The sequence below is a fragment of the Hylobates moloch genome, unplaced genomic scaffold, assembly GCF_009828535.3.
Source record: "Hylobates moloch isolate HMO894 unplaced genomic scaffold, HMol_V3 SCAFFOLD_8, whole genome shotgun sequence".
Taxonomy (NCBI): Eukaryota; Metazoa; Chordata; class Mammalia; order Primates; family Hylobatidae; genus Hylobates; species Hylobates moloch.
The window spans coordinates 84,779,482-84,846,540 of record NW_026652283.1 but is presented as its reverse complement, the minus strand read 5'-3'; the positions used below and the strand labels follow the sequence as shown (position 1 = coordinate 84,846,540).

The 67,059-nt window shown below is 44.3% G+C and overlaps 1 protein-coding gene, 1 long non-coding RNA gene and 1 pseudogene across 4 annotated transcripts; 1 reads left to right on the top strand and 2 right to left on the bottom strand.

Annotated features, from left to right (window-relative positions):
- Positions 1–10,427: 10,427 nt before the first annotated feature.
- ZNF852 (zinc finger protein 852) lies at positions 10,428–29,516 on the bottom strand. 3 transcript variants are annotated; one of them, XM_032161877.2, is made up of 5 exons: positions 29,434–29,516; positions 21,865–21,956; positions 21,481–21,607; positions 18,425–19,588; positions 10,428–11,961 (listed from the first exon to the last, which is right to left on the bottom strand). In XM_032161877.2, the coding sequence occupies exons 2-5, from the start codon at positions 21,877–21,879 to the stop codon at positions 11,939–11,941; spliced, it is 1,329 nt and encodes a 442-aa protein (XP_032017768.1). In that variant the 5' UTR covers positions 21,880–21,956; positions 29,434–29,516; the 3' UTR covers positions 10,428–11,938. The 3 variants fall into 3 exon arrangements, with proteins under 3 accessions (XP_032017768.1, XP_032017765.1, XP_032017767.1); XM_032161874.2 differs by lacking the exon at positions 10,428–11,961 and having other exon boundaries at positions 14,491–19,588; XM_032161876.2 differs by lacking the exon at positions 10,428–11,961 and having other exon boundaries at positions 14,491–19,585.
- Positions 29,517–44,292: 14,776 nt separating this feature from the next.
- Positions 44,293–45,186, bottom strand: LOC116472343 (etoposide-induced protein 2.4-like; annotated as a pseudogene).
- A 4,484-nt stretch (positions 45,187–49,670) lies between these two features.
- LOC131383964 (uncharacterized) lies at positions 49,671–57,060 on the top strand. The gene is made up of 3 exons (XR_009214380.1): positions 49,671–49,786; positions 55,970–56,195; positions 56,998–57,060. It is a non-coding gene; the product is annotated as an uncharacterized LOC131383964 (long non-coding RNA).
- The last annotated feature ends 9,999 nt before the right edge of the window (positions 57,061–67,059 follow it).

Here is a 67,059-nt window from a genome sequence, read left to right as displayed (position 1 = left end):
GTGGCACGATCTCAGCTCACTGCAACCTCTGCCTCCTGGGTTCAAGTGATTCTCCTGCCTCAGCCTCCCAAGTAGCTGGGTTTACAGGCGCCCACCACCACACCCAGCTAATTTTTGTATTTTCAGTAGAGACAGCGTTTCACCATGTTGGCCAGGCTGGTTTTGAACTCCTGACCTCAGGTGATCCACCCGCCTCAGCTTACCAAAGTGCTGGGATTACAGGAGTGAGCCACCGCGCCTGGCCGAATTCGGTCTTTAAACTAAATTTGTTGTAATTTCATCTTTTGACAACTGCTTCTGTCCTGCCTTTTTTTCACTTGCCACTCTAATGTCAAGTGTTTTTTATCACATCACTAAATAATCTTCAAAATTTTATTTTTCCTCAGGGCCCTGAAGTGATCCTCCTCCTGTTCACTGACACCCATTGCCGAGAGAGAGAGAAAAAGAGAGAGAAAGAGAGAGAGAGAAGCAGGAAGAGAGGAGAGGGTGCTGGCCTTATTAGAGAAAGAATGTAAGGGGAAAGAAAACAGTCATGTTAGTGTTTGATTTCTGTAATAAGCCTGTATCACAGACAGGCTTAGAAAGCAAAGCTTTGGCATTACAAGAGCCCACGAGGGAGCAAAGCTCTTATAGAAAGTCTGAGGCCAGGTGCAGTGGCTCACACCTGTAATCCCAGAACTTTGGGAGGCCGAGGCGGGCAGATCACGAGGTCAGGAGATCGAGACCATCCTGGCTAACACGGTGAAACCCCGTCTCTACTAAAAATACAAAAAGATTAGCTGGGCGTGTTGGCGGGCACCTGTAGTCCCAGCTACTCAGGAGGCTGAAGCAGGAGAATGGCATGAACCCAGGAGGCAGAGCTTGCAGTGAACCAAGATCACGCCATTGCACTCCAGCCTGGGCAGCAGAGCAAGACTCCGTCTCAAAAAAAAAAGAAAAGTCTGGAGGTGGAAGTTCCAAGACTTGAGACAACTGATAGAATTAGTTCATGATGTGTTATCATTCCACCGGCACCAACAACTCACTCACCACCTGTGCCCCAGGCAAACCTGCTCCTCCTCCTTTCCTTATTCTCTATCTGAACGAAGAAGTAGGAAGTATCAGTATAGGTACTGGAAGCCACATCTATCTATACTCATTCATTCATTCACAAAGAATTTACTGATTATGCACTATGTGCTAGATACTGTTCCAGACCTGGGTATATCAGTCACCAGGTGTCAAGCAACTGACACCTGTTTCCACCTCCAACAGACGAGTCCCACTGGGTAGAGGACAGCAGAGCATAAAAATGAGTACCACCAAAAGCAGCAGTCCTACGATGTTAAGCCACTGCAGGGTTTGCAGGTTTGGGGGTTGTCAAGAAAGACAAGACGCCGGGCGCGGTGGCTCACGCTTGTAATCCCAGCACTTTGGGAGGCCGAGGCGGGCGGATCACAAGGTCAGGAGATCGAGACCACGGTGAAACCCCGTCTCTACTAAAAATACAAAAAAATTAGCCGGGCGTGGTGGCGGGCGCCTGTAGTCCCAGCTACTCGGAGAGGCTGAGGCAGGAGAATGGCGTGAACCCGGGAGGCGGAGCTTGCAGTGAGCCGAGACTGCGCCACTGCACTCCAGCCTGGGCGACAGAGCGAGACTCCGTCTCAAAAAAAAAAAAAAAAAAAAAAAAAAAAAAGAAAGACAAGACTTACACAAGCACTGGATGGAACAACATTTTACTCACACAGAGAAGGGACAGAGTAAGATCAGCTTCAATAGGGAGCATTGGTTCCCCATGGCCAGTGGGACTTGCCCTGCAACCAAGACAGACAGATGGTCTGCATACACTCTTTGTGTGTTGCCTGGGAGGAACCCCATTCCCTTCCCACTGAGAACGGATATAGCAGTGGGGTTGGGCTGGTGCCATATGATGCACATGTTTAAGCAGAACAAAGAAGTACATGTCAAACCTGGAACAGGAAAAGATATTCCCAAGCAGGGCAGTGAGCCCAGCACAGGATGTGGAGGCTCTTTATCACCATGTAAGTAAAAGTTCCAAGCCCGAGGCACATTCTTTGAAACTGCAAGGGTTGACAGGCTGTGCAGGACTCTTTCCCTGCAGTCTACCCACTGACCCTTGCTTGGCTGCTGAAATAGCAGATAAAGCATACTGAATCTAGCAGACCACCATCCGCCCTGAATTTGGAGGCAAAGCTGGGTCTTATGGGGCCTGAACAACCCCTATGGATTAGGTTTGCTCACAGAATCTTCCTGTCACTTTTTAAAATTAATAACCCTTATTTTTTAAATCTATTTATTTATTTATTTTGAGACCAGGTTATAAGACTGGCTAATTTTTGTATTTTGGGTAGAGATGGGCTTTCACCATTTTGCCAAGGCTGGTCTCAAACTCCTGGGCTCAAGCAATCCACTCTCCTCAGCCTCCACAAGTGCTGGGATTACAGGCATGAGCAACCACACCTGGACAACCCTGATTTTTTAGAGCAGTTTTAGGTTCACAGCAAAATTGAACAGAAAGAACAGAGAGTTCCCAATTCACTCTGTTTCCATACACACATAACCTCCCCCATAGACATCCCAAACCACAGTGGTACATTAGTTACAACCAAATATGTATATGTATGTACATACATATATATACACACACATATATATACATATATATATATATGTTGTTGTTGTTGTGTGTTTGTTTTGTTTTGGTTTTGGTTTTTCAGGGTCCCACTCTGTTGCCCAGGCTGGAGTGCAGTGGTACAATCACACAGCTCACTGCAGCCTTAACCTGCCAGGCTCAAGCGATCCTCCCACCTCAGCCCCTGAGTAGCCGGGACTACAGGTGCAAGCCACCACACCCGGCTAATTTTTTTGTATTTTTGTAGACACAGAGTTTTGCTATGTTGCCCTGGCTGGTCTCAAACTCCTGGACTCAACAATCCACCTGCCTCAGCCTCCCAAAGTACTGGGATTACAGGCGTGAGCCACCACGCCAGGCCAAGACTTTATATGGAGGTTCACTTTTGGTGTTATACATTCTATGGTTTTTGACAAATGTATAAATACATGTATCCACATACATGTATTCTGTGTCATATGGAATAGTTTCCAGAATAGTGTGGTGGTGCACACCTGTAGTCTCAGCTACTTGGGAGGCTGAGGCAGGAGGATGGTCTTGATCATTATAGCTTTATAGTAAGGCTTAAAGTCCAGTAAAGTCAGTCCTCTGACTTTGTTCTTTTACTTCAACACTGAGTTGACTACTCTGGGTCTTTTGCCTCTCCATGTAAACTCTGGAATCAGTTTACTGATAGCCATAAAATAGTATTATACAGAAAAGTTTCACTGCCATAAAAATCCTCTGTGCTCTCCTTATTCATCCCTCCCTCCTCCCTGTGGCAACCACTGATCTTTTTACCATAGTTTTGCCTTTTCCAGAAGGTCATACAGTTGAAATCATACAGTATGCAATCTTTTCAGATTGACCTTTCCTGTGTCTTTTTTTTTTTTTTTTTGGGAGACAGAGTCTTGTTCTGTTGTCCAGGCTGGAGTGCAGTGGCACAATCATAGCTCACTGCCACCTCCATCTCCTGGACTCAAGCAATCCTCCTGTCTTGGCCTCCTGAGTAGCTAGGACTACAGGCATATGCCAACACACCCAGCTAATTTTATTTTTTTATTTTTAGTAGAGATGAGATCTCACTATGTTGCCCAGGCTGGGCTCCATGTCTTTTCATGACTTGATAACTCATTTCTTTTTAGCAGTGAATAATATTCCATTGCCTGATATACCACAGTTTATTTAACCACTTAGCCTCTGAAAGATACCTTGGTTGCTTCCAACTTTTGTCAGTTATGAATAAAGCTGCTATAAACATCTGTGTGCAAGTTTTTGTGTGGACATAAATTTTCAATTCATTTGGGTAAATACCAAGGAGTACAACTGCTGGATCAGATGGTGAAGTATTTTTGGTTTTATAAGAAAGCAGCCAAACTGTCTTCCAAAGTTATGGTACCATTTTACATTCCCACCACCAATGAGTGAGAGCTTCTATTTGCTAGTATCCTCACCAGCATTTGGTATTGTCAGTGTTTAGATTCAGAATAGGTGTGTCACAGTGTCTACTCTCACTGTGATTTTAATTTGCAATTCCCTAGCAATATATGATGCTTAAGATCTTTTCATATGCATACTTGCCATCTTCATACCTTCTTGGCAAAGTGCGTGTTCAGGTTTTGGTGATTTTTAAAATTATTTATTTATTTATTTTAGAGATGGGAGATTTCACTATGTTGCCTAGGCTGGTCTTGAACTCCTGGGCTCAAGTGATCCTTCTGCCTCAGCCTCCCAAAGCACTGGGATTGCAGGCATGAGGCACCACGCCTGGCCTTGTTGATCTTTTAAGTTGAGTTGTTCATTTTCTTATTGTTGAGTTTTAAGAGTTCTCCATATTTTTTAGATAACAGTTCTTTATATGTCTTTTGCAAACATCTTCTCCCAGTCTGGGGCTTGCCTTCTCATTCTCTTGACAGTAACTTGCAGGGCACAGTTTTTAACAAAATCTAGCTCATCAATTATTTCTTACATTATTGTGCCTTTGGTGTTGTATCTGAAAAGTCATTAGACCTATCCAAGGTCATCTAGATATTTTCCTGTGTTCTAGGAGTGTTCTAGTTTTGTTTTACATTTAGGTGTATGGTTCATCTTGATTTTTGTGAAGAGTGTAAGATCTGTTTCTAGATTCAAATTTTTTTTAAAATTTTTTGAGATGAAGTCTCGCTCTGTCACCAGGCTGGAGTGCAGTGGTGCAATCTTGGCTCACTGCAACCTCTGCCTCCCGGGTTCAAGCAATTCTCCTGCCTCAGTTCCTCCTGAGTAGCTGGAACTACAGGTGTGTGCCACTACGCCCAGCTAATTTTTGTATTTTTAGTAGAGATGGGGTTTCACCATGTTGGCCAAGATGGTCTTGATCTCTTGACCTCGTGATCTGCTGGCCTCAGCCTCCCAAAGTGCTGGGATTACAGGCGTGAGCCACCATGCCCGACCTTAGATTCAAATTTTTTTTGGCATGTGGATGTCCATATGTTCTAGCACCATCTGTGAAAAGACAACTTTGTTCCATTGTATTGCCTTTACTCTAACTTTGCCATAGATAAGTTGGCTATATTTATGTGCAACTATTTCTGCACCCTCTATTCTATTCCATTAGTCCAGTTGTTTATTCTTTCACCAATACCACGTGATCTTGATTACTATAGCTTTATAATAAGTCTTGATGTCAAGTAGGGTCAGTCCTCTAACTTTGTTCTTCTATGTCAATACTAAGTTGATTACTCTGGGTCTACTCTCCATGTAAACTTTGGAATCAGTTTATTGATATCCATAAAATAACTTGCTTAGATTTTGATCAGGATTGCATTGAATCTATAGATCAAGTTGTGAGGAAGTGACATCTTGACAACATTTAGGCTTCCTATTCATGAACATCTAAATATAAATCTCTCCATTTATTTAGTTCTTTGACTTCTTTCATTGGAGTTTTGTAGTTTTCCTCATATAGATCTTGTATATATTTTGTTAGATTTATACCTACGTGCTTCATTTTGGCGGGTGCTAATGTTAATGGTAATTTTTTGTTGTTGTTTTTGAGACACAGTTTCACTCTTGTTGCCCAGGCTGGAGTGCAATGGCATGATCTTGGCTCACCACAACCTCCGCCTCCTGGGTTCAAGCAATTCTCCTGCCTCAGCCCCCAGAGTAGCTGGGATTACAGGCATGCACCACCACGCCTGGCTAATTTTGTATGATTTTCTTTTTTCAGACGGAGTTTTGTGCTTTAAATTTTAAATTCTACTTGTTCATTGCTGATATATCAGGAATTGACTGACTTTTGTACATTAACCTTGTATCCTGCAACCTTGCTATAATCACTTAATAGTTTCAGGATTTTTTTGTTCTTCGGATTTTCTACATAGACAATCATGTTATCTGTGGAAAAAAAAAGACAGTTTTATTTCTTTCTTCCTAATCTGTATACCTTTTATTATCGTTTCTTGTCTTACTGCACTAGCTAGGACTTCCAGTACTATGCTGAAAAGCACTGGTGAGAGGGGACATCCCTATCTTGTTCCTGTTCTTAGCAGAAAGGCTTCTAGGTTCTCATCAAGTATAATGTTAGCTGTAGGTTTTTTGTAGGTGTTCTCTATCAAGTTGAGAAAGTTGCTGTCTATTCCTAGTTCGCTGAGAATCCCTGCCACTTTAATACAGCACTTCACAGGATCACTGGGAGAACCAGAGCTAGGATGACCAGGCCTCCCTAAAGGATGGTGCTCAGCCAGTAACCCAAGTGCCTGGAATAAGGCAATTGAAATTGAAGAATTCAACAAATGAGTCTAAAGGGGACTGCAGCTATAGAGCAGATAACTATCCTGCCTGAGCATAGATCTTCTGTAGCTCAGTTTCTACTTTCTCTGAATTAATATACACAGAACAATAGGTTTTAGCAATAGCATGATTCCACTAGCAGATAATCAAAAGCTGTTTAATTGTCCATTACCACCTTGCTAGTGAGTTTAGTGAGCTTCATTGGTCTTGGATAGCTTGGGCAGCAGCATTAGTTATTTCCACCATGGTTAAGGACAGGTTGTGCACTATTTTTTCAAGAGTCTATATGCTGATGCCTGGTATTAGAATGTGAACTGGGCCAGGCATGGTGGCTCACGCCTGTAATCCCAGCAATTTGGGAGGCCGAAGTGGATCACCTGAGGTCAGGAGTTTGAGATCAGCCTGCCCAACACTGCAAAACCCATCTCTACTAAAAATACAAAAAATTAGCCAGGTGTGGTGCCACGCACCTGTGATCCCAGCTACTCGGGAGTCTGAGACAGGAGAATTGCTTGAACCTGGGAGGCGGAGGTTGCAGTGAGCTGAGATCGCACCATTGCACTCCAGCCTGAGCAACAAGAGCAAAACTCTGTCTCAAAAAAAAAAAGAAGAAGAATGGCTGGGTGTGGTGGCTCACGCCTGTAATCCCAGCACTTTGGGAGGCCAAGGCGGGTAGATCACCTGAGGTCAGGAGTTTGAGACCAGCCTGACCAACATGGAGAAACCCCGTCTCTACTAAAAGTACAAAATTAGCCAGGCGTGGTAGCACATGCCTATAATTCCAATTACTAGGGAGGCTGAGGCAGGAGAATCACTTGAACCTGGGAGGCGGAAGTTGTGGTGAGCCAAGATCACACAATTGCACTCCAGCCTGGGCAAAAAAAGCGAAACTCCATCTCAAAAAAAATAAAAAGAATGTAAACTGCAGAATGAAACCAGCTGTTGGTTTGTTCTCCTGGGAGAATGCTACAAGTCATTCTGTGGCAGGTTAGCAGAGCAGGTCCCTTCTAGCTCTCTGTATGGTTGTTGACATGGACAGTGGGCCCTAGGACTCTAAGGCAACAAGATCCTTCTGGAGATAGACACTGAGGCCCACAGAGGAATTCATAACCTAGAAGGGCACAAGTGACACCTGTCAGGCATTTGTTGTTATAGTCCTGGTCAGTCCATTTATATACAGTCTCAGCTTGTTTTTGCCCCATAGTTACAGGGTGAGAAAAACTACATGTGGTACATCCACGTCTGAAGTGCCAATATAAGTCAGTAATGCCCACGCCAATATGGGAGTCCTTTTGTCACACCATATTAAAGCAGGATACTCTAGAGTATGCCCGCATGCGGACTTGTTTCAAGGGAGTCACTCAGCAGTTTCAGCCACTGATAGCTTAGAATGTGAACTGGGCCAGGCGTGATAGCTTGAGGAAAGTCCGAGACATTGGGTAACAGCCAGGCCATTACAATGGAATTATAGGATAGAAGAGACTTCAGTAACAACTCCAGCATTGTTTGCTTGCCTCCTTCTCACCACAGCTGTACTGCTTCTTATCCAGGTGTTGTCATGCCAGGCATGGCAGAGTCTTCTGTGAGACTGAGCAAGGTAAAGATTGATGATCTCACACGCCCCACCCCATGAAACTCCCCAGGCAGAGATGCTCTTGTCCAGTGACATGGGGCGAGTATTCTGATTCCTGAGGCTGTAACTTATGCAGGGATCCATCACCCTGTTACTTGACCTAAACCTTCAGCCTTGGTCATCCAACCTGGGGAGAGAGATCACATTCTGAAGAAATTCGGCGTATCTTATAATATTGCCCACCTTGGGATCAGAAGTCCTGGTTACAACTGGAGGAACATTAGTTCCTCAATATTCTGTCAGCCCTTTCCCTGTCCCCATGGGGTCCCACAAGAGAGAAATGTCCAAAGGTACCATTGCCTCCAGATTTAAATCAGGAGGCTCACTGGTGGCTCTAGTGGGTAGTGATTTCCAGCAGGAAGAAAGGAGAAAAAGAATGGCTTGGAGCTGGATGTGGTGGCTCACGCCTGTAATCTCAGCACTTTGGGAGGCTGAGGTGGGCGAATCACCTGAGGTCAGGAGTTCGAGACCAGCCTGGCCAACATGGCGAAACCCCGTCTCTACTAAAAATACAAAAATTAGTCGGGCATGGTGGGATGCGCCTGTAATCCCAGCTACTCCAGAGGCTGAGGCAGGAGAATCGCTTGAACCCAGGAGGTGAAGTTTGCAGTGAGCCGAGATCGTGCCACTGCACTCCAGCCTGGGTGACAGAGTGAGGCTCCATCAAAAAAAAGAATGGCGGGGTATACTCAGATTGGGATTTCATAGGCTCAGCCTCATCAAGGGATTGCCTGGTCCTCCACCTGCCCCAAGTTCAGTATTTCCCAACATGCATTGCAGTGATGTGTTTCTCTTCCACTGCAGTGTCTAGTGTTCAGATGGCTTTTGTGAGGTGGGGGTACCACCCACTAAGTTGTTCTCCCTAATGGCTTTTGCATAGTTGTTGTTTGAGCCACTCATTCCATCATTTTTTTTTCTTCCTGATTTTTTTTTTCAAGTTCTCCCATTCCATCATTCTATCAACCCATTCACCAGGTAATGTTAGGGAGTATAAAAGGTCCCATCATATGTCATGGGAAAATGCCCATTACTGTGTAGCTTGTGCGGCAGCAAATGTGGTGGCCTTGATTGGCTTGGAATCCTGCTAGATATCAGAATACAACAGAGGTGTTTCTCTAAAGCCATAATAGTGGTTTCCACATCTACGTGGCATACTGGAGTGGTGGCCCCATCTCCAGAACGTGTACCCATGGCAGTGAGGCTTCACCAGAATCCATGTCTGGGAGCTAGCTGTCCAATGTGGTCAATATCACACTGGCATGGGCCCTCTGTCCAGATGATGTGTCCCAGTTCACCATATTGTATGGCCTGGGCTAAAGGCAGGCCTCACATTACTGTACTGGGTCTTTGGCTTCCATCTCTTTTAGGGCAAGTCCTCGTGATGTGGCCCATTCTTGCATCTGAGGTGGACTTCCATGTCCCATTCTGTGGTAGATCCAATGGATAATTTTGGCCATTTTCTGAGCACATACTAGATCAGCTTGTGAGTTCATGTTCTCTTTTGAATGGTCCTATGCCATAAGTGACAAGTAGGTCTCTTTCCTAGTTCACAAACTGCTGTCATAGTCCTTGTCTCTACACAGGGGAGCCCTTAATGATCCAATCATTAATCTGCCAGTCACTGGACATATGGCTAGTCCATTTGTAATGGCCCTTAAGTCTGTAAATGTGTAGCAGAGAATTGCTGTTATATTTTCCTGCACAGCCATCACCACAGCACAGAGTTCACCCAGAGTACTGGGCAGAGTATCCTTATCTGGTCTCAGTCAAAAGATGACTATCCTTAGGGTGTGTCTTACTCTACTTGTGCTGCTATAGAAGAATGCCTGAGACTGGGTAATTTTATAAATAGAAATTTAATTTCTCACAATTCTGGAGGTGGGAAGTCCAAAATCAAAGTCTCCATTTCCACAATGGTGCCTTGAACATTGCACTCTCCAGAGGGAAAGAGCACTGTTCCTCACATGGCACAAGAGCAGAGGAAAGCAAACCCACTCTCATAAGTCCTTTTTATAGGGACATTAATCCATTCCTGAGGGTAAGCCTTCATGACCTAAACACCTCCCTTAGGCCCCATCTCCCAACACTGTTGTATTGGGGATTTTTTGTTTTTTAGACACAAGGTCTTGTTATGTTTCCCAAGCTGGTCTTGAATTCCTGAGCTCAAGCAATTCTCCCACCTCGGCCTCCTGAATGGCTGGGACTACAAGCAGGCAGCACTGCACCCAGCTGGGGATTAAGTTTTAACATTTTGGAGGCGACAAAACCATTCAATCCATAGCAAGATGGACAGCTACAGCAGACCATTAGAGTTTATCAGCTTTGAGTTTCACAGCTCCCTCAGTGAGCCAACTCATACCATCAGCTGGAACATCTTTGAACCATGGGCTGCACCTAGCTAAGGGAACATCCCCTATGGGCTATTCGGCGTCCTCTGGCAAGACAGTTACTTCATGGAGTTGGCAGACCCCCTGGGAGCCCAATCAGCCTCCACCTTATATGTAACATTTCCATTTAATGATGGTACTTGGCTGAACCTGTTGTGTTTTATTAGGATTAGTGAGCACTGTGAAAAAAATAAAATCAGATAAAGAAAAACTTAAAAGTTTATTGTTCAAACAATCAGTACAGACCACAAGCTAGAAGACTCAAATCAAGTGGTAAGAAATTAATCTTACAGCAGTTAGAACACGGTTTATAATGCATAAAGGGGGGGAATATTTTGACCTTTTTTATAATTGGCTGCTATACATTCTTTTTAGGGCAAGTTGAGCTGTTTAAGCTTGTTGGTCTATAGTTGATTGGTTTAATTTCCGTGAATCATGCTGGCAAGGATGTAAAGCTTACATTTTGCATTTCATTTATGATCAGAGACAGCATTTCAGGAAAATCAGAATGATTTGTTTTGGTTACACGGTTGCGGGTAGTCAGCCTTACGGTATTTCTAAACTGGGGCTTCCATTTTTATTTTTCGTTAACAATACCTGCATGAGATGGGCAGCTCAGGTCTTAAGGTCACATACAGTGCTTCAGTGGTCAAGCGTTCTGTTTCCATTAGAGCCCAATAGCAGGCTAGTAGCTGCCATTCAAAGGGAATGTATATGGCAACCATCTTGGGTAATTTATATATCCAAAACCCAAGGGCCTGGTGCACCCTGATAGCAGTCTCTTGTTGCCACAGTATCCAATCTGTATGGGTAGGAGTCAATGAGACCTGTAGTTCCATGGGCCTACATTAATGGCAGGCCCATGTTAATGCATAGTAGGCCTCTAGAGTCTGCTGTTGTTGAGGGCCCCATTCAGAGGTGGCTGTGTTGTGGATAATTTTAACTAAAGGAGGCAAAATAATACTTAGATGTGATACATGTTATCTCCAATAGACAAACAGGCATACCAGCTATTGAGCTTCTTTTAGGTGGGGGCTGCCAAGGACAATTTTTGACTTTATCAGGAATACTCCTCTAATTACTGGACCAGGTAGCTCCAGGGACTGCACTTGTTGGGCAAGTCCTTGGATCTTATCAGGGCTGACAACTCAACCTGCATGTGTCATATTATCTATGACCTTATGTATGGAGTGGTCAACTTGTTTCATAGGCTGGCAATGAGCACATTATTAATATAGTGGATGACAAGTACTTTTAGAAGTAACTGGACACGTTGCAGGTCAGGGGAATGGAATTATTGCTATGGACTGAACTGTGCCCCCAAAATTCATATGCTGAAGTCCTTAGCTCTGATATGATTGTATCTGAAGTCCTAAAGCCAGGAATGAGGAAGGCTGTGAATGTCCATTGTTCCATACAAGAATGACTCTTCTCTTGGCTATTCAGAGATCATGAGGGATACTGCTCCAGTTTCCACAGGCCAGATGGTCTCCAACAAAAGCCATGGGGGAGTCACCCCTGCCTGGCAGATCTATCGGGTCAGGACCACTGCCCAGGGGGTCCTGGAGAGGACAGTATAGGACCAAAGAGGATTATTCATGAGCCTAAGATCTCATGAAACGTGCCTTGCTAAGTTTTAGACTTGCATAGGACGATCATCCCCCTGCTCCCCCATCCTTTTTTATTTTTTATTGAGATAGGGTTTCACTACTCTGTCATCCAGGCTGGAGTGCAATACGATCACAACTCACTGGAGCCTCGAACTCCCACGCTCAAGCCACCATGCCCGACTAATTATTTTTATTATTTTTGTAGAAATAAGGTCTCCCTATGTTGCCCAGGCTGGTCTCGAACTCCTGGACTCAAGCAATCCTCCCACCTCAGCCTCCCAAAGTGCTGGATTAAAGGCATGAGCCATCACACCCAGCCTCATCATCCCTTTCTTTTTTCCAATTTCTCACTTTTGGAATTGGAATACCTAATCCTGCCTATCCCATCATTGTATTTTGGAAGCACATAACTTGTCTGGTTTCATAGGTTCACAGCAGGAGGGGAATTTTGCCTCAGGATAAACTAAACCTTGGGTCTCACCCATATCTGATTTAGATATTTTTGAGACAAAGTCTCACTGTTGCCCAGGCTGGAGTGCAATGGCGCAATCTCGGCTCACTGCAACCTCTGTCTCTCGGGTTCAAGCGATTCTCCTGCCTCAGCCTCCCCGTGTAGCTGGGATTACAGGCGCACACCATCATGCCCAGCTAATTTTTGTATTTTTAGTAGAGATGGGGTTTCGCCATGTTGGTCAGGCTGGTCTCGAACTCCCGACGTCGTGATCCGCCCGCCTCGGCCTCCCAAAGTGCTGGGATTACAGGCGTGAGCCACCATGCCCGGCCTTGATTTAGATATTTAGATGAGACTTTGGACTTTAAATGTTAGTTGATACTAGAATGAGTTAAAACTTTGGAGGCTGTTAGGATGGAATGAACTTATTTTGTATGTAAGCATATGAATAGAGAGAGTGGCTAGGAGTGGAATGTTATAGAATGAATATTTATGTTGAAGCCCTAACCCCAAATGTTATATTTGGGGGTGGGGGGCCTTTGGAAACTAACTAGGATTGGAGTAGGTCATGAGAATGGGGCCCTCATTCTCACTAATGCCCTTAAAAGACTTGGAAGAGGCACCAGTGCTCTTGCTCTCTGAAATTTGAGGACACAGGAAAAAGGGGGCCATCTGCAAACCAGAAAGAGAGCCCTCACCAGCACTCAACCATTCTGGCATCTTGATGTTGAACTCTGAAGCCTACAGAACTGTGAGGAATAAATGTCTGTTGTTTAAGCCATCCTCTATGGTATTTTGTTATAATAGCTCAAACTGACTAAAACAGTTGCTAAAGATATATCCCTCCCAATCCCCTCACCCAAAGAACCAGGCCCAGTTACTTTTAGCAAGACTTCAAGGAACAATTCCCATGTTACAAACTCTCCATAGCAATAAGATAAACAAAATTTTTTCCCCTCACCCAAAGAACCAGGCCCAGTTACTTTTAGCAAGACTTCAAGGAACAATTCCCATGTTATACAAACTCTCCATAGCAATAAGATAAACAAAACTTTTTCCAAATTCTTTTGCAAAGCTAGCAAAGCATTACCAAATTGAATCTACTTCTGTACTTAATAAAAACTCACTATGAACAAATAGATTTTACTTGAAAAGTACAAGGAAATTGCAAATATTTGCAAACTTGTCAAGAAAATGAATTACAAAAAAAATAACTCATAAAATTACAATGATGGAGTTTTTAAACTTGATATAATATAGCAACCAATCCTAATAAAAACTTTTTAAGTATAGGTCACGCACGGTGGTTCACACCTGTATTCCCAGCACTTAGAGAAGCTGAGGCAGGATGATCACTTGAGGCCAGGACCACAAGACCAGCCTGAGCAAAATAGCAAAACCCCATGTTTACAAAAAATAAAAATAAAAACTTAGGCATGGTGGCACATGCCTGTATTCCTAACTATACTGGAGGTTGAGGCAGGAGCATCTCTTGAGCCCAGGAGTTCAAGGCTGAGGTGACCTATGGTCGCATCACTACACTCCAGCTTGAGCAACAGAGGGAGACCTTGTCAAAAAAAAAAAAAAAAAAAAAAAAAAACAGAAAACAAAACTGTAAGTATAATTATAATTGGGAAGCTGTGCACTGTGGGCCCAGCATTGTTACAATAATGTATTCCTCATAACCCCATGAGGTAGCTCCATTTTATAGATGGAGGAACTAAGATACAAGGAAGGTAAGTGATTTGCCCAGGGTCACACACCTAACAAAGTGGTGGACTCAGGATTTGAACCTAGGGCACTGGGAACAAAATCTGTGCTCTTAACCACTAAACTATACTGCTTCTTCTAGAAATAAGATTAGAAGGAAACTTCCTAAATCCAACAGAACATCAGAATCCAACAATGAACATGATATGAAACTGCAGAATACTAAAACCATTCCCCCGAGAGTTAAGATAAAGACATCTACTGTTCCACGTTTTTTCAAGTTCTTGCTAATGCACAACGTAAGTGACATCAAACTAAAAGACAAATATATCATTATTTATTATAAACCTAGAAAAGCTAGGAAATGAATCTAACAAATTATTAAACCTAAAAATAATTTATCAACATAATTGGATCCAGATAAAATTTGTTTAAATCAATAATTAAAGTTTATACTAGCAATGACCAATAGAAATTGAAGTATGGCTTTCAAATGCAGCCAATTTTCCTCCATCCAAGAGCCTGAGGCTTTTTCAGGATTCACTTGTACTGAGCACCCACACCAGACTGGTGGTAGTGAGTTAATATAGTTAGGAAATGGTGCACATTCCCACACTCTAGAGGCTTAGTATGGTAGGGGATGAGCAGACAAGAACCAGAAGGTAAAACTGCAGCTTCCAACAGGCAGGATGGTTCTTCTGCAGACATGACTGGCAATGTCCAACTCAGGGCGGGGAACCAGAAATGTCCAACTCATGGGCTCATATAGTGTGGGGCTCTTCCCTGAAATCTGGGGGCTCCCAAAATAAGACAGTTAAAGAGGAAAAAGTCCTATCTGCATATCTTTTAGAGGAAAATGGAAAAAAAAATACAAAAAAAACAAGCTGAAAACATTTAAAATACATATTCACAAATGGTAAAATTCCAGCTGTGTCATGAGCTCCGGTTTGTTGTTTTGTTGTTGTTGTTGAGACAGAGTCTCACTCTGTTGCCCAGGCTGGAGTACAGTGGTGTGATCTTGGCTCACTGCAATCTCTGCCCTCCAGGTTCAAGTGATTCTCTTGCCTCAGCCTCCTGAGTAGCTGGGATTACAGGCATGCACCACCATACCCAGCTAATTTTTGTATTTTTAGTAGAGATGGGGCTTTACAATGTTGGCCAGGCTGGTCTCAAACTCCTGGACTCAAGTGATCTGACCGCCTCAGCCTCCCAAAGTGCTGGGATTACAGGCATGAGCCACTGTGCCCAGCCAAGTTTAGAAATTCCAAAGGCCCTGAAAAACTTTAGGCCCCCAGTAATCCTTTCTAACTTTGTCTGAGACATCTCCCCAACAATCACATTTAATTCTGATTTTCTTGATCCTCAACTCTCTTTCCTTTCTTCTGCATTGTCTGAAACATACACCACAGCACACAAAATCACCTCTCCAGGTTACATGACTGACATTGCCCCTCTAGCCTCCTCCTCCACCTTTGTCATACGGCAGATCCTGTCAGCCTGTTAAGAAGTCTGGGGGATGGAGGCCAGGCGCAGTGGCTCATGCCTGTAATCCCAGCACTTTGGGAGGCCAAGGCAGGCGGATCACGAGGTCAGGAGATTAAGACCATCCTGGCTAACATGGTGAAACCCCATCTCTACTAAAAATACAAAAAAAATTAGCCGGGCGTGGTGGCGGGCGCCTGTACTCCCACCTACTCAGGAGGCTGAGGCAGGAGAATGGCGTGAACCTGGGAGGCGGAGCTTGCAGTGAGCTGAGATCGCGCCACTGCACTCCAGCCTGGGTGACAGAGTGAGACTCCGTCTCAAAAAAAAAAGAAGTCTGGGGGATGGAAAGAGAACAGGGTGAACATTAGAGTAAAATGTCCACCAGCACTGGGCCATTATTGCAAGGGTGGGAGGAAAGGTGGTTCAAGCTCATGGACTGACATAGGACTGCAGAAAGAAAGATGGTCTGGAAGATAATTAAGGCACAGTTCTCATTCTGAAATTAAGACAGCAGTTGTAGTGAGAAAGGACTAGCTGATATGGAAAACAGATTAGTTTGATACTACTATTTTACCAAAAACCTCATCACTCTGAATTCCAATCATCCAGGAATGCTGCTAGCTGAAATTTTCAATCATCTATATTACAGCCATGAAAGTCAAGTCTTCTTGCAGTAAATTTTGACTGTAAGGTTTTTTTTTGTTTGTTGTTTTTGAGATGTAGTCTCACTCTGTCACCCAGGCTGGGGTGCAGTGGCACAATCTCAGCTCATTACCACCTCTGCCCAGGTGCAAGCGATTCTCCTGCCTCAGCCTCCCAAGTAACTAAGATTACAGGTGCGCACCACCATACTCAGCTAATTTTTGTATTTTAGTAGAGACGGGGTTTCATCATGTTGGCCAGGCTGGTCTCGAACTCCTGACATCAAGTGATCCACCCACCTCGGCCTCCCAAAGTGCTGGGATTACAGGCGTGAGCCACTGCGCCCAGCCGACTATAACTTCTATTTAGGAAGCAGGATGCAGTCAAATAGTTCAAAAATGGAGTAAGTGTGCAGGTCAAAGCATGTTATCAGTAGGATATGACTGCCCAACCCAATACCTAAATAAACAGACACTCATTCACACACAAATCCATTAGCTCTTCAAGACTGAAGTACCAGTAGTAACACTTCCAGGGCTACAAGTAGAAGATATCAATGAGCCTTTATATATGATATATTATGATGCCACTTCCTTCTTTAGAAGCTTCTAGTCCGGTGGATGTAATGGGAGGGAGGCGGGAGCCTGTGCCCACGTTTATGATGGCTCAATTTGAATTTTAAAACTTAAGAACTAGCATATTCAAACTATTATGTATATAAAGAAATAGATACCATACCTGATCTCAGAAGCTTACAAGCTGGTATGAAAGTATACACGTATGAGGCTGGGTGCAGTGGCTCACACCTGTAATCCTAGCACTTTGGGAGGCTGAGGCGGGCAGATCACCTGGGGTTGGGAGTTCAAGACCAGCCTGACCAAAATAGAGAAACCCCATCTCTACTAAAAATACAAAAAAAAAAATTAGTCAGGCATGGTGGCACATGCCTGTAATCCCAGCTACTCGGGAGGCTGAGGCAGGAGAATCACTTGAACCCGAGAAGCGGAGGTTGTGGTGAGCCGAGATTGTACCACTTGCACTCCAGCCTGGGCAACAAGAGGGAGACTGAGACTCTGTCTCAAAAAAAAAAAAAAAAAAGAAAGTATACACATACACAACTATATATGTGCATACTTTGTACATATGTGATACACATATCACCTTGTAAGTTGAGAACAATTTACAAAAACATTTAACAGTTACACATCATAGCACCAGTTAATTTATAGCATTAAGGCCAAATCAATAGAAGTATAAAAGAAATGAAAAACTATTTGAAGAAGAAAGTCTTTCAGAGATGGCATAAATCTTGAACATTGCGAAGGAAGTGATTAGCAAACAGGAAGAAAAAGTTTTCTAGTTGGAAAACACAAAAATGATGAGAGGATGTAGCTTACAGTACGAATTTTTAAAGTAGCTGTGGAAGGAGATAGCCAAACAGCAGGGAAGAATAATCTTGCAGAATGACTTAAAAAGTGACTTTACGTAAATTGTTCAGTGGAGGAACTGCAATAGAATAAAGGTAATATAACTGCTGTTCTTGAGAAATGCGGAATCTGATTATGGAATGCATACTAACAAGATAGAGTTTTAAATAGTTTTTTAAGAGAAAGAAGGAAACCTACAAGTTAATGACAGATGTAATCCCTAATTTCCTACTACTAAGTAAGGATCAGACTAAGTTGCACCTACTCTCCCACCTTAGTGACCCACGGAAAAGCAAGTAGGTATGGTCTCCACTGTGATTAGTGGTGTCCAAGGAGACCATGATGAACATCCTTCTTATAAAGACAGCTTAACTCAAAGGTCTTTGCTCTCTGTCTCAGAAAACCATGCCTTAAGAAGATGACTGAGCCAGACCTGAGGGCTTCTCTCCAGCATGAGTTCGCTGGTGGTGATTAAAAGTGGAACGCTGACTAAAGGCTTTCCCACACTCAATACATTCATAAGGTTTCTCTCCAGTGTGGACTCTCTGGTGCACAGTAAGCTGTGAGCTGTCACTAAAGGCTTTCCCACAACTATTGCATTTATAGGGTTTTTCCCCAGTATGGGTTCTCTGATGTACCATAAGGCTGGAGCTATAACTGAATACCTTCCCACACTCATTACATTCATAGGGTTTCTCACCAGTGTGAATTCTCTGGTGTATAATGAGGTATGAGTTTTGATTGAAGGATTTTCCACACTCGTTGCATTTATAGGGCTTTTCACCTGTGTGAAGTCTCTGGTGCCGAATAAGACATTTACTCAGACCGAATGCCTTACCACACTCACTACACTTAAATGGTTTTTCTCCAGTATGAATTCGCTCATGTTCAACGAGTTGAGACATCTGATTGAAGGCTTTCCCACATTCACTACATTTGTATGGCTTTTCTCCAGTGTGGAGGCTCTGATGTCGAATAAGACATTTACTCCGACTGAAGGCTTTGCCACATTCATTACATTTATAAGGCTTCTCCCCAGTGTGGGTTCTCTGATGGTCAATGAGATTTCTATTGGAACAGAATGCTCTCCCACATTCATTACAATTATAAGGTTTCTTACCAGTGTGCAGAACCTGATGTCGAACAAGATTTTTACTCCGACTAAAGGCTGCCCCACACTCCTTACATTCATAAGGTTTCTCCCCAGTATGGGTTCTCTGGTGGTCGAAGAGTTTGGAGCTCTGATTAAAAGCTTTTGCACATTCATTACATTTATAGGGTTTCTCCCCATTATGGAGTCTCTGGTGTTGAATGAGATGGGAGCTGTGCCTATAGGCCTTTCCACACTCACTGCATTCATAGGGTTTTTCCCCTGTGTGGGTTCTGAGATGAACAATGAGCTGGGAGGTTTGTCTGAAGGTCTTCCCACACTCATTACACTCATAGGGTTTCTCTCCAGTGTGGATTCTCCGATGACCAATGAGGTGCGAACTCCAATAAAAAGCTTTGCCACATTCATCACATCGATAGGATTTCTGTCCCTTTAAAACTCCTTCATGTTCAACAGGACTGGAAGACAGATGTGGATGTTCCCCAACTTCCTTATATTCCTCATATCTGTCTTTTGTAGAGTTTTTCTTATCCTCATCTGCTATTTCCAAGAAATCACTTTCTAGTCTGCTCCCTTCTTCATTTGAGGGTTGTCCTTCTAACTCCTTGAAAGTATCTTCACAAACATCTCCAGTCTCTGTTCCCCCAGGAATCACCCCAAAGAGTCCCCCTGATGTGCTATTAGATGACTCTGATCCTTTAAAAATTTCCTGCTTTGGAGTCAACTCTGAACTCTCCATCATGTTCCTACCTGCTGCCAAAAGAAATAAGACAACAACTTTTACTCATTTCTTTTCCTGTTGAAGAAACAGAATCATAAAGAGCTAATGTACCTGAAAAAAAGTCACATTATGGTTAAGAAATGAGATGACACATTGAGAACAAGAGCAAAATGCTCAATTGTATCTTAGGGATAGAAAAACAAGGAAGAAGATGGTCAGTGGAGGAGGGTGGAAAAAAGATATTGAGCCAGCACAGTCAAGTCAGAAGGGCCACTGGAAAGCAAGAGACTGGATTGCAAAGCATGCTGGGATCTTATATAAGTCACTCTCATGCTATGTCTCTTTAGCAAAATGGTAAACTTTGAGTTCCCTTCCAACCATGACATTACATGGTTCCATGGTTCTCAGAAAAGATGTTGGGAGAGGGAAGGCTGGCAAATACCTCAAGTCAAATATAAGAAAGAGACAAGGAAAAGATGGGAATGAGCTGAGAAATTTCTACTATGAGTGTATGATTAGGCAAGCGTACAAAATGGAGAGATGTTGTATGACAGGACAGTAACAAGATTTGAAGAAGCTATCAGTTGAGAAAAGCTGGACAGCTGTATTGAAGGAGACAGCAGAGTTCTAAAAATGGGGATGCCACTGGCCCTTAGAGCACTGGCCTGGTAGGAACCAGTTGTGTACTCCCAGAAAAGATAACAGGGACATCAATCATTCGAAATATAAATTAAAATGTCTTTGATTCTCTAGAATATAAAGGAAATGAACAGGTAAATATTTGCCTTTTGGAATTCTGAATACAAAGTCTGGGAGAAGGTAGAGTAATCATGGCCATGGAAAAACACCAAAATGTAGGTTCCTTTCAATCACATCTGAATTGGGGCCACAGCCATCATGTCAGTTAGCCTATGGAAAGTTTAAGATGTCTGGGTGAAAGATTCCTAAGCCCACCCTTTCCAGAGTTGGCTACTGCCCTATACACATCAATCACAGCACCTGCCCTGCCAAGAAGCCCTTCCAGGAAACTGCACTGCCCTAGTCTTTGCAGAGAGGAACACTCAGGCAACCATGCTGTGTGGCAAGTGACCCTGAACATCATCCCACGATGGACTGCAAGTGATTGGACCAGTACCAGGTACCAGACCCAAGGGCAGCTTATCTGTAGGTTAGTCTTCAGCCTCTGCCATGGCCTGGGCCAAAGCTCTGCCCAACCGAGATGATGGGTAATGGCTATAGCAATGGGAATCTGTCTCTAAGGAAATTTGGAACTGGAAGTAGGGCAAAATTACGAGTGGTAATGGAATCTGAAGTGATACATGGAGAGAAGCCAAGCCATTAGAAGACACAGCAAGCAACAAATATAAGGGGACAGGAAGTACAATTAGGAAAGAGCTACGAAAAGGACAAAAGATTCACAGTGAAGAAAATGGGCAGCAGGAGGAGTACAAGCAGAGAGAAAACAGATACACTGCAAGCAGCTGCCATTACATTCACACCGGAACACAGGCATCAACATGCATTTGCTTTTGCTGCTCAGGCTCCCAGTCAAGGCCCTGCTTCCCACAGTCTGGTCTAGCTGATCAGTTTCTTCCGGGTTCTCATTCCTTTAAGCCTATGACTCACAGCTCCTTACTTACAATAACTTGAGTGACTCTCTATTCCTTACAACTAAAAAAACCCTACCTAAACGACCTTATGTCAATCAATAATGAGGTGAAGAGAATGCTGATCATTGTTCAAGCTGAGTGCAGAGAGGGTCCCTATTCAAGAGGACCCAGGCAGCTCCATACACACTGACTCTTATTCACTCTAGCTTATCTCCGTTTGGAAATTTTCACGTAAAAAGTTTAAAAAGAAAAGGAATATAAAAAAGAGAATGGCAGCATGCAGACTCTAAGTGACTAGGAAACAGAATCATTACCCAAGGAGGCCATGCTACGGTCATTTTCCAGCATCATGTTCCAGTGCAGGGATCTCTGACTGAGTGCGAGACCTTTCCATTTCTTCTGAGTATAGTCCTCAGACAGGTCCTCATACGCCACAGTATCCTGGAATGACAAGCTCCGATCGCTCAGGAACATTTACACCCTGAAGGGCAGAGTCATCAGGGGTACAGAGGGCACAGGGTATGGGCTCTTCGTGGGCCAAAGTATGGGAGAGAGGAGCTGAGATGACACCTCAAGCAATGAGGCAGGAGAGCCACAGGAATAGTCTTAGATGGGGCAGAGTCCTGGGGGTGAGACCTCTAGCCATTCCTGGACCAGACTCATGGGGACATGGTAAAAACACAAAGAACCAAGCTCACCTGGGGCCTGACCATCCGAAGTACAGTTGCCCCTGCTTGGTCTCCTGAGTTCCCCACTTGAGGAAGGGTAGGAACTGGAGAAGTACATTGAGCTGAGGGAGGAAAGAAAGCTATGAGTGGGACAAGCCCTGCTTCCGGCTCCCATGAGATCTATATTCCCAATAAGTGGATTCAAGAGAACCCAGGCACCTACACACACACTGACTCTTAACCTCTTCCATAAGGCATTATCCCAAGAGTGCTGTGAATTTTCCCTGGAAGGCACAGTACAAGGTCCCGGATCAAGCTGAGAACTGGGTGTTCCTCTGAGCCCTCACTCCCTTCAACCTTTTTCAAGGAAGCTATTCTGGCCACACTCCCTCTCCCATGGCTTCCCTAGCACCATCCAGCCCTGATTTTCCCCACAGTTATGGTTCCTCATGCCTGCTCCTGCCCTCTCATTATGGATACTCCTTGCAACTCAGGCCCTAGTGCTTCCTTGTTTTTTCCGTCAGCAATCTGACCAACTCTCATTGCTTTAATACTGCTCTCACAGTTCTTATTTCTCTCCTAGACCCCTACCACATGCCTCCTGTTGCCTATGGGACATTTCACTTGGGGGTCCTGCAACACCTTAAGTTCAGTGTCTAAAATGCATGTTCTTACTAACTTCCTCTCTGGATTTCCCAAGTTATGTCAATGAATTCACGCACTGGCCAAAACATTTTAATTCTTCTCTTTTCTTCAAACACAAGTCCCATGGATACTCCCAAAACTTATCTACAGGTTCAACACAATCCCTATAAGATTCCCAGGGGGCATCTTTTTAGAAGCCGAAAGCTGATCCTAAAATTTATGTGGAAACTCAAGAGAACCATACAGTCACAATTCTTCTTGAAAAAGAGGAATAAAGTTGAAGAACTCAAACTTCTCAATTTCAAAACTTCCTACAGAACAACAGTCTTCAATTTATTGTATTCCTGCCATAAGAATAGACATATAGTTCAATGGATTAGAATTAAGAGTCCAGAAATAAACTCATACATCTTTAGTCATTATTTTACAATGGTGCCAAGATCATTCAAAGTGGAAAGAATGATCTTTTCAACGAATGGTGCTGAGACAACTGGATATGCACCTGCAAAATAATGAAGATGGTGCTCTACCTCACTCCATCTATAAAAATAACTTCTAAAAAATCAAAGACCTACATATAAGAACTAAAACTTGCCAGGTGCGGTGGCTCACACCTGTAATCCCAGCACTCTGGGAGGCCAAGGTGGGTGAATCACCTGTGGTCAAGAATTTGAGACCAGCCTGGCCAACGTGGCAAAGCCCCATCTCTATTAAAAATAGAAAAAATTAGCTGGGCATGGTGGTGGGCCCTTGTAATCCCAGCTACTTGGGAGGCTGAAGCAGGAGAATTGCTTGAACATGGGAGGCAGAGGTTGCAGTGAGCCGAGATCGCGCCATTGAACTCCAGCCTGGGCAAGAGAGCGAGACTCTAGGTAAAAAAAAAAAAAAAAAAAAGAACTAAAACTCTAAAACTCTTATAAGAAACCTGTGTATAAGTCTTTGTGACTTATACCTTTGTGACAATGGATTCATGAACACGAAAATCATGTTAAAACAAGGAAAAAATAATAAAAAAATAAATAAATTGGACTTTACCAAAAGGAAAACCTCTTGTGCATAGAAGAAAATAAGAAGAAAGTGAAAAGGCATCCACAGACTGGAAGAAAACACTGGTAAATCATGAATCTGATAAAAACTTGTATCTGGAATATATAAATAATATATTTATATTCTTTTATATATTTATATTCTTTATATAGAGAATATATATTTATATTCTTTATACAACTCAGTAATAAAAAGCAAAAAATAAGAAATTTTAAAGTAGGGCCAGGGCACAGTGGTTCACGCCTATAATCCCAGCACTTTGGGAGGCTAAGGCAGGCAGATCACCTGAGCTCAGGAGTTTGAGACCAGCCTGGCCAACATGGTGAAACCTCGTCTCTACTAAAAATACAAAAATTAGCCGGGCATGGTGGCAGGCACCTGTAATCCCAGCTACTCAGGAGGCTGAGGCAGTAGCATCACTTGAATCCAGGAGGCAGAGGTTGCGGTGAGCTGAGATTGCGCCACTACACTCCAGCCTGAGTGACAGAATGAGACTCCATCTCAAAAATAAAAATGAAAATGGCCAAAGGGTCTGAATTGACATTTCTCCAAAGAAAATATTAAAATGTCTAATAAGTACACAGGATAGTCATCAGGGAATGCAGATTAACCGAACAATAAGATAGTACTTCACACCCAGTAAGGCGGCTAGAACAAAAATCCGATAATAACAAGCAATCATGGGAGGCCAAGGTGAGTGGATTGTGTGAGTCCAGGAGTTCAAGGCCAGCCTGGGCAACATGGCAAAATCCTCTCTCTACAAAAAATACAAAAAAATAGCCGGGCCTGGTGGCATGCACCTGTGGTCCCAGCTACCCAGGAGGCTGATGTGGGAAGATGGCCTGGGCCTGGAAGGTCAAGGCTACAGTAAGCCAAGATCACACCACTGCACTCCAGCCTGGGGCACAGAGCAAGACTCTGTCTCAAAAAAGTAAATAAAAAATCAGTGAGAATGTGGAGATATTGAAACTTTATCCACTCTGGTGGAAATGTAAATTGATGCATACACTTATGAAAACGGTCTGACAGTTCCTCACGAAGTTAAACATACATTTACTCATTGACCTAGCAATTCTACTCCTATATATATATATATACCCAAGATAAAAGAAAATAGATGTCCATACAAAAACTCATACACAAATGTTCATAGCAGCATTATACATAATAGTAAAAAGGAAGAAACAATCCAAGTATTCATCTAGCTTTTCATATTTATTGGCATAAAGCTATTTAGAGTATTGGTATTCTCTTAAAATTAAATAACTATATCTTCTTTTTGTGCACACTCTTAACAATCCAGGAATAGACACATCCTTAAACTGACATGCAGAATAGACAAAAGAAATCTCCAACAGACGTGACACTAAATGGTAAAGACATAAAAAGCTTTGTAATTAAAAAAGAACAATCAAACATTGTAATCCTAGACAATGTAATTAGACCAGAAAAAAAATGCAGAAAATAGACAAGAAAGATGCAAAGCAAATATACGCATGAATGATATGAAACATCACCTAAAAAAATTAAACAGAATGAACCAAAAAAACAGGTCATAAGACATTCAAGAGATTGAATATATAATCAATATATACTCAATAACTTTCCAACACAATAGCAACCAATCAGAAAATGAATACAATAGCAACAAAAATATAAAGTACTCAGAAATAAAGCCAATAAAAAATGTACAAGACCTTAGTGCAGAAATAGAAAACTCTGCCTAAAGACATAACAGATATAAATACATTTTGTATGGGAAAACACTCCTTCAAGATGTCAGTTTTTTCTAAATTAACATGCAAAGTTAACAAAATCCCAGCCAACCACAATGTAATTTTTCACAGAGCTTGATAAGCATACTCTAAAATTCAAATGAATGAGTAAAATAATAGTTAAGAAAACTTTTTAGATGTGGAAAGTTTTGTTCTACCAGACAATAAGGCTTAATATAAAGCTGTAGTACTTAAAACAGCGTGTATTACTGAAGAAATATAAATATGCAAACTGTAGATAAAAGGAAAAGTACAGAATCCTGACAGGCTTATACACATATGTAAGTTTTGTTTTTTTTTTGTTTCTATGGAAACGGAGTCTTGCTCTGTTGCCCAGGCTGGAGTGCAGTGGTACAATCTCTGCTCACTGCAACCTCCGTCTCCTGGATTCAAGTGATTCTCCAGCCTCAGCCTTCCAAGTAGCTGGGATTACAGGCATGCACCACCATGTCCAGCCAATTTTGTAAGTTTGATGTATGACAGAGATAGTGTCACCATAGTGTTACCTACAAAAAAAAAAAAAAAAACAAAAAAATGGGGTTCATTCACCTGGCGAGTAACAAACGACTGTTTGTGAGAATGCAAGTTTGGATCAATAGGAGTTTTATTACCTGGTGTTAAGTAAGGAGGACACTGGGAGTATTTTCCAAAGCAGCGTCTCTCCGAGGGAAAGTAATAGGAGAATTTTATGGTGCAATGGAAGGCAAGAGGCTACATCATCCCATGTATAGGAGGGGTCCCAGTGGTACAGACGCAGTGAGTCATTATGCCAGCACATAAGTCACGTGTTATGGTAATGAAGCTATAGCTACTCCCCAGGTGGAGACTTTAGCATGGTAATGAGAAAAGTTCACTCAGGTTCATCTATAAGTTGCTGGGGTCTGTCAGGAGCTGTTTTTTTTTTTTTTTTGAGACAGAGTCTCACTCTGTCGCCCAGGCTGGAGTGCAGTGGCGCAATCTCGGCTCACTGCAAGCTCCACCTCCTGGGTTCACTCCATTCTCCTGCCTCAGCCTCCTGAGTAGCTGGGACTACAGGCGCCTGCCACCACGCCCAGCTAATTTTTTTGTATTTTTAGTAGAGACAGGGTTTCACCGTGTTAGCAAGGATGGTCTCGATCTCCTGACCTTGTGATCTGCCCACCTCAGCCTCCCAAAGTGCTGGGATTACAGGTGTGAGCCACCACGCCCGGCCTGGGGCTGGTTTTAACTAACTAGGTGACTGCAATCCACACAGGGTTTAGGAAGAAACAGGCTGCAGGGCAGGAGGCTGCAAAACTGATTTTTTACAGGCTCAAGTTGATTAAATTCCTATGATCCCTGGAGGCTCTGTCTGTCTTACAGACCTTCTTTTAAAAAGAGCCCCAGAACCTGTAAAATTAACCTGTGCCAGCAGCTGTGCTTGCTTAGAGAGACAAAGGCCAAATATCTGTGACCACAAAGGAGAACTTAGCTCAGCAGTGCTACCCGGGCCTGAATCCTTGCTTCATTACCATATTAAAATCTCCACCTAGAAGGGAGAAATACACTTTGCTAGGCACATATAGTGCTGGGTACAAAAGAAACAACGAGACTGGCCAAGCACGGTGGCTCACACCTGTAATCCCAGCACTTTGGGAGGCCAAGGCGGGTGGATCACCTGAGGTCGGGAGTTCAAGACCCGCCTGACCAACATGGAGAAACCCCGTCTCTATTAAAAATACTAAATTAGCCAGGCATGTGGTGCATGCCTGTAATCCCAGCTATTTGGGAGGCTGAGGCAGGAGAACTGCTTGAACCTGGGAGGCAGAGGTTGCGGTGAGCCAAGATCAAGCCATTGCACTCCAGCCTGGGCAACAAGAGCGAAACTCCGTTGCAAAAGAAAAAAAAAAAGAATGAGACTGAGCACACTCCAGTTCTTCCCATAGGGCCCCACCTCTTTCCAGGATCCCTGCCCCACTACATGCCCTAAGAGACCTTAAAAATCCCTCTTCACCACACCCAGAGGAGGGTACTTTGAGCATGAGCTTTTCCTTCTCCATTCCTTCATCAACAAACAAAGTTTCTGCACTGCTTAATGAAACTTGGTCTCATTTTATTGGCATGAACACCACCAGGCAGGTAAAGGACCCACTGAAGTCAAACGACTCCCCTTGAGAGTGGTAACAGTAGCATTACAAGTCAGTGGGAAAAATTAAACTAGTCAATGAATTGTGTTGGGACAATTGGCTAGACAAATAAAAATAGTAAGTAAAATCACACAAAAAATAAACCTAAAAAACAAAGCTAAAAGGCTGGGCACGGTGGCTCACACCTATAATCCCAGCTCTTTGGGAGGCCAAGGTGGGTGGATCACGAGGTCAGGAGTTCAAGACCAACCTGGCCAAGATGGTGAAATCCCATTTCTACTTAAAAAAAAAAAAAAAAAAAAAAAGCCAGATGTGGTGGCAGGCGCCTGTAATCTCAGATACTTGGGAGGCTGAGGCAGAGAATCGCTTGAACCCAGGAGGCAGAGGCTGCAGTGAGCCAAGATCGCGCCACTGCACTCCAGCCTGGGTGACACAGAGTGAGACTCCGTTAAAAAAAAAAAAAAAAGCTAAAAGCTAAAAAAAAAAAAAAAACCAAAAAGAAAAAAAAAAAAAAAAAAAAAAAAAACCATAAAGACTCTTAAGAACCCTGGTGTAAGCAAGAATTTCTTAAGACAACAAAATGAAAAGAGTGAATATATTTGAATACATCAATATGAAAAAAATCTCTGTCCAAAAGAAAAGCAAAAGAAAAAAACACCAAACACAAACCACTAATAGAAGTGGAAATGTAATAGCCAACAGGAAGGATAGTTTGAAAGTCCACAGTAAAACTAAAAAGACATATTCCTTACGCTACAGATATTTAACTTGTAAGAATTTGCCCTGAAAAACACTTGCACGGGTATTCAGACATTTACACAGGTATTTACTAGAATATTCTCTGTAATAACATAATACTGGATTTAACCTACTTGTCCATCAATATGGCTAAATAAAAGTAGCATTTTTATAGGATGAAATACCATACAGCACCTAAAAGGAACATACTAGATCCTTATGCATCACCATGACTGTTCCACTATTCACCAGGTGGTCAGGCTGTGCTGCCAAGATTAAAAGGCCATCCAAGGAAGGGGCAGCACATGATTTGAGGTCGCTGAGGACAGACACCAACCACATCAGGCCCCAAGAGGTACAGTGTATACTTACAGCAAAAGGAGAAACAGGGAACAAGATCCAGCCTCCTGCAATGCCAAGATACCCCACAGCCAGCAGATCCACTCCACAGCAATAGGGCTGGTGTGATGCACACACCCCACTTAGTAAGGAAGAAAGATCTCAATCCACCCTCCCCACTCCTATGGGGTGTGAAATACAGAAAGCTGAGAGAATGAATGAAGGCCACTGACTTAAGAGATTAAACATAACAAAGGAGTACATATGAAGCCAGAAACAGTGAACGACACAAGGCATTAAATGCAGCAGCACAGGCTGTGAGGGCTCTAACTCTGCAAGGAAATGTTACAGGCTCAATGTCACTTACATTCTTAACTTGGCAATCGCCTATTAAAAAAAAAAAAGACGTTAAAAACTGTCAATTCTTATCTCCCAGTTTAGATATTCCTTCTTTCATTAATTTAACAAACACCTCCTAGGAGCACCTACTATTTCCTACACACTAAGGTAACAGCAGTTAATAAGGCAAACAAAAAGCACTGCCCTGGCAAGGGGCTTATGGGAAGATCAACCAATAAACAAATACATGCTATGTTAGACGGCGACAGGTGCCAGGAAGTGAAATAAGACAAGAAAAAGGGAGAAGTCTATGCCAGATGTTTTCAATGTCAGGAGACCTGGAGACTAAGATTTCCGGACGGTGGCTACTTTCACTTTTCTTCCTTTATTCGCATAATTGGGTGAAAAGATAAAGCCAGGAGAAACCGGGACTCTTCCAGATTCTCTGCGCCAGACGCCCGAGGGGCGAAGAGGTACGCCCTCGGCGTGGCGGGGCGGGATCCACCGCCAGACCACCGCCCCGAGTGCAGCCTCCAGGCCCGGCCTCGCCTGCCACTGTCGCACGCACAGCCGCCCCCGCTCCGCACCCCGCGCCCCGCCGGGCCGCTCACCGACTCCGCCGCCGAGAGACAATCATCCAAACGCCGCCACCGCAGCCGACCGCCCCGCGCCTACCTCCTGGCTGCCCCAGTTGCGCACGCGCATTGCCTCCCCGGGCCCTCCGCGGCCTCTCTAGGAAACTGGGAGGGCCAACCTCTCTGTTTCTCCCTGGCCCCAGGGAGGCGGGCGGCGGGCGGCGGGCGGCGGGCGGCGGGGCTTGTCCAACATCCCTCGCCTCCCTCCGCTGGCGGGGCTTGCCAACATCCCTCGCCTCCCTCCGCTGGACACTTCTCTTCCACGCTCTGATGCCCAGGCGCGCTCCAGACCTCTATCGGCTTTGGCGTATTATCCTACATCCCTCCCATCGGGTCTGCACCGCTGCCCTGGAGGCCTCTTTCCCTTCAGGGAACAAAGGGATCCAAAGCTAGCAGTGAAAATAGAGCCAGCGGCCTGGCGCGGTGGCTCACGCCTGTAATCCCAGAACTTTGGGAGGCCGAGGCGGGCGGATCACGAGGTCAGGAGATCGAGACTGTCCTGGCTAATACGGTGAAACCCCGTGTCTACTAAAAATAAAAAAAAGTAGCTGGGTGTGGTGGCGGGCGCCTGTAATCCCAGCTACCTGGGAGGCTGAGGCAGGAGAATCGTTTGAACTTGGGAGGCGGAGGTTGCAGTGAGCCGAGATCGTGCCACTGCACTCCAGCCTGGGAGACAGAGCCAGACTCCGTCTCAAAAAACAAACAAACAAAAAAATAGGGCCAGAAAATCCCCAAACATAAAACCCTTGAGTGGGGAAATTCCCAAACAAGGCAATAAGCCCAGCACTGGCCGTGAGAGCTCATTATCCCCTTTTAAGTAAATGCTACAAGCCCTAGGCACACTTTTGCAACTGTTCAAGGGTCATCAGGCTGCACATGACTGAGCAAGACGCTCAATTGCCCACTTTGGTTGGAGCTGCAGCTTTGTGGGAAAAACAGATAATAGAAATTACACAAATACATCAATGTCAAGTGGTTATGAATACTGCGTTGAAATGTAACAGAGTTATTTAATTGAGAGCGACTGATGATAATGCTTGTATTTTTTCTGGTACTTTTCTGTATACTTCCGGTAGCTCCTAACACACTGGCTGCCATGCATTGATTTGAGTTGCCCAAGGAAATAGAGTCAGTAACTGGAATAGCCACTGAATCCAAATCTTTTGGTCTTTTCACTAAGGTGCTTCATAAAAGCTCTCCCGTCCCACGTCCCTGTAGAGGGAGAGTTGGGGATAGCATGGCTCCTAGCTGGGATCCCAGAAGCTAGGGATAGAAGGTTGTGGGCAGGATAGTGAAGAGGGCAAGATTCCAAGGAAAACTAAAATCCCTGCCCAGGAACGGTTACCACCTGGGAAAGCAGGAATGACCCAACGCATCAAGGCCCAGAGTGTACTCAAAGAACAACAGGTTGGGATGAGGATCAAAACTCAGACCAGAAAGAGCATTAGCTGGGCGTGGTGCTGCGCGCCTGTAGTCCTAGCTACTGTGGAGGCAGAGGCGGAAGGATCGCATGGGCCGGGGAGGCCGAGGCTGCAGTGAGCTATGATTGGGGCAGTGTACTCCAGCGTTGGCGACAGAGCGAGACCCAGGGAAGGAAGGAAGGAAGGGAGGGAGGGGAGGGGAGGGGAGGGGAGAAAGAGAGAAAAGAAATGAAAGAGAGAAGGAAGAGAGAGAGAAAGAACGAGAAAGAGCAGGCTGCTTTTTGGGCTACAACTTGGAGAGGCTGCATAACATTATGAGTTGGAGAAGCAGGTACAAAATAGTAAGAACTTCTATAAAATAGACTAACAGCATGTAGCAGAACAGTGGGTTTTTAAAGGTAGGAACAAGAAAACCAAACAATAGAAAAAAATAGATTAACATCAGGTTACTTTTAAGGATTAAAGCAGAGGGGTGCTGACTCGGGTTAACTGGGCTGTTTCTGAATGGTTGCTATGAATCTCCTGTTTGCAGGAAAAACTAATCTGTTAGGGGATTCACATACTTCCATAAAATTTCAGTTTGATTATGTGGCATTTAGCATTAGGAATTCCTTCATTTATTTATTTATTTATTTTGAGACGGAGCCTCCCTCTGTCACCAAGGCTGGAGGGCAGTGGTGTGATCTCGGCTCACTGCAACCTACGCTTCCCCTCCTGGGTTCAAGTGATTCTCCTGCCTCAGCCGCCCGGTAATTGGGACCACAGACACAGGCCACCATCCCCAGCTAATTTTTGCATTTTTAGTAGAGACGGGATTTGCCATGTCTGCCAGGCTGGTCTTGAACTCCTGACCTCAGGTGATCCACCCGCCTCGGCCTCCCACAAGTGCTAGGATTACAGGCGTGAGCCACAGCGCCTGGCCTTATTTATAATTATTTATTTATTTATTTATTTTGAGATGGAGTCTCGCTCTGTCACCCAGGCTGCAGTGCAGTGGCGCGATCTTGGCTCACTGCAGCCTCCGCCTCCCCGGTTCAAGCAATTCTCTTGCCTCAGCCTCGTGAGTAGCTGGGATTACAGGCACGTGCCACCATGCCCGGCTAATTTTTGTATTTTTAGTAGAGATGGGGTTTCACCATCTTGGCCAGGCTTGTCTTGAACTCCTGACCTCAGATGATCTGCCTGCCTCTGCCTCCCGAAGTGCTGGGATTAGGAGCATGAGCCACTGCGCCTGGCTTATTTGTTTATTTTGAGACAGTCTGGCTCTATCACCCAGGCAGGAGTGCAGTGAGTGGTAGGATCTCGGCTCACTGCAACCTCCACCTGCTGGGCTCAGACCATCATCCCACCTCACCCTCCTGAGGAGCTGGGACTACAGGCACACACCACCACACCCGGATAATTTTTTTTTTTTTTTTTTTTTGTAGAGATGGGGTTTTGCCATGTTGCCCAGGCTGGTCTTGAACTCTTGACCTCAGGTGATCCACCTGTCTAGGACTCCCAAAGTGCTGGGATTACAGGAGTGAGCCACGGCGCCCAGCCACTGGTTGTTAATCTTTTAAATATCATCCCTGAGAAGAAAAGAGACCTTGGTAACGGTTTCAGTTCCGTCTGTGAACTGGAAGGAAGTTGTTGAGGAGGCCAATTTCTTTCCCTTCCTGCAGCGCCTCCTCACAGGTAGAATGAGACAAGGTGGAAAAACAGCTCCTTTAGCCCCTCCCCATCACCAAATTAACCCTTTAGTTGCTGGACCATATGAATGATTCAGGATTGGCCTTGCTGTCAGAAAGATGAGGTGGATTCACAAGGTGGGGACAGCTGGTGTCAGAGGGCCATGGGGTTAAGGGCCTGTTTTATTCTCAACAAGCCTAGGTCGTTGTTCTCTGAGTGGGTTGGAGATGAGTGGGTTGCTTGCTAAAAGGAGAGCTGGATGTGTCCTGTGCTTATGATCTCCCACATGGCCTGGCTCTGGTTACCTTAATGTCAAGACCAGCAGAAAATAGTTTATCTTGTATGGCCTGGCTGCTAGGATGTTAGTGGAGGAAGTGGGTGCAGAGAAGCAGGGAGATACAGAAACCATAGTTGTTCTGTTGGGGTGTTAGAGTGTAACAAATTCGATGCAGACTTATAAAAGGCAAGATGAAAGGACTAGGGGAGTTGTTAGTAGGAAGATGTGTACCATTGAGTATCCAGTTGACACTTTATGTATAGTCATCAATCAGTGGACAGTGGCAGAGAACAGTTAAATACAGAGTCAGAATGCCTCAACTGTTCCTTCCAAATCAGGAGACAGACTGCAGACAGTAGACAGAAATCAAATGGCTGGGTAGTCACAGGGGCAGGGCATCTCCCTGCTGAACACCATGACTGGTGTAAACGAGGGACTCCTGTGAAGTGTGCGCATACTATCTACTGCCATCATGTGAAGGATGTAGGTCAGTGATGAGGTCTGGGGCAACCCATCTGAGGTTTGTCTGGGGTCTGGAGGAAATGTTACAGTTCATCAGGCCTTCCAGCCTTGGCCATGGCCAACATGCAGATTTCGTGACTGGCAAACATGGGTGTAGTTTCTGACATGAGGAGTAGTGAGTGCGTAAAGACTGACATCAGGATCCTCCCAAGAAGGAAGGTTGTAAATTCAGGTGGAATGGTGGTCTGGATGGGGCACTGGGGCTAACGTGACCTTTATAACCCATGGAGGAATGACATGGTATTTTTCAAATACAGTTGACCCTTGAACAACGTGAATTTGAATGCCCTGGGTCAACTTATACATGAATTTTCTTCTGCCTCTGCCACCTCTGAGACAGCAAGACCAGCCCCTACTCTTTATCTTCCTCCTCAGCCTACTCAATGTGAAGACAGTGAGGATGAAGGCCTATATGATGATCCATTTCCACTTAATAAATAGTAAATATATTTTCTCTTCCTTATGACTTTTTTTTTTTTTTAAGACAGGATCTTGCTCTGTCACCCAGGCTAGAGTGCAGTGGCACAATCATAGTTCACTTTAGCCTCACCTTCCCTGGCTCAAGCAATCCTCCCATCTCAGCCTTTGGAGTAGCCAGGGCCACAACTGTACACCACCACACAGGCCTAATTTTCAAAATTTTTGTAGGAATGGGATCTCTTCATATTGCCCAGGCTGCTCTCGAACTCCTGGGCTCAAGTCATCCTCCCACCTTAGCCTCCCAAAGTGCTGGGATTACAGGTATGAGAAGATTTTTACTTTTTAATTGAGATAGGATCTCACTCTGTTGCTGAGGCTGTGGCATGATCACAGCTCACTGCAGCCTCAAACTCCTGGCCTCAAGGGTTCCTCTTGCCTCAACCTCCCAAGTATCTAGGACCACAGGTGCATGCCACCATGCCCAGCTAATTTTTAAAAAAAATTTTTGTAGAGATGGAGTCTCACTATGTTGCCAAGGCTGGTCTTGAACTCCAGTCCTCATACAATCCTGCCTGGGCCTCTCAAAGTGCTGGGATTACAGGAATGAGCCACTACACCTGCCCAGTTTTCTCATTAACATTTTCTTTTCATAATTTACTGTATTATAAGAATACTGTCTATAATACATGTTACATACAAAATATGTGTTAATTAACAGTTTATGTTATCTCTAAGGCTTCTGGTCAACAGTAGATTATTAGTAGTTAAATTTGGGGGGAGGCAAAAGTTATATGCAGATTTTCTACTCATGGTGGGTCAGTATTCCTAATCCCTAAGTTATTCAAGGGTCAACTATATGTCCACAATTTTTTGCTACTTCTCCCTTCAAGAGATGGAGCTGGACTTAGTGACTTGCTTCTAACAAATAGAATAAGGCAGAAGTGATGATGGGTCACTTCCAAGACTAGGTTATAAAATGTCTATGGCTTCCTTTGTCCTCTGTTTCTGAGATCACTCACATTAAAGGGTGCTAGCTGCCATGCCTTGAGAACACTTAAGCAGCATCATGGAAGGCCCACGTGCCAAGAGACTGAGGACTCCTGCCAAGAGCTAGCGAATAACTCAGGCCCCTCTTCAACAGTCACATTAGTGAACCATCTTGGAAGTGGCTCCTCCAGTGCCAGTCAAGCCTTAAGATGATGACAGCCCCGGTCAACATCACAGCTAAAATCTCAGGACAGACTTTGAGCAAGAACAAATCAGCTAAGCTACTGCTGAATGCCTGACCCACAGAAACGGTGATACAGGAAATGTTTGTTGTTTAAGCCACAAGTTTGGGGATAATTTGTTATATAGCAACACACAGATAATGAATATACAAAGTTTTTAAAAGTCTCTCAAATTTCCCACATCATCCTTTGTCTGCAGTTCCTCACTCGCTCTCTGAAATGGTACTTGGAAATTTTGAAATAATCCTATGCATTAGTTAGGACTCTCTTCATCATACGTAAGAGCCACAGATCAAACTAGTTGTAAGAGGAAATATCTTACATAAACACTTGAGCAGCAGGGATGCAGCTGGATCTTAGAAATCCCTGAAACCAGAGACTAGAAAATCGGTTAGAACACATCTAATAGCTTTGCCTTTAGTTCTAATTCAAAACAATCTCAGGAAAAGGCTTTGGTTGGTCAGTTGAGGTTGCATGCCCATTTCTATTTTTTTTTTTTTTTTTTTTGAGACAGAGTCTCTCTCTGTCGCACAGGCTGGAGTGCAGTGGCGCAATCTTGGCTCACTGCAAGCTGCGCCTCCTGGGTTCACGCCATTCTTCTGCCTCAGCCTCCTGAGTAGCTGGGACTACAGGTGCCTGTGACCACGCCTGGCTAATTTTTTGTATTTTTAGTAGAGATGGGGTTTCACAGTGTTAGCCAGGATGGTCTGGATCTCCTGACCTCATGATCCGCCGCCTCGGCCTCCCAAAGTGCTGGGATTGCAGGCGTGAGCCACTGCGCCCGGCCGGTTGCGTGCCCGTTTCAAAACCAATCAACAGTTGTGGACAGGACTTCTGTTTCAAGTAATTTTGCATATTAGATGACCTGAAAACTCTCCTGCACAGAGATGTAGAGACTTAAAATATGAAAATTTCAATAGAATCCATAGGTTCACACACACAAAAAGAAAATATGAAAGAGTCTAAGAGACATAGAGGAAGAAATTACAAGGTTTTGCATACAGCTATTAGGAGTTCCAGAAAAGAAAAAAATTAACCACATGTATTCAAAGATAGAATAGCTGTTAATTTTCCAAAATTATTGGAAAACCAAAATCCTTAGATTCAGAAAGCCCAATAAATCCTAAACAGGATAAATAAATATAAATCTGCACCTAGACACACTGTAGTGAAATTGCAAGATATCAACGTTTTTTCTCATGCATCCTGTCCAGGCCTGGTGAGTCTCTTTTGGTTAAAGTTTCTTTTGTCAACATTCCTCTTAGATTGACAGGGACCAGAAACAGGCACCTATCCCCAGTTATAGTTTGATAATTAGGCTACTTGCTTCATTGTTCCATTCCTCCCCCAACAGACATAGCAGTCCATACTCCTGAAGTGGGGGTCACAGCAAAGTATCATTTCAACACTGGCAGCCATTAACAAATACACACATCACTGATGTTCCCAGCATAAGTGTGCTGCTGGTTCTGCTGAAGGTGCTGCTTGTAACATAAATATAATATAAAAAAGCAAATGCTTTTTGTTTTGTTTTGTTTTGAGACAGAGTCTTGCTCTGTCGCCAGGCTGGAGTGCAGTGGTGCGATCTTGGCTCACTGCAACCTCCGCCTCACAGTTTCAAGTGATTCTCCTGCCTCAGCCTCCCAAGTAGCTGAGACTACAGGCGCATGCCACCACGCCCAGCTGATTTTTGTATTTTTAGTAGAGACAGGGTTTCACCATGTTGGCCAGGATGGTCTTGATCTCTTGACCTCGTGATCTGCCCACCTCGGCCTCCCAAAGTGCTGGGATTACAGGCATGAGCCACTGTGCCTGCCAGGCAAGCAAATTCTTTTTTTTTTTTTTTAGAAGGAGTTTCGCTCTTGTTGCCCAGGCTGGAGTGCAATGGCACGATCTCGGCTCACTGCAGCCACCTCCCGGGTTCAAGTGATTCTTCCTGCCTCAGCCTCCCAAGTAGCTGGGATTACAGGCACTCACCACCACACCCCGCTAATTTTTTGTATTTTTAGTAGAGACGGGGTTTCTCCACGTTGGTCAGGCTGGTCTCGAACTCCCGACCTCAGGTGATCCGCGCACCTCGGCCTCCCAAAGTGCTGGGATTACAGGTGTGAGCCACCGCACCCAGCTGCAAATGCTTTTTAAAATGCTGCTTTGATTCAGTTTGAGACCCTGGCTAGAAGCTGATCAGTTCCTCTTTTTGAGCATCTGATTAAGTCCACACCCCAACACACTCCACACTGTGACCATAAGATATGCAAGTATCTCCAAATCAAAAGGAAGAAGTTTCTCTTGTATAGGGCAAGGAGGAGGTAAATAGAGATAAGCAGAATCTTTGAGGGGAAGTTGGGCAAGCAAACGGAAATAACCAGTGAGGTCTGACAGGACAGTATCTTCCTGTGGTCTGCCAGTTCCCAGGAGAGGCTGATAAGGGGGTTTATTCCACTGTTTGTATTCACTTAGGTGTGGAGTCAGGCAGAATTCTAGGACCCATAGGAAGGAGAGAAGCCTGAGGAAAGTTTGGCTCTCAGGTATTTTGTTCCACTTGATCAGTGGGGACAAGCAGTTCAGCTAATCATTCATGGGGCAAAGTATGGGAATTTGGAGGGTCTGTGTCTGGCCTTGTCATCGGTAAACTGGAGGTATCTGGGAGTCTTACGTAAGTCACGTGGGGAAGGGTGGTTCTGTGTAGAAAGTCATTTTCTGGAACACAGGAGAATGAGATTTCTTTTTTTTTTTTTTAATTAATTTTTTTGCACACAAAACAATAAACATTTTCTAAAAATACATACAAACAAAAAGATGCGTATCAAACATATTAGGAAGGTTGCACATGGGAAGACGGGGAATAGAAATGGGGAGTGGGAATTAAAGAAAATAAATGAGAGAGGGACTTTCTATGGATCAGTGATAATAACTCAATCCTCTATTTGACAAAGAAGAAGGAGAAAGAAGAGGAAGAAAAAGAAAGTGGGATAAAGGATGAGAAAGGGAGGAAAATAGAAAAAATTAGAGTATGACTCCAGGGTAGACCTGTTTTGTTGTCGCTGGGTTGGTTGGTTGGTTTGTCTGTTGTATTTTTCATATGTTTCGCCATGTTGGCCAGACTGGTCTCACACTCCTAGCCTGAAGTGATCAACCCGCCTTGGCCTCCCAGAGTGCTGGGACTACAGGCGTGAGCCACCACGTCCAGCCCCCACATTGCTTCCGGCCTCCGTGGTAGACCTCCCAGACGGGGCGGTCGGGCATAGGCGCTCCCCACATCCCAGACGGGGCGGCCAGGCAGAGGCACTGAGAATGAGGAGATTTCTTAACCTTCACTGTTAACCAGGATCACAGGGCTCAGGTAAAATTCAGCATTGTCAAAACTAAAAACAGCAATGGTTCTCTGAGGCGATTATGAGTCCAAGAGCTCTTCATAGGTGTGACCTTTATAAGTAACCTTTTTTCCGCATAGAGAGCAGAGAAGTGAGAAGAGCACGTGATTTAGTCATAAAAATACCTTACATTTACATACCAATAGCTACCTTTTTCATATTTGTTAAAGATATGTTTAGGGTAAAATTACAATGATATAAATTTAACTTGTACTATAAAATTGCACTGTCAGTCACTGCTTCATTCAAAGCTGGTTTTTCCTTTTCTTTCTTTTTCCTTTTGTGGAGAACAGGAATGTTCTCACCATGTGGCCCAAGCTGGGCTCAAGCGATCCTCCTGCCTCCACCTCCCTGAGTGCTGGGATTACAGGCACGAACTACCGTACCCTGGCTTGGTTTTCCTTTTCTGCTATCTGGAAAACCCTGAACTCATTACCTCAGTGTTGCTTGCCTGCAGCTTCTGGTAGCTCCCTATTTCTGTCTGTGTCAGCTGCAGTTATACCCCTTTATTATCAATTTATAGGTTATGAGAGGGCGATAGTTTACCTGGGATGCAGGGAACTATATTGAGATTCTTGTTCTCCAAAGAATGTTGAACAGAATTATGTTCCAAGTTCCTTCTGGCACCAAGTCTAATGTTACTGTCAAGAAAGCAAACTAGCCAGGTGCGGTGGCTCATGCCTGTAATCCCAGCACTTTGGGAGGCCGAGGCGGATGGATCACAAGGTGAGGAGTTCAAGACCAGCCTAGCCAAGATGGTGAAACCCTGCCTCTACTGAAAATACAAGAATTAGCCAGGCATGGTAGTGGGTGCCTGTAATCCCAGCTACTCGGGAGGCTGAGGCAGAGAATTGCTTGGATCCAAGAGGCAGAGGTTGCAGTGAGCCAAGATCGTGGCCACTGCACTCCAGCCTGGGTGACAAAGCAAGACTCTGTCTCAAAAAAAAAAAAAAAAAAAAGAAAAAGCACACTAAAGTGCATAAAATAGTTGGTAAAGGCTGTATTCAGCTTATGTGTGTATCAGTGAGCACCTCGAAATTAGGCAAATCTCTGAGCCAAAGAAACATTGGAGTTTCTGTAAGGTGAGAAGAGAAGGCTACAGATTGTGCTCTTGCTTCTGGCTACAGTTTTCTTTATGTGTAACTGCTGTGAAGCTTAGGGTTGGAATGGAAGCATGTGTTTGATTTTTAATGCCTGTTTTTCTGGATCCTTGGTGCAATTTCTTTTTGGCAACTCTCAGGACACTTCTTTGGAGAGCTATCTTTGTAAGTTTTGCAGGTCGTCTGTTATAAACTAATGCTAGTTAAGGTTCAGGGGAGTAGGGGGATAGGCGGACGGATCATTTGAGGTCAGGAGTTCGAGACCAGCCTGACCAACATGGTGAAACGCTAAAATACAAAAATTAGCGCCTGTAATCTCAGCTACTCGGGAGGCTGACACTGGAGAATCGTTTGAATCCAGTAGACGGAGGTTGCAGTGAGCCAAAATCGCACCACGGCACTCCACCTGAGTGACAAGAATGAAACTTCTCAAAAAAAAAAAAAGAAAAGAAAAGTAAGAAAGAAAAGAAATGAAAAGACAACAAAGGCAGGGGAGAAGGTTTTTTTTTTTTTTAAAAAAAAAAGGAAAAGAGGCAAAGTTCTGAAGAAAGGAAAACTGGAATCTATTTTAATTCTTTTTTTTTTTTTTTTTTTTTTGAGACAGAGTATCGCTCTGTTGCCAGGCTGTAGTGCAGTGGTGTAATCTCGGCTCACTGCAACCTCCGCCTCCCGGGTTCAAGTGATTCTCCTGCCTCAGCCTCCCAAGTAGTGTAGCTGGGGCTACAGGCGTGCACGACCATGCCTGGCTAATTTTTGTATTTTTAGTAGAGATGGGGTTTCACCATATTGGCCAGGCTGGTCTCTAACTCCTGACCTCATGATCTGCCCACCTCGGCCTCCCAAAGTGCTGGAATTACAGGCGTGAGCCACCGAGCCCAGCCTATCTTAATTCTTTTAGAGGACAGACACATTCTAGAGAGGCAGAGTGGGACATTTGGCCTGTGTCACTGCTGAACTCCAGACACCTGCAGTGCCCAGGTCTAGGCTCTGTTCTGCTTCCTTGTGGGGACACACAACAGAAGAGAGACAGTCCCTCAGTGGCACAGACATCCTCACCACTACTGCTATAGAGTTCAGGAGCAGGAGAACGAGGCACAAACAAATAAAGAAATAGACCTTACAGGAGCTCCCGAGTTCCCATCATCCCCCAGAGAAAAGTGAAGAAAAATACCAGGATTCCACCCATCACGGAAAGGGCTCCAGAAAGGTACTGTGCCATTCCGCAATGGTCTGTGTATCAATAGGGATCACCCACAGGCACCAGCAAGGTGCTCGCCTATGTAAATGGGAGCTTCCTGCAGGGAGTTACAGCTTTTGTTAGCAGAATCTCAACTTCAAGGCTGGTATCAGCCTGTTTTTTGCTAAGCCCATTCAGATCTGCTGAGCCAATTCTCCAAGAAGGGAGAAAAGGGGGAGGGAAGAGAAAATAAGCCTCCTGAGCCAACTGGAGTTCTCACTCCACACAGTGGATTTGGGGTGACTAATACTGAGGGGCCAGAATAAATGAAGGGCTAATGGAAGGCTGGCAGTTCAGGTCCTGAAGGTCTCACTGAAGAGAAAATGGATATAATGGGTATGAAGGAGGTAGGGGGATCTCCTTTTGGACTTGGCATATTTCCTGTGAAAACAAAAAACAGAAAAACCAAAAAACAAACAAAAATACCCTTATCAAGATTCTTCAAGAGGTTGAAACAAGTTTTATGAGACCTTTCCAAGGCAGATTTCAAAATCCCCTATGAAGCTTGCTGGCCATGGCATTAAACAAATTGGAGTTTAGATTAAGCTCTTTAAGTTCTTTTTAGAACATATGTAACCAAGCCTGTATTAAAAGAATCATAAGTTGTTTTACTTTTTGTTGTTGTTTTGGTCCTTCTCCTTCCACCATGCATGCTTGCACATAGTCACTTCAGCAGAGTGTAGTCACTAGTAATTGATTAATTTCATATCCTAACCCCGTGGCTGCCTGCAAGATTGATATACTTTTTTTCTTTTCTTTTCTTTTTTTTTTTTTTTTGAAACGGAGTCTCGCTCTGTTACGCAGGCTGGAGTGCAGTGCTGAGATCTCGGCTCACTGCAACCTTCCGCCTCCTGGGTTCAAGCAATTCTCCTGCCTCAGCCTCCTGAGTAGCTGGGATTACAGGCGCATACCACCACGCCCAGCTAACTTTTGTATTTTTAGTAGAGATGGGGTTTCACCATGTTGGTCAGGCTGGTCTCTAACTCCTGACCTCGTGATCCACCTGCCTCGGCCTCCCAAAGTGCTGGGATTACAGGCATGAGCCACCACGCCTGGCCTTGTTTTTCTTTTAAAGAACAAGGAGACCAGGCATGTGGCTCACACCTGTAATCCCAGCACTCTGGGTGGCTGACAACACAAGAGGATTGCTTGAGCCCAGGAGTTTTAGGCCAGCCTGGGCAACAGAGGAAGACCCTCCCTACAAAAAAAAAAAAAATTAGCTGGATATGCTGTAGCTCCAGCGACTCAGGAGGATCACTTGAGCCTAGGAGTTGCAGACTGCAGTAGGTTATGATTCCACCACTACTCTCCAGCCTGTGTGACAGAGCAAGACCCCGCCTCTAAAAATAAACAAACAAATAAACGTCAGGCCTCTGAGCCGGAGCTAAGCCATTGTAACCCCTGTGACCTGCATGTATACATCCAGACAGCCTGCAGGAGCCAAGAAGTCTGGAGCAGCCAAGAAACCACAAAAGAAGTGAAACAGCCAGTTTCAGCCTTAACTGATTAACCAACCTTACGACATTCCACCATTATGACTTGTTCCTGCTCCACCCTAACTGATCAATCAACGTTATGACATTTTTCTCCAGGACAATGGATCTCATGATCTCCCCACCATGCACCCTGTGACCTCCTCCCCCTGCTGACAACAGATGACCACCTTCGACCGTAACTTTCCACTGCCTACCCAAGTCCTGTAAAGCTGCCCCTCTCGTATCTCCCTTTGCTGAATCTCTTTTTGGGCTCAGCCCACTTGCACCCAAGTGAATAAACAGCCTTGTTGCTCACACTAAGCCTGTTTAGGTGGTCTTCTATATGGACACACGTGACAATAAATAAATCACAATGAGTCTTAGGTGATGCAGACCTTCTTGATGGCATCCAGAAGTTTGATCAGACCAAGAGACGCAAACAGCTTTGATTGTCGGGCATTCCACCTCCTGCCTACCTACCTTACTCAGAAAAGCCCCCAGTTATGTTCAAAGGGAAGTCTTTGAACATAAGACTTGGTTCTGAGGGTCTCTCACCCACTCTCTTTGGTCAAATTAAATAAACCTTTCTCTGCTCCTAAGTGCTGATGTGTCAGTGTTTGGCTTACTGCACATCAGGTACAAGGATCTAAATATTGGGGTTCAATAACACTTGTAGGTTATTAAAGAAATCCACAAAAGGGACTTTCAAGTTGCATCCTGTGTGTGTTTCTTTGGCCTTTATGACATGGTTCAGAAACACATTAGTCTTATCTGAAGAGTGTGTTAAAACCCTGATCACTGGGCCGTACTTTCACATTTATGATTGAGTAGGTCTACGGAGGGACCTGAGAATTTGCATTTATCACTGGTTCCCAGGTGACACAGCCATTTGGGGCACCATGCTTGGAGAACCACTCCAGAGACTTCTAAATTGGTAGTTCAACCTTAGCTGCACTTAGAAACACGGAAAATATGTGTGTGTGTAACCAGCTCACGTTTCATTGTGACATTTTGAAATTGTACAAGTATTTTGACATCTGCCCCTCACATTTAGTCTCTTAAAACGACAGGAAAACACCAACCAATCACAGGTTTAATTAGTTTAAAAAATTTACCCCTTCAGTTCCTCTTTGTAGCCCCCAGCACCCAATATTCCTTTGAAATATGAAACAGACCCGGCAGTGGCCAACAGTAAATTTCTACCCTGCACCCCACAACAGAGATGAAAAGTTCAAGCTCTCTAAGCATTGTGTTGCAGTGGCACTTGTCCAGAACTGGTACCTCTGCCTAGTTGGGGGAGTTTAAATGTACCAGTGAAAATAGCTTTTTCTCCTTCAAAGGGAAGAAAGAAAATCACTCCTCAAAACCCAGAAGGTCTGAAGATCTGGCTGTGAGGTCTTTCTTCCTGTCCCCATCTCTTCAGACTTCTTTTTTTTTTTTTTTTTTTTTGGCAGTGGAGCAAGAGAGACCAAAACCTAACTTGAGTTACAAGAAACAAGACAGTGATGGCTATAAAGGGAGTGACCAGGAGCAACTGGGACACTCCTTTACCTCCCACATCCAGTGTTTGTGCTTCACAGAAAAACAACAAAAATAACAAATCCACAAAATGCAACAGCTGGAATTACAAATTTCATTCAGCAGGAAGGAAAGGTGGGAAGGTAGATGGCACAGGAAGAAAAACAAAATATTCAAATCAGTCCAGCCATAGGGACTGGCAAATGCTAGAAAAATAGCTGTAGAAAAAAAAAAAACTAAAAAAACTATGGTCTTTTCAGACTCTCAGTGGTGTTAAAAATCCACACACTGGTGTCAGGAAGATTCTACCTTACGTGCACCAGAGAAAAAGATTCCAATTCCTCAGAGAGGGGATATGCAGAGGGCTCTTGGCAGAATGAATTGTGCCTTCCCTGGCGGGGGGGGTGAACTGGTAAAAGAGCTGCCACAGCCTCCTTCCAATCCCACCCATCCCCTCGATGGCAGGTGACTCAGGCCTGCAGTAACCTTCAATCTGGGTGGAGATGTATGTGGTGAAGGGAACTTCTCTGCAGAGGTTGAGCTGCTCAAGGCAGACTGCAGGTGAGACAGTCTTGTGGAAGAGTCTGTTGCTTAAGAAGACCATGAAGGAGGAGAGGTGCAACTCGAAGAGGTATGCTTGGCCGGGGATCTTTGCCTCGTTGCACTGATAATGAATAAAGGAAAGAGGATAGAGAAAAGGCAGCCATGGATAATATATGAGGACTGCATTGCTGTGAGAAAAGCCAAGGGCAAACCAAACCCAAAGTAGTAAAGCCAGTTCCTCTCTATGTTAGACAACCGCTAGTGCATTTCAATTCCTTTATTGAACCAACCATAGTTGAAGCAGTAGAATGAGTCAAGAAGAGACAAATGCCGGAGAGTAACCAGCTGACCAACAAGATGGGTGGGAAAGCGACTCACAGACATTCCCTGAATGGGGAAAAGAGCTTGCAGCAAAAGATTGGAAAGCATGTCGGCAGTTATTTTGTGGACACTAGGGAATGGGTGAGGCTTCTTCCCTGATGCTTCAAATGCCAGGTCAGCTGTATCTTGGAACCAAATGGCATTCACAACTTTGCTAGGCATAAACAAGGGGAGCACCCGAAAAGCCCTGGAAATTTATATGAGGAAAAATTCCAGCCATGACCAAGCATCTCCACACAGTGATGGATCGTAAGTAATTCACGCTGTTACTCACTGAAGCCCAGGAATAAACACTGGATAAAGCAAGAGTAGACTGAACCAGAGCACTCCACCACCCCAAGCACAACACTGGAAAATTCTACCACTTGCTGGCTCACTCTCTTGCTCCCACTCTATACTCTGGGGTATTCTCTGTGCCAGGACAATGCTTGCCCTTCTTCCACACTGCTCCTCTCTTTTGATGGATTGGAGCATCTAGCTGGAGATGGTACAAATATCCCAGATGGAGTCTTTGACTCCCCTGGGAAGGTCCTGGAGAAAGGTTTTGACACTGTCGGCCATGTCATCAGTACCCAAACTATCAACTATGCGGAGGAGAGAGAAGTGCCCCCAATCTCTCATCATGAAGGACCCCACAGCTCTGCCACCACGGCTCCAGCCTGGCTCCTCGCCCACCACCACGGGCCCAGTTGGCTCCTCTGTGCCAGGCAGCCCACTCTACCGGGGCGCTCCCAGGGCTGGGGTGCTGTGCCCACACTGGCCATGCCTGGGCTGCAGAGATGGAGAGATTTTTTTAAATGCAGTTCTCTACCCTATTTCACACTGATTAAATCAGAATCTTGTAGGTGGTGCTCAGGCATTGGATTTTTGCAAAGCTCCCAAGTGGTCCTTCCATGCATTAAAGTTGAGAAGCACTGCTCTAAATTTGTTTTGGCCCCGTGGAAAGGTTTCCAACTGATTTCTTATGAAAAAGGTAGTAGAAGCCTCCTCTTCAGTTTGTACCAATAAGGTTATAAGGTTGGCCTCTGCCTGATTGGAGAGTGGGGCCGTACAAAAAACTGCTCCACTCCCAGTAATCTTTGGCCCCAAGGCTGGCCAATGGTTCCACTGGTTTCAGCTTCCTTCTCCTTTGCCTTGGGATTTTAGAGCCCACAGCTTCCAGCATGACCTGATAGTTGCTGTCAAGGAGATGATGTTAACCCTATTATGTGCCCTTTGCTTCTCAATCTCTCCTCCTTGGGACTATCAGGGATCCTAGAGATGGAGTAGGAATTGTAAATAAAAGTTTTCATCCAGACCAGTGCCTCTTAGACTTGAAGGTACATACAAATCACCTGGTGAGCCTGTTAAGAAGAAGATTCTGATACTGTGGGACTAGGGTAGGGCCTGAGAGCCTGTATTTCTTTTTCTTGTTAGTATTAGTATTATTATCTTTTTAAAATTTTATTTTTCATCCTCAATGTCTCACAACAAGCCTGCATTTCCAACAAGCTCCCAGGTGGTGGAGAGCTGTTAGTCTGAGGGCCACGCTTGGTGGAACAAGGACCAAATCTCTTCTTTACCCCATTGACATTAAAGATGTTAAGAACCAGACAAGGCACAGTGGCTCACATCTATAATCCCAGCACTTTGGAAGTGCTTGAGCTCAGGAGTTCAAGACCAGACTGGGCAACGTGGCGAAACCTCATCTCTACATAAAATACAAAAATTAGCCAGGCATAGGGGCACATGCCTGTAGTCCCAACTACTGGAGGGGCTGAGTTGAGAGGATCGCTTGGGCCCAGGAGGTCAAGGCTGCAGTGAGCTGTGATCACACCACTGCACATCAGCCTGGGCAACAGAGTGAGACCCTATTTCAAAAAAAAAAAAAAAGGATTGTTAGTGGGAACCAGGGGATGTAAAAGGACTGGGCCCTATAAATGTAGCCCAAGGTACAGAAAGAGTGGTTGCTGCTTTCCTCTCGGTTAAGCATGGGTGACAGAGGCAGATTGGCGGTTCCAATGGGAACTTCTGGTGAGATTTCATCTCCTGTGGATAGGTTTGCCCTGAGAACAAAGTGAGGGGCAGTGGGTGTAGAAGGCCAGAAAAGAGGGTGTGAACCAGAGCACGGAGAGGCTTTGGTGTCATGCTTCAGAGTTCTGAAGTTTCTTGTTTGTGACAGAGAAGTGCCAATGAGCTTAAAGCTTGGAGTGGGGAAGCTTTTTTTTTTTTTTCTTCCAAGATGAAGTTTCACTCTTGTCACCCAGGCCGGAGTACAGTGGTGCAATCTCGGTTCACTGCAACCTCCACCTCCCGACCCAAGTTCAAGCGATTCTCCTGTCTCAGCCTCCCAAGTAGCTGGGATGATAGGCAGCTGCCACCAGGCCTGCCTAAGTTTTGTATTTTTAGTAGAGATGGGGTTTCACCATGTTGACCAGGCTGGTCTCGAACTTCTGACCTCAGGTGATCTGCCCATCTTGGCCTCCCAAAGTGCTGGGATTACAGGCATGAGACACTGCGCCTGGCCCAAGCTATTTTTTAAAAGTTATTATTGTGCTGGGCTCCAGGTGCCATTGTAGTCAGCTAGCACTCAGAAGCTACTCAGAGGCTGAGGCAGGAGGATCTCTTGAACTCAGGAGTCTGAAACCAGCCTGGGCAACACAGTGGGACCCTGTCTGTAAAAAAAAATTTAAAGAAAAATAAAAACCCATATTATTGTATCCACAGTCAACTCTGAAAGGCCTTTTATTGCTAGCATTTAAGCAACTGCTTAATGGGAAAGTGAGAAAGAGATATACTGTCTTTATGTCATCAAAATGCATTGTTTCTTCCAGCCAACATGACTCTTGAACCAGTTTTTATAGTGAGGAGACCAAATAACCTCTTGACAAAAAAGAAGGGCAAACCCCCAAAGCATGGTTTTGCTAGTCATTTCCAATAAGGCATTTCTGGTCAGATTTCAAGCAGGCTGTCCTAGAACTACCTCTGGGCAGCGGAGCAATTCTGATGTCTGCAGATACCTCAAGACCTTGGCCTCTGTTCATTGCTCATCTATCCTGAGGCATCGGGAAATCCATACCACAGAGAACTCTATGTAGGTGAGGAGCATGAGAAAGCTCTCAGTCAAATTTCAAGCCTGGGTCAGCATCAGAAACTCCACACTGGAGAGAACCTCCAGCGAGTGTGGGAAAGCCTTCTTCCTCCACTCCACGCCTGCTGCTCACCCGCCAATGGAGTCACTCAGAGGAGAAGGCTATACCTGTTCTGGTTATAGGAAGTCTTTAGAGTGGATTTCAGGCCTTAGGAAATGTCAGAAATCATGCACTGGAATGAAATTATATGTGTGTAGTGAAGGTGGGCAAACATTCATTCACTCTGAGTTCTGCTCTTGGTGCCCACCAGCAAATCCCCCTGGGGAGAAGCACTCAGTGCAGTGAGTGTGGGGAAGCCTTCCTCTGGGTCGGAGGTCTCCTCTCACATCACAGAAGCCTCAGTGGGGAGAAGCCTGCAGGGAGAGTGGCAAAGGCATAACCCACTGCTTCCTTAGGGCTTCTCCCAGTGTGAGTGCCTTGTCAGATTTCTGCTCCAGCTGAGGTTTTCCCACACCCCACATTCACATGTTTCTCCCCAGTGTGGTCGCTGATGCAGGCACAGCCTCTGGTGCCCACTTCAGCCTTTCCCACACTCAATGCCCCTCAAAGGGCTTCTCCGGCCCTGCCCTGAGTTGCACCATGAGACCCCTGGCCCTACTGAACACTCCCTGATGTAGACTCTCTGGTGGGCAGCAACGGCTGAGCTCCAGGTTAAAACTTGACCATGCTCATTACATACATAGAATTTTTCTTCAGTATGCACTTGCTGATGTTGCCTAAGATCTGAAATCTGGCTGAAAGATTTTCCACAGTTGGGCAAATCTTTCAGGGGACTCTAGCCCCAGAATGTCTCCTTTGGTGGGGCATAAGGGATAGAGCTCAGAGTGAAGGACTTCCCACACTCACATTGACAGAACCTTACCCCACTGTGAATTCTCTCTTGATAATGAAAAGCTAGATGCAGGGGAACTCTACCACATTCATCATATTTACAGCTTTCCGTTCTATGGGAACCTTGTGATGTTAAACTAAGTTGGAGCTGGAACTGAATCTTTGTCCAAATCCCTTATATTTCTGGCCTCCCTAACTTGTGGAGATTTTTGTTTTTAATCCTTAGTGTTTTCACATGAGATCTCTTGCTATTTATGTTCTTTCCTAAAGGATTTCCCCGTATCTTTTCTAAGTTCTTTTTCATTTCACAGGCTGCTCCAGATACAAACATCTGTTTTTCCCCGATATTAATGTCAGTGAATTTATCATCATATTCTGAACCAGAATCAACATCTTGCTCTGAGTTCTGTTCTAACCCTCTGCCAAGAATAGAAAAGGCAAATACTAGAGGCATACAGGAAAGTTACTAAAACACTAGTGGGGCCCTTTGAGAGAGTAGGTCAGAGACCATTGTGAGACTCAGTGCAGAGAAGATGGAATGAATGGAATATGTCTTGAGAGCACACCAAGGAGATGGGTTCAGCAAACCAACTACAAGGAATTGAACTCTTCAGTAGCAAACAAGGGAAGGCTAGCAGGTGATGAGGGAAAGCCAAGACAGGAACTCTAACAGTAGAGAACTGTACAGGGAGGAAAACTCTGTTTTCTCTTCCTGATGAGAAAGCTTACTTTGACAACTGCCCTTCCCTCCCCCTTTCTAAAGTTCCCCAGCAAAAGAGGGGCCGTTGCTAATTGGATGAGTCAGAGTCCCAGACGTCAGCTGGCCAACCTTATTTAGTGGACATGATAAATGTTTGTTTTAAAGCTGGGACCCTCACTGCCCTCTCTTTTTGTGACTTTGTTCTACTATGGGACAGGGCAGAGGGTAATAGCCTGAGATTTAGTTGCAGCCTCCAGAGGGCAGTAGAAGTCTTACTTGAGTCTGATCTAAAAAGCAGGACAGCATAAACTGATCTTCATGGTTTCTTGGTATGATTATTAATGGCAGACCCTTTCATTCACATATTTTTATTCTACAGAGTTTCCCAGTTTGGACAATAAATTATGGTCATCCAAGAGTCATGTCATCAAACTCATCTTCAGCAGAGGGCCTGAATTAGGGAAACAGGCGCCAGCTCAGTAATGACGAGATACAGTTGGTAAGTTCCATTTCCTAACAGGCTACTGTTCCTTGCATGGATCTCCTTTGGGAATTCAGCATGGAGGAAGTGGGATTGGCAGAGCAGGAGTCAGTCTTCCTGGATTCTTGGTCAGAATATTTCATTTCTAATACAGGACAAGAGGAGTGATTCTCTGTTGGACTGGGAGGCCTAATAATTAAATGGGGGCAAGGGATGGAAATAAGAACATTCAAGCCAGGCGTGGTGACTCATGACTGTAATCTTAACACTTTGGGAGGCTGAGGCAGGTGGATCACCTGAGGACAGAAATTTGAGACAAGTGCTGGGATTACAGGTGTGAACCACCGTGCCCAGTCTAGAAGTTGCTCTTAATTCTCCACCCTCTCACACCTACTAAAAATACAAAAATTAGCTATTCGGGAGGCTGAGGCAGGAGAATCGCTTGAACCTGGGAGGCAGAGGTTGCAGTGAGCCTAGATCGCACCACTGTACTCCAGCCTGGGTGGCAGAGTAAGACTCTGTCTCAGAAAAAAAAAAAAAAATTCAAAAGGAACACAGTCTTTGAAAGAATGAGAAACAATGCTTTCAATGGGGAGTGGGTAGAGGCCATGAAGAAGGAGCTGTCTCGCTGTGTCCTAAACCAGAACCCTCTGCCTGTGAGGTGGGCCCAGAAAAGACGAAGGAGACTCTAGAAAGACCCAGTGTGCCTACGGGTATAAGCCTACTAAGTCTCCCTGTTTCTGGTTTTTCCACTCAATTTTTACTGCACCAAAGAGCAGACAAGGAGGAATCTAGGAGAGAAAGCATGGGTCATAAAAGACACTAATAGAGTGTTACAAAGTCCAAGTCTATCTTTAATCACAATATATACAACATGTTATGTTTCCTCATTAAAAGGAAGGAGGGAGACAGAGAAGGGAGGAGACTTTTTACAAGAGATTTACCTATAATAAAACCAAACAATAGAAAAGGTTGAAAAGAAAGGAAGGAAAAAGGGTATACCAAGCAAGTTCTAACAACAAGAGAAAAAGCTGTGTGGAATTATTAACATGAGACAAAACAGACTCTAAGGCTAAGCATTTAATGGGCATAGAATGGAATATTTCATGTTGATAAAAAATGAACAATCAATCCCTAAGTTGTTGAACAATGTCCAAGTCAGGAAACCTAGAAGTTACTCTTTTTTTTTTTTGAGATGGAGTTTCGCTCTTGTTGCCCAGGCTAGAGTGCAATGGCACAATCTCGGCTCACTGCAACCTCCGCTGCCTTCTGAGTTCAAGCGATTCTCCTGCCTCAGACTCCCAAGTAACTGCGATTACAGGCATGCACCACCATGCCTGGCTAATTTTGTATTTTTAGTAGAGATGAGGTTTCACCATGTTGGCCAGGCTGGTCTCAAACTCCTGACCTCAAGTGATCCATCCGCCTTGGCCTCCCAAAGTGCTGGGATTACAGGCATGAACCACTGCGCCCAGTCTAGAAGTTGCTCTTAATTCACCTTCTCACATCTAAAACATCAGCAAGTCCAGTTTATTCTTCTTCCAAAATACATTGTAAATCCACCCATTTCTTTCCATCTCCACAGCACCTCACCCGTGGTCCTGGCCACCATCTTCTTTCAAATGTACTCCTGCAATGGTGCTCTAATTGACCTCCTGACACTGAAATTAATCTCCCCCAAGCAACTTCAAATTGGTTAACCTGGCCAACATGGTCTTCAGCAGGCAGGCCTCTGCCCAACTCTGACTGCACCTCTGACATGTGACTCTCATCCAGGCACAGTGGCCTCCCTTCTGTCACCTGATCAGCCCAATCAGTTACATCTTGAGCCTTTGCAGAAACTTTTCCCACTGCATAGAATGCTTCTCTCTCACACCTTCAGGGGTATAGCAGTCCTTTAAAATTCATTTGTTAGTTTAAATGGCACCCCCTAAGAAAGGAGGGTGAAATTTTTCAATACTTGTTAATAGAGGAGCATAAGAATTACTGTAATTGTCTTCCAACCTATTTGTTACCTTTATAAATAAACTTCTTATGACATAGACTACTAACATTAATCTGTGAAATGTTGAATTATGATGAAAACAGAGAACTGAGAGGCTGGGCACGGTGGCTCATGCCTGTAATCCCAGCACTTTGGGAGGCTAAGGCAGGAGGATTACTTGAGGCCAGAAGTTTGAGACCAGCCTGGGCAACATAGTGAGACCCCCATCTCTACAAAAAAAAAAATACAAAAATCAGCTGGACGTGGTGGCACACACCTGCAGTCCCAGCTACTCAGAAAGCTGAGGAGGGAAGACAGCTTGAGCCCAGGAGGTCGAGGATGCAGTGAGCTATGATCACACCACTGCACTCCAGCCTGGGCGACAGAGTAAGACCCTGTCTCAGAGACAGTGAGAGCAAATGGGGGGTAGGGAGGAACACTAAGGATTCTCCTTCAAATAGTCCAATTTATTTCTTTTTTGTTTTTTTGAGACGGAGTCTCGCTCTGTCGCCCAGGCTGGAGTGCAGTGGTGCGATCTCGGCTCACTGCAACTTCTGCCTTCCGCGTTCAAGCGATTCTCCTGCCTCAGCCTCCCAAGTAGCTGGGATTACAGGCGTGCGCCACCATACCCGGCTGAATTTTGTATAAAACAAGTATATTTACTTGTTTTATCTCCACTGGATGGCGCTTCTATCCTGTTCTATCCTGTTCGTGACTCTTCAGGACCCTGGACAGTGCCTGGCGTATAGTAAACGTTCCGTAACTATTGAATAATTTGTCATAAACTTACATGCACCATGAACCGATCAGCACAGCTTTAAAATATATAAGGCAAATGGGTCTACTAAAAGAAAGAGACGAGTGTGAGGCAAACCCACACCCCTTAGAAACATATTAGGAAAACCCAAAACAACAAAGAACTTCTTAAATACAAAAGTAGAATGAGTGCTTTTATCCTCTGTATTTCTGAATTATTTTTTCACGATTAATATGTATTACTTTGATAAATGAGATTAAATTTTGCTTTATGTTCCCTTCTCAAATTGTAAAGTATTTTACCATGGTTCTAAGGAGCTGGTCAAACCTGTTCAGGGGTGTTAAGTGCACACCAAGATAGAAGGTGACAGGAAGGTGCATAACATTAGGATTATATTTAGGGTTATTCTTTTTTTTTTTTTTCAGACGGAGCGTTGCTCTGTCACCCAGGCTGGAGTGCAGTGGCGTGATCTTGGCTCACTGCAATCTCCACCTCCCAGGTTCAAGTGATTCTCCTGCCTTGGCCTCCCAAGTAGCTGGGATTATAAGCCTGCACCACCATGCCCAGCTAGTTTTTGTACTTTCAGTAGAGACAAAGTTACACCATATTGGCCAGGCTGGTCTTGAATGCCTGACCTCAGGTGATCCGCCAACCTTGGCCTCCTAAAGTGCTGGAATTACAGGTGTGAGCCACCACGCCCAGCCTGTTTAGGATTATTCTAAAAATCATAACTTCTTGGACTTAAAAAAGTTCTATACATGGCTAGTAACCCCTTCTGCAGCTGAAACTGACTACAAGTCCCCTCCTGTCACCCAGAGTGACCAGAATTGTGTTCTGTGAGGGGCAGGGTTCACTGCATAGCATGAGGTGACATGCCAGGCTGAATTCTCTCCCTGCAGTGGAGGCTACTCTACAATAAAGTGACAGGAAGATCTGATCTAATGCCCTGCAGAGCTTCATTTCTACCACCATCTTGTTTTGTAAGGAAAAAAAGTATATGCTTCTATGTATTTTTTTTAGCACTACTTAATTTAAATGTCTATTTAAAAAAAGACCAAAGCTTAACTGGTTATCTTTGAAATATAATTTCTTTTTATTTTCTTCTTTTACTTATTTATATTTTCTTATATTTCTACAATAATAAGTACAAATTAGGTGGCAAAGAAATGATATAAAAGAAGCATGGTATCTGCCAAATCAAATTCTTTGGATGAGCTAATGCCCACCCAAGTGGCAAGTTGAGGAAAGGAGGGTGCTGTTGACTTCTGGTCCATTTCTAATCTGTCCTGAGCATTGGTAAGGCCAGGGGCTGGACAGTGGGCTATTGGAGAGGACTCCAGTCTCAGGCCAATGTACTCAGTACTTCCATCGGAGGGTATGTGGCAGCTGGCCCCTCCATCCACAGTATCTTTTGGGTTGCTATGCTGATCACTGTGGGAAAGAGAGTTTCTGGGATGCCAGTTGAGTTGGTCTTCCCTGTGTGAGACAGCCATGGGGAGCCATGGACGGCCTCTGAGGAGAAAATTCTTCTTATTGCCTTCATGTCTTTATGCCCCGAGAGCATAACCGCTCAGCAGCATTCCACAGGTTGCTCAGGGAGATAACACTCCCTTGAAGCAGTGGAGTATAATCAAACATCTTGGCCTCTCCTGAAAGCCACTCCCACCCATTTCAGTCCCTATAAGTTAAAGATCTTAAGTAGTTTAGACACATGCCTTTGCTAAAGGAAAGTCACAGAAACCACCACTGCTATACGTCTTATTGAATGACTCACGAGTTCTCCTTCACTGATTAATCCTTTTCCTCATCCCTTCCTACCCCTCCCATCTGCCCTAAGAACAAAGAGCTTGTAAACCAATAAATTAGGCGGAGCCTGGGCTATGAGCAAGCCTCCGATGCTCAGGTCCCCTGGACCTGCTTTTTGAATACTTATTCTGTCTCTTTCTAACTTCTTTGTCTCTGCTGGACTCGGGGTACCTGCCGGGTGTTGTGGGGCTGGTTTCCCCAACAATCACTGTAACAGATAAGGCAACATAAATACACTTTCTCATAACTTGTCCTCTGCACTAGATTTAACAGCAGCACCAGTGATTCTGCAGTGCCCTCCAGGCACTGGAGCAGGACGACTTTAGGCATTTCTACAAACCCAAAACCTCCTTTCCTTTGTTCCCTCTTTTGACTCCACCCGGGGTGCTTCTGTTTGAGGACTCACAGGGGAGCCAAATAAAGAACATATCGGGCCCATATTTTAAAATTATTTTCCTTATGTTGTTATTGCAAATCACAGACAATCTTCCTGGGGATAATCCAAAATGTTCATTGTTTTTCTTTCTAGTGTGGGCAAACTAAATTTCTGTGATTGAGACCAGAACAAATTGGTCTTAATAGATGTTCCCTTCCAATAGGCCTGGTAGATGTGAATTAATGTCAAATTGACTGAATTGTCCTCCCTCCAGCTGTTACTAGCCAGACCAAGCAGCTACAAAAGTGCTCCCAGGAGGAGTGGGACTTCCTCCCATCCCCTTTCACTTGGGATCTTCCTTGCCCCCTCCTCTGCATTACTCCCAGTTGGACAGAACCACTCACCCCCAAGCCCCACAAAAATGGAACCCTCCCAGGACAACCCCTTTAGGCCTGGCACCAGCCCAATCACAATTCATGCACATAACCCTGCTAACCCACTAATAATATTGCCCCCTCTTTTTGGGAAGCTGGGAGGTCTTCAGGGCTCTTTGGTCTTCAAACTTCAAGATCTTAAAAGCATGGTTGCTGTATCTATTCCAATAGCTGAGTGAAATTGGCATGGGGTTCATCTGCCTGCAGACACATGGGAAACTGAAAAGAACAACATTTGTTGAGAATCTTACTGTGCACCTTGCATTGTGTTTGGTTCCTTGGCGTTGTTATCCCATTTATTCCTCATGGCCACCTAAGTATAGCTATGCCCATTTTTACAGATAGAAGAAACTGAGGCTCAGAGAGATGACTCCCCATGCCCAAGATCACACACTTCCTAATATTAGGAAACTTTACATTAGGAGTTATAGCATCGAGAAATGATCCTGTAAAGATGCATTATGGTTTCTCCTCAAGAGGAAACTGTTCTGGGGATTCCTTAGTCTCATTAGTGCTGGGTCCCTGGCACCTTCCAAGTCCAGCTTGTGCCCAGTCATTGTGGCTGGACAGCCCTGCTGGTTGTTCTTATTTACTAGAATCATCTCCGAGGTGGTGACATTACTATGTGGTCTAAACACTGCCAGCTCCACACAAAGGTGCCATGGCTCAGCCATCACATTGGAAGGGCCTGCTTCACTCCTTAGCTGCTGTCATCACCCTGAGGCAGTAACTTCTCTCATAACCTTGGGGCTAGAGCAGCTTTCCCAGGAAGAGAATACAACACCAAAACTCCTCTTTCGCCACCTTCCCAAGCTTCTAGATTCTTTTTATTCCACCTACACAGAAACCATGCAGGAGATCAGAAGCCTTCAGTGACCTTCAGCCACATCTCCACATCTTTTCAAAAATCTCATAAGGATGGTTGTATTAGTCAAGGTTCTCCAGAGAAACAGAATCAACAGATTAGATATAGATATAGATGCACCGAGAGAAATTTATTTTAAGAAGTTGGCTCATGAAATTATGGAGGCTAAATCTCACAATCTGCCAACTGCAAGCTGGAGACCCAGGTAAGCTGGTGGCATAGTTTGAAGGCCAGAAAACCAGGGAGCCAATGGTGTGGATTCCAGTTTGAGTCTGAAGGTCTGAGTACCAGGAGTGCCAAGGGAGGGAGAAGATCAATATCTCAACTCAAGCAGTCAGGCAGAGCAAGAACTCAACCTTCCTGTGCCTTTTTGTTCTTTCTATTGAGGCCCTCAACGGATCATGCCCACCTGCACTGGGGAGGGCCATCTGCTTTATTTAGCTCACCAATTCAAATTCTAATCTCTCACAGACACATCCAGAAGTAATGTTTAACCAGATATCTGGGCACCCTCTGCCTAGTCAAGTTGACATGTAAAATTAACCACCTCAATAATGGTAGATTAGTTTCCAAAATTCAACAAGGTCTTACATCTTCACCACTCCTGGACCTAGAAGTTAGCCCAAAACAATGAACCCCTTCCTTTTTTTCTGATTTTGAAGATTACATAGGCCATTAAGTTGGAATCCCATTCTAGAAACCTGGAGGTTTTCTGTGGAAGGGAGGTCAGAAAAGAACAGCTTGTACAGGAGTAAAGGGGTAAACACAGCTCAGCCACAGAGGCCCATTCACTAACCCTTACTTGTATGAGCTCATCTGTTTTTCTTGTACTTTCATTCAATGTATGACCACTGGTGCCAGGCAATGTATCAGGAGCTACAGAGAGCTATAAGTGTACTGAGAACACTCCAACACTGGCATCAGCCATCTCTGACCTTATAATCTGTTTTTCTTCACAGTATCTTTAATAATGGAAATTGTTTATTGTTTGTCTCTTCCACTAAAAGGTAAGCTGTATGAGAACAAGGCCTGTGTTTTTCTTCATCACCATTCTATCCCCAGCACATAGTAAGTATTCTTATGCTAAATGAGAGGATGAATGAATGAATGGAGCTCTGGCTTCTATTCTCCTTGTTGCCACTGTTTGGGTGGAAAGACACTGGGGCCATCCATCAGAGGGGGGAACCCAGGAGTAATAGGTTTATGGGGACAGGGAGATGAAGTCTGCAACTCCCTGTTTGGCGGATAATCAGTTGAAATGTTAATTGACTTAATTTTTTCCCTCTGTCCTGCCATGTAGGTGTCCCTTACCTGTTCAGTTAGAGACAGTTCAGGAAGAATTTGGCATTGTTACAGCAGGAACGCAAGGAGAATAAAACAATATTTAGTTCTGAATCCAAATAAGATTCCTAAAACTGCACATCAGAAATAAGTTTTTAAAACCAAGATGTTGATTAACAAAAGCCAATAAAAGGAAAAAGTGATTTTTTTTTAAATTAACATTATAATGGAAAGAAAATAATATAAGAGGGGATTCGGTCTGGGACTGGGGAGAGACCTGAGGACCACAAGAGAAATGAGGAAGCATGAGGAGGGAGGACCTTTGTGAGGACTTTTCGAACGGGGGGGACCACAAAGCGAGGAGGTGGAACACAGATGTGGAGTGTGTCCAGTTTCCCGCATGTGCATGCATAATCGTCACCAGTTCACGAGTTTGTATCAGTGGCCCAAGACCACCCCTTGCAATTCAAGTGCACACTCCTGTGGCCAGGCGCCATCTGTTGAGGGTCTTCCTTTGACAGCTGCCTGCAGCCTGCCCTAGGTCAACCAGCAAGGGAGAATTCATCTATGACCTGAGGTAGGCACAGCCCAACCAAACCACCCTGTGTGACAAACCACCTTTACAACAGTCTAGGTCATCTGCAAACCTAAAATAAGAAAGTGGCCCTGGTGTTCTGGAGAGCAAGCAGTTCTCCAAATATGATGTGGGGACTCCTGGAACCCCTTCAGGTGCTCCGTGAAGCCCAAACTATTTTCACAATAATTTCACAAACTATTTTCTTAAAGAACTAAGATTTTCTTTTCCTCTGTTATTCTCATTCTCATATGAGTGTATAGAGGCTACATATTTGTCATATCCCAACAGATTAAATGCAGAAGAATATATAGCAATCCAGCCAACTCCCATTAACCAGTCTCTAAGGAGATTTACAAAAAAGTAAAACGGCACCACTCTTCTAACTAATCTTTGGTTTTGGAAAATACAGTTATTTTCATTTTAAAATGTTGTAAATAATGTAAATATTAACATATAATGAATTTATTATTGCATTCGAATGAATTAACAGATATTTTTAAATGTCTATCTTACTTATAAGTCAACACCAATAAGTTCTTTGCAGTCCTGAATAATTTTTAGGGGTGTCAAGAGTTTTTGAGGGCTGGGCACGGTGGCTCACGCTTGTAATCCCAGCACTTTGGGAGGCCGAGGTGAGCAGATCACGAGGTCAGGAGATCGAGACCATGGTGAAACCCCGTCTCTACTAAAAATACAAAAAAATTAGCCGGGCGTGGTGGCGGGCACCTGTAGTCCCAGCTACTCGGAGAGGCTGAGGCAGGAGAATGGTGTGAACCCAGGAGGCGGAGTTTGCAGTGAGCCGAGATTGCGCCACTGCACTCCAGCCTGGGCGACAGAGCGAGACTCTGTCTCAAAAAAAAAAAAAAAAAAAGTTTTTGACTAAAGAGCTTGAGAACCTCTGGTCTAGAAGGACAGTATTGTGAAAGTAAAAACACAACAACAACAACAACACTTACCAACTCTGCACTTGGGTGAGAATGAACGGAACCAGAAGAAGACAGTTTGAAGCCAGTATAGTAGAGAAAACCTGCCTATTGCACTGGCTAAATTGCAAACACCCAAAGGGCTCATGTCTAGCCTACTTGCATCTAATTCACTGCCTGGCATTCAGTTGGTGCAAAATGAGTATTTGTTCCATCAGTATCTATACAACTTGAGATGTGCTGAGCTTGAGGTGTCTGTGAGACATCTAGGGAGAGACAAGTAGGGAGACAGATGCATGGAGTTGGAGTTCACTGAAGTAGATATACAGATGTGGAAGTCAACAGCTTATGAGAGGTGGGTGAAGCAAGGAGTCGGTGAGCTCATCTAGAGAGGGAGGGTGTTAACAGTGAAGTGAAAAGGTCAGTGAAACCCTGGGGAACACTAACATTTAAGAGGTGGATGGAGGAAGAGATCAGCCCATTTTGAGAGCCCAGGTGTTTGATGCTATGTATTAGGAGAGTTGTTTCAAAGAAGTAGAACTGACAAAGTATGTTACTACTGAAGTCAAGACAGAAGAGAAGTGCAATAAATTAAGAGTGGTCCTGTGACAAGCACCATAGCTTGGCTCACCCAACATCTTTTCTAACCCTCTTTCTCCTGAACTTCCTTCATTTCAAAAGTGTAGCTGCTGTAGCTGGGTGTGGTGGCTCATGCCTGTAATCCCAGCACTTTGGGGGCTCAGGTGGAAGGATCGCTTGAGCCCAGGAGTTTGGGACCAGCCTGGGCAACATGTGAGACTGCATTTCTATAATTTTTTTTCTTTAATTAGCCAGGTATGGTGGCACACACCTGTAATCTCAGCTACTTGGGAGGCTGAGGTGGAAGGATCACTTGGGCTGCAGAGGTCGAGGCTGCAGTGAGCCCTGATCATGCCACTGCACTCCAGTCTGGGCAACAGAGCAAGATCCTGTCTCCAAAAAAGTGTGGCTGTCCAATATGGTAGCCACTAGCCACATATGGCTATTTAAATTCAAATTAATTTAAATCAAATAATATCAGAAATTCAGCTTTTCAGTCATACTAGCCAGGTTTCAAGTGTTGTCACCACACGTGGCTAGAAGCTGTTCTATTAGAGCAGGTATAGAACATTTTCATCATCACAGAAAGTTTTATTGGACGAAGCTGCTCTAGAGGTTGGAAACCTAAAATGGTCTCCCAGAGTCCCTTAGAACTAGAAGTGGCCAAATGCACAGTTCTAATGTGTAGGAGAAAGTCCTTGGTGAGGCATCTCTTACCGAATAGTTTTTTTTAATTAAAAAAAAATGTCTATAGATGGGGTGTTGCTGTGTTGCTCAGGCTGGAGTGCAGTGGCTATTCACAGGCACAATCATGGTGCACTGCAGCCTTATGGGCTCAAGTGATCCTCCTGCCTCAGCCTCTAGAGTAGCTGAGATTATAGGTGCATGGCACTGCACCCCACTCAAATAATAATCTTTTAAAATGTATGTATAACTCACATTTATTTCAATGCTTAATATTAGCAATGTTTGGGGTCTTTATTTAAAATTTTGGTGATGTTTTTGTGACCAGAAATATGCTGTAGGAACTTAACTCATTTATATGAATTAGCCTATGGCAAAATTGGTGGTTATATGTCATTTAACTTAAAGTCACAACTTCCAAGAACCTATCAATGACTTTAAGTGAACGCTTCCCCTGTACATATATTTTTATTTTGCATATATCATATATATTTTTATTTTTATAATATATTATATAACTTTATAACTTTATCATATTATTACATATTGTCTTGTATATAATATGCAAACGTTCTATATATGATGTTTCTCTGGAGAACCCTAATACAAATATGTGTATGTAATAACATGCTGAACTAATGAAGCTGACACTCTAGAAATTGCTTGGTATAATGGAAACTGGAGGAAGGAATCCAAAGCCGTAGACAGAAGCCAGCTATGACATGTTTGTTTTCCAAATAGTGCTTGTAGAAGTTTTTAGAGGTTGGTATTTGCCTTGGGTTTTGAGATTGGAGGGTATCACAGCAGAGCAGAATTGTTTAGAATGGGTTGGATGACTACGATTAATAAGATGAAACAGAATTCTAGTGACAGGCCTAGAAAAGTCCTAAAAGAAAGGATACATAAAGTCATCAGGGGCGTTTCTTTTAGAGAAGAGTTGTAGCATTTATCCTAGTCCAAGGAGCAAAGAGGAAACAAGACAAATTTCAATACACAACTGACCTTTTCACATAGAGTAGTTTCTACTAGAGCTTTACTCTCCAAGCCTTATTTTTCATCCCTCTCAGTAAACTTGATACCAATGACTGAAAAAAAAAAAAAGTCTCTTCTAATCCTAAACAATACTTAGGGAAATATCACAGAATTTTCTTCATGGTTATCACCTTTCTTCACGGTTATCACGTTTCTTCATGGTTATCACCTTTCCAAGTTCTGACAGCTTCTGGGGTGAAAGAAGCCAGAAATGACAGGAAATTAGGGTGAAAGGGGAACAGGCTCAACCTCAACCCTGGGGCTAGGTTTGTTCCAGGTCTTACTAGAAGAAGGAAAAAGGAAACAATATTCCTGCCCACCTCTAATTGGGGAAAACCAGCCCGGCCCTCCAGAATGCCTACACTGAGGGAAGATGAAACATCCCCTCACTTTGGGAGTTCTGCACACTTAATTTGTAGAAACATTTGTGTGTGGAGGGTTGGTGTTATTGGGCACGGGGTAATCTTCTAGATACTATTAGAAGATATGGGCTTAGCCACAGAAGAGTTCTAAGGGCGTATGGTGGCATCCTGGAGGCCTCATAGGTGAAGGGAATTTAAAAATTCACTAGGGTATCAGCTTCTCCTTGGCTGTTGTCCATTGTTCAAGTAAGAAATAATGAATGGGCCGGGCGCGGTGGCTCACGCCTGTAATCCCAACACTTTGGGAGGCCAAGGTGGGTGGGTCACGAAGTCAGGAGATTGAGACCAGCCTGATTAACACGGTGAAACCCCGTCTCTACTAAAAATACAAAAAATTAGCCACGTGTGGTGGCAGGTGCCTGTAGTCCCAGCTACTCGGGAGGCTGAGGCAGAAGAATGGTGTGAACCTGGGAGGTGGAGCTTGCAGTGAGCCGAGATTGTGCCACGGCACTCCAGCCCAGGCAACAGAGCGAGACTCTGTCTCAAAAAAAAAAAAATTTTTTTTTCTAAATCGATGGGAGAACCAGATCACCTGGGGACATTATGGTGGCTTAAGGGCACACGAATTGTATGCATCTAGAGATTGAATCACTGTTTTTGTCAATTTCCTACAGCCTATAACAGGAAACAACTTGTACTGAAATAATGACTCCCACCCCCACCCAGCAATTTGATCATGTTGTTCCCTCTGCCAGAAATGCTCTTCCCTCTTCCTCAAGGCCCAACTCAGTGCTATTCCCTTTTAAGCTGCCTCTAGATTAATCCCTTGTTTGGCTCTCTGAACTTCTCTTATGTTGGGTATCACCTACCGACTTTGTTAGAGTCACTGGTATCTACCTGCCCTTGCCCTTGATATTTCCAAGGTCCAGGGCTTACTGCCTTCTCCCTAGAATTAAAACAGTTTTTTGCATAGATGTCTTCAGTAAGTGATGATGTATAGTGCTTAACAGGATGTGTCAAAGCTCTTGCCTTACCTCACTGAATCCTCCCAACTCTGAGAGGGTAGCAGGCATGGATATTTTTTCCATTTCACAAATAAAGAAACTTAAGACTCAGAGTGTATATTTAACTTGCTCAAGGTCTCAATCCCAGCTGGTATGTGGCAGAGCTAGATTCTGCCATATTTACAGGCTGGAAAGAAACTCCAGTGTACATTTGAGACCGTTCTGGAAGAATCTGGATTTCAAATCTGAGGTCCGACAAAACCCAGAAACGGATAGATTACAACCTATGAGGTCAAGCTTATTATTTCCAAGAAAAAAAACCCGTGCTTTTGGAGAAGCAAGCTCACAGAATTCTGGCCCAAAAAGAGACAAGGTCCCTATCGCTCCATGGACCTGTTTCCTCACCTGTAAAATAGGAAGGTAGTGACTGGATTAGCCACTCTAAGGATCCTCGCTGCATGCATGCTAACAACTGGTATATGGGAGTTGTGGGTAGGCTGGCCTGAAAATGCTCCTTTCCCTTCACAGATTTGTAGCAGGAAGGGCCAGAAGCCGAGCTCTAGGGGCCAGTGGGGAGATTGGAAAAGGGACAACAGACCCCAGGACAGGGATTTAGTCAGGACAGAGTACCAGAAGTAGGATGGCTCTACCCTCCTCACCCCACCCCCGGAAGAACAATGTGTAGAACCCCCAGGAAGGAAGCACTTAGAGCAGGGGCAGTACTGGGTTAGGAGCCAGAGGCCCACAGGGTCCCAAATGCACTTGGTCCCCAGCAGGTCACCGCTGTTCTTTAGGCCTGTCTGTCCACCTGTCATTGTGTCCAGAGTTCGTTCCTTCCAGTGGGTTCTTGGTCTTGCTGACTTCAAGAATGAAGCCGCGGACCTTTGCAGTGAGTGTTACAGCTCTTAAAGGTGGCATGGACCCAAAGAGTGAGCAGCAGCAAGATTTATTGTGAAGAGTGAAAGAACAAAGCTTCCACAGTATGGAAGGTGACCCAAGCAGGTTGCCGCTTCTGGCTGGGGTGGCCAGCTTTTATCCCCTTATTTGTCTCCACCCATGTCCTGCTGAATGGTCCATTTTACAGAGTGCTGATTGTTGCATTTATAATCCTCTAGCTAGACAGAAAGCACTGATTGGTACGTTTTTACAGAGTGCTGATTGGTGCATTTACAATCCTCTAGCTAGACAGAAAAGTTCTCCAAGTCCCCACTCGACCCAGGAAGTCCAGCTGGCTTCACCTTTCAATCCCCCCTCTAAACAGGACTCCCCAACTGCTGTTGGGAATTGGGTGATGACCACTCTAGCTAATTCCTGCTGGATAGGGGTGAAGAAGGGGCTCTGCAGTGGTAGTGTCCTCCAGAGGGGAAATCTCTAGGCCAGTCAGAGGGCCAGTGGGTCGATCCAGGGGTCCTCGGTAAAGTTGTTAGTTGAGCATTTGGGGTTCCATTTGTAAGACCATTTGTAGCTTGATGGCCTCAATCCTGGAGGAAACAAATTTGACAAGGAGGTTAAAAATACAGGTCCCAAAGGTAAGTAATAGCAAGATGGCTGTCACGGGACCTAGAAAGGGGAGAAGCCATGTCGCCCAACTCCAGAGGTTGATATAAGAGTTTGAAAGCCATTGTCTGATTACAGAAGCCTTTTCCTGTTAATGCTAGGCAGCGTCTCATACTATCCTTGACTGGTTAGTGTAAAAGCAACACCCTTCTCCTAAGAAGGTGCAAAGTCCTCCTTTCTCGGCAGTGAGGAGGTCTAGGCCTCGGCAGTTTTGCAGAGTCACTGCTGCCAAAGAGTCTATTTGGGGTTGTAGAATAAGGATAGATTTTGTTATTTCTTGTAAACTGTCTGAGAAATCCTTTGAGAGTGTGTGGTAGTAGGATAATACATGTTACACTGTTAACTTTCAGCAAACTTGACTTTTGTTGAAAACCTTGTAAGTTTGGGATTTCAATTATTCTTTGCTATTAATAAGACCTCATTCAGTCCATATTAACTTAGAATTGGTATAGATGGCTCCTTCCTGATTCTGTAAGTACTTTAAGGTTTAGCTGAGTGCAAACAGCTCACAGGTTTGAGCAGACCAATTACTAGGCAATTTTCCTAACTCTGCTTCTACAAGAGTTTCCTTATCACTTACTGAATACCCATTGTGTCTTTTTCCCTTAATTGCCCAGGAGGAACCATCTATCTTCCTGTCCTGAAGGGAGTTCCTCCTAGGTCTGCTTGGACTTTGTATGGTAATTAATTAAGATTTAGATCCCGTTAGGAAACCTGCTGGGTTAAGGATTTTTGATAGGAAGGCTATGGGTTATCAGTGGCCTCAGTGCTTTTGGGCTACACCCTTGTTTACACTGACAACAAGGTGATATTGGAGTGTTATAGAGTTATGGAGAAGACCTTCAATTATCAATTATAGGTTTTAAATTTACCCTGGCTTTTAAAGGAATAGGGTACACTGTTTTTCTTTACTACTTTTCTTTCTCTCTGTCTCTTCTCTCTTTTTCCTTCTCTTTGACTTTCTGTCTCTCTCTCTTTCTCTCTGACTCTCTTTGACTTTCTTTCCCCCCTCTCTGTCTGTCTCTTCCCCTCTCTCTCTCTCTCTCTCTGACTTTCTGTCTCTATTTCTTTCCTTCTCTCTTTGACTTTCTCTGCCTCTGCCAGCCGCTTATGCTACTGTTCTCCCTTCTTTTTCCCCCTTTTGATGGCTTCGGCAGTGTAAGACTGCCACCTCCTTGGGTTTTTGCACTGCGTGCAATAACTCCATGATTTCCTTGTGGTATTTAGTGGGGGTTCCACCATTAAAGGTTAGGAACTCCCTGTCTTTCCATATTGCAGCATGGGCATGTAGGATTAGATAAGCATACTTGCTATCTGTATACACATTTATTCTTTTACCCTTTCCTAGTTCTAAGGCTCGGGTAGTTGCCACTAGTTCTGCTAACTGGTCGCTGGTCCTGGGGAAAGAGGCTTACTTTCAAGTACTGCGGCATCACTAACTATGGCATAACCTGCCCTTTGTATCCCATTCTCCACAAATGAACTTCCGTCAGTATACAGGTTAAAGTCAGGATTAGCTAAGGGGACTTTTAAGAGATCCTCTTGGGCGGCATATGTCTGGACTATAATTTGTTGGTAGTCATGCTCAATTGGTTCCCCATCCTCTGGGAGAAAAGTGGCAGGGTTGAGGGAAACACACGTTCATATTTGAAGCACTGGTCCCTCAAGGAGTAACACCTGGTATCTAAGAAGGCAGTTGTTTGATAGCCATAAACTTCCTTTGACACCTAGTGTGCCATTTACGTCATGAGTAATCCAGATGGTGAGATTCTTTCCTTGTATTATTTTGATAGCCTCTGACACTAAGATGGCCATCACCACAACTACTCATAAACAGTGAGGCCAGCCTTTTGCTACTATATCAATTTCATTACTAAGGGATGCCACTGGTTGTGGGGTTGTCCCACGAGTCTGAGTAAGGACTCCAAGAGCTATTCCTGCTCTCTCTGTGACATATAAAGAGTTTTGTCCTGTGGGAAGGCTTAAGGATGGAGCTTGTACTAGGGCCTTCTTTAAGGTTTTGAATGCTGTTTCTGCTTCTGGCTCCCATTCTACTAGATGAGTATTTGCCCTCTGGGTCTCCTTGATCAGAGTATGGAGTGGCCTGGCCATCTCACTGTATCCAGGGATCCATAGTTGGCAAAAGCCAGTGATTCCAAGGAACCCCTGCAATTGTTTTAATGTCTTAGGGCAGGGATAAGCCAGCAGAGGCTGTATTCATTCCTCGCTGAGGGCCCTGGTTCCTCTGGCTAAGATTATGCCTAGATATTTGACTTGTTGTAGGCAGAGTTGGGCCTTCTATTTAGATGCCTTGAACCCTTGATTAGCTAGAAAGTTCAAGAGATCTAGAGTAGCCTGCTGGCATGAGGCTTCTGAACTGGTAGCCAAAAGTAAATCATCCATATACTGAAGGACCAGAGTGCCTAGACTTGAGAAGTGGCCTACATCTTGGGCCAGTGCCTGATCAAACAGATGAGGGCTATCCCTAAACCCTTGGGGCAAGACCATCCACATAAGTTGGGACATGTGGTCTGTGCAATCCTCAAAGGCAAAGAGAAACTGGGCATCAGAGTGCAGGGGAATATAGTAGAAGGCATGCTTGAGGTCCAGAACTGTGAACCATTCTGCTTCCTCTGGTATTTGAGAGAGCAGGGTATAGGGGTTGCATACAACTGGATATAGAGGAATTACTGCCTCATTGATGAGTCTAAGATCTTGCACTAGTCTCCACTGACCATTCGCTTTTTGTACTCCTAGAATTGGGGTGTTGCAGGGACTGCTGCATTTTCTTACTAAGCCTTGAGCTTTTAAATGTCTAACAATATCCTGTAATCCTTTATAAGCTTCAGGCCTTAAGGGATATTGCCTTTGATAAGGAAAAGTGGTGGGGTATTTTAGCCCAATTTGGACGGGGCAGGCATTTTTTGCCCTTCTGAATTGTCCTTTCATGCCCAGACTTCAGGGTTGATTCCCTCCTAAAGCAGGGGACAACAAATGGGTAACTTGTACCCCATATTCATACAGATAATAGCTCCAGCTTTGGCTAATATGTCCCTCCCTAATAAGGGTA

Bases quoted from the DNA above. Each gene is read 5' to 3' on its own strand.
- ZNF852 (XM_032161874.2), bottom strand. The intron at 19,589-21,480 runs GTAATGATTCTG...TTCTTTTGGCAG, and splicing joins CCGTAGCATGGCCTCCTTGG to CAGGTAGGAACATGATGGAG.